At 39.9% G+C, this 72089-nt stretch overlaps 2 protein-coding genes across 2 annotated transcripts in view; one reads left to right on the top strand and one right to left on the bottom strand.

The window, feature by feature from the left end:
* Positions 1 to 41389: 41389 nt before the first annotated feature.
* Positions 41390 to 44944, top strand: LOC147622586 (uncharacterized). The gene has a single exon (XM_086822110.1). The coding sequence runs from the start codon at positions 42861 to 42863 to the stop codon at positions 44607 to 44609; it is 1749 nt and encodes a 582-aa protein (XP_086678236.1). The 5' UTR covers positions 41390 to 42860; the 3' UTR covers positions 44610 to 44944.
* Positions 44945 to 68639: 23695 nt separating this feature from the next.
* LOC147622585 (chromatin remodeling protein DDM1-like) overlaps positions 68640 to 72089 on the bottom strand; it is a 6617-nt gene continuing 3167 nt past the window's right edge. Inside the window, exons 9-16 of the mRNA XM_086822109.1 lie at positions 71725 to 71917; positions 71190 to 71285; positions 70893 to 70987; positions 70576 to 70695; positions 70374 to 70493; positions 70178 to 70276; positions 69186 to 69290; positions 68640 to 69085 (exon numbers count right to left, since the gene is read on the bottom strand). Coding sequence (XP_086678235.1) covers positions 68837 to 69085; positions 69186 to 69290; positions 70178 to 70276; positions 70374 to 70493; positions 70576 to 70695; positions 70893 to 70987; positions 71190 to 71285; positions 71725 to 71917 — 1077 coding nt within the window. The 3' untranslated portion in view covers positions 68640 to 68836. The remainder of the gene's footprint in view (positions 69086 to 69185; positions 69291 to 70177; positions 70277 to 70373; positions 70494 to 70575; positions 70696 to 70892; positions 70988 to 71189; positions 71286 to 71724; positions 71918 to 72089) is intronic.

Raw genomic sequence — 72089 nt, 5'->3', positions numbered from 1 at the left:
CAATGGGTACAAGGTAAGCAAGGTATCATTCACGCATTTTGTGCATGTTTGACTGCTTGAGCATGAAGAAAAAAACAAGGAGGTCTCGATCTTCTGCATTCATGATTCAAAAAGGTTCACGCCGTGAACCAATACACAAAGGTTCACACCGTGAACAAATTCAAAATGGTTCACGCTGTGAACTGATTCACAAAGGTTCACGTCGTGAAACAAATAAAAAACATTCACGCCGTGAAACGGTCATTTCTCACGGGTCAATCAAGAAACGCCACGTGGTTTTCTTCATTAAGGTAGCCACCCTGTTCGTTATAAAATCAAATTTCTTTCCTCTTCCGTCATTTTGCATCGTGTGACCTTTACTTTTGTTTGCGCGTCGCTTCCGCTCTTGATCACTGTGTGCATCTTCCATCCTGGATTTTGGGCTTAATCGATTGTCTCCTTTGGAGGTGGGAACTTGATCCTTTTTCTTTTCGTGTTCTTTTTCTTCTTGTAATTTTTGATCTTCATGAGATTGATCGAAATCTTGTCGGCACTGCTTATTGTACATACATCATAATTATTCTAAAAAATTTCTTCATGGTATCCTCACCTGCATCTTAACAAAAGCAAAAATGAAAACCCTCATAACAAACAGCACCTTCACTAAAGATTCACGATATTATCACCTGTGGTTTCACGGAACCTCAAGTTCGTGAACCTACAGTTTCACGAAACCTAACCAGTTCACGGAACCTTAATGCTTCATGAAACCTAACCGGTTCACAGAGCCTCAATAGGTCACGAAACCTAACCACTTCATGGAACCTCAATGCTTCACGAAACCTAATCGTTTCATGGAACCTCAACGGTTCATAGAACCTCAACGGTTCATGAAACCTAACCACTTCACGAAACCTAACTGTTTCACGGAACCTCAATGCTTCACGAAACCTAAACACTTCACGGGTCCTCACTGTTTCACGGAACCTAACTTCATGGCATGCAAGTTCATGAAACCACTCTAACCCTGCACCTTCACGCCACAACCTTCACCTATTTATTAACACACCCTATGATTGCTCCTACACTAACACACTCCTCAATTCAACTAACTGATTACCCATTAATCCAAAAAAGAGAGAATAAAGTTGGTATCAACCCGAGATGTGATGTTCATGTACAGATGTCAGCCTCAGAGTTGGAAGCTCTCGAGACCTCGGCTGTAACTCAAGCTAGCACCACTGGATCCCCAGCAAGTCAGAAAAAGAGGCCAGTGCGGGTCCCGAAGTTGAACTTTTTGGGCCCTTATGCCCAAGCCTCCCATGGGGCCATTATCAGGAAAGAAGCCCTCATCACGGCCCATGGAAAGGTAGCCCTACATTACCACAACCCATAATGCCTCCAAATTCTGGAAGAGGCCGAAGTCAAAGCAAAGCTTGACAAGGTTGGCTTGGGAAAAATGGCACAAATACTCCCAAGAAGTATCAACACCACCCACAGAACTCTGCGCCGAATACCTCAAGACCTACGACAAGGGCACCACAAGAGGAACTATCACCAAGGTTGACGACACTACAGAGCAACTCCTCATCAAGGAAGAGCTCATACGGGATGCTCTGCAGCTCTCGCCCCACTAGTCAAGGTCCACACCCATGCCATTGACAAAATGCCTTTGGGCGCAATGCTCAAGAAAAGTTCTTAACTCCTCATCACGAAAGAGCTCATACAGGATGCTCTGTAGCTCCCACCCAAAGTCAAGGTCCACACCCATGCCATCAACAAAATGCCTCTGGGCGCAACGCTCAAGAAAAGTTCTTACAACTCAAATGCGACCAAGTACGAAAACATCCATGATGAGGCTACAAAAAAAGCTTGCAGGGCCATGTCCTTAATGATGCAGGTGAAGCCCGTGGAGAGATATAACAGGGTGCCCTTGAACAGAATTACAAAGATACATGAGGAGAAAGAGGAGGACTAGGCCTACTATGTCCATAGAGAGATGGAGTACTACTTAAAGGCCCACCAATCCAAAATTTATAACCCGTACCTACTCACACAAGTTCTAAATCACGTAGCAAAAAGGCCTCTCCCAGAGCCCAAACTAGCGGAACACTTGCAGCTGGCACTGCTGCCAGAACAGCTCACACTAACAAAACTGAAGATATGCAAGAGGGGCAAGATATATTGATGATACCCATGCAATCATGAAGGAAATCAAAAAGGGGAGAAAGAAGAAGACAGATAAGAAGGTGAGGGGAGTAATTCCAGATATAGCTACTGAATCACAAAGATTAGAGGCAGAACATACCAAGAGGCATTGCAAGAGACCACTAGCCACACAAGAGACCCTACAACAAGTTACTCCTTTGACAAGCCCAGCTCAACTGATATTTATAGATCTATCCCCCCTCAAAGAATCAGCTCTGGCAGGCACAGCAACAGAGACAGCGCCCGAACAAGAAGCACCAGTACATGCTGAGGAAAGACAAGACGTTGAGGCAGCCACAGCTCAAGTACAAGAAACAAAGGCCCCAAATGAAGCAAGCAAAAGACAACAAAGTGCAGAGCCATCCAGTCCAAGCAAGAGAAGGCGGTTGGAAGATGAAGTAAGAATACCCCAGCTGGCCTCCCTACAGCAAATGGACTATCAACAATTCTTGCAAGAGACCAACCACAGGCTGGGCTCAAAGAAGAAGCAAGCACAAGTGTAATCTAGAAGCAAGAACATGCTCCACGATCGTAATGTCACCCTTTGGAAAAAGGTTAATGATGCATGCACACAAGTGTGCAAACATTAAAAGACCACTTGGCAGCAGCTGAAGCTACCCATAAGGATGTAATCATGAAGAGTTTGAAGGCCATGGAGGAGTAAGAGAATAGCTATAAACCCCTGGAGAGCAATAACATGGTCCTTAGCCAAACAATTGTACAAAGAATCAAAGAAAATGTGGACCTCAAGGCAAAATTAGAACAAGCTAAGGAGCAGCTTCAGAAGGAGGTCACCCACACCAATGAGCTCACTACACGTCATGCCCACCAAATATAGGAGCTCCACACCAATGCCAGGGCCAAAGAAGAAGACTTGCAAAGCCAAATCCAGCAGCTAACCTCACAGCAGCTAAAGAGGCAGCGGAGGAGAGGGCAACTCACTTACAACAACAGAGGGAACAAACAAACAAGGCCCATGTAGAAAAGATTAGAACACTTAACGACACAATAAGTGCAAGCCAGGTCGAAGTACAAAGGAAAGAGTTGACACACCAAGAGGCAATGGCACAGCTTACACAACAACGCTTACACAACAACTACGACATTCAGAGGCTGGTTGCCCAAAGACTCCAACAAATCACCGAAGCTCAAGAAAGAGAAGCAACGGCCAGGCGTGCCCCAAGAGGACGCAACCAGAAGATTTGAGGAGTTAGATGCTGCAAAGGATGGTTCGGGAAACAGTAATTTCAAACCTCCTTAGCAACACTGACTCCCACTTACAAGAGTTAGAGTGTCGGTTGGCAATCCAAGATAGAAGTCAGCGGGGCTAGAGCCTACCGATGATCTCCGCCTCCTCCTTGAGCGTGCCTCCGAGTTGGGTTAACTGCCAGTAACTCCTTGGGCCCCTTCTCAAATTCTCACCTTGTTTTTGTCTATACTAACACTCTCTTTACTTCAGTATGACATAAATCTATCTGAAGATATAGGCCTAGGAGAACTAACCCTAATTAAACAAAATACTGAAAGAGATGCTGACCCTACCATAATAATAGGAGTTTTGTGGGAGACTTAGTATTAACTAATCCACAAGACATCTTCTTCTACCCTTTACATCCTATAGTGCTAAACCTTCGTAGTTGGTGTTGGGTCCTCCAAAATTCAAAAATTCTGAATTAAAAAAATTAGACCTGTTTTCCCTAGATGACATTCCTAAGACACTGGCCAACTATGAGGTAGTAGCACATAGTTACCAATGGATTATAAGTCATGGCTGGCTTGAAGTATATAATACTCACCAACATCTAAACTTATGTGAGTCAACTTTATATCATCCTTTAGCATTCTAACACTATACTCTAATATCTACAAGCACTTAGAAGCCATGTTAACAAATGTACAATACAATTTTGATGCTACTCGCATTGAATATCCCACTATCAATTCTGAAGAGATTCTAGACTTACAAGAATTTATTAAGTCTCACAAGCCTAGCCACCCACCCCCTAGCACAGGTCAAGGTCAAGAAGAATCCTCTTCCTCATCTTCAAAATCAACTTACCATGTCTATTCTAATGTCGCTAGTAAGCTACTTAACCCCTATCCTAACACGTCACCTACTAACACATCTCAAGCTGACTGCATTTTCTCAACCTTCAATCCTCTAGAAATAGATTTTTCCACTAACCCTCTCGCCTCTGTGGAGATACTAGCACCTTCCCCGTCTCCACAACAGCACTCTCAAGAGGTACGAAATCCTATTCCATAGGATAATATTGAGGCATTCACTGATGACAACATTTTGGAATCTTTGTCAAGTGCAGATAGAGTACGAGGGTCTCATTCATGTTGGCAACCCTCTTTTGAAGCCAAAATTAATGTTCAAGGTCCACATGCAGATCATTCCATTTGAGCCAACTAGACGAATCATGCCAAAAGCTTACTCTGAGATCAACCCAACAAAACAGCACAATGTGCCATACCCTCTCTCCGAGATCCACGCCCTGATTTAGAAGAATAAATTCCTTTGGCTAGAGAGGGCACATTATGGGCGAATGTGGCAAAGCACACAAAGTTGGCAAACCCCCAGTTAGCTGATCTGCTGGAAATAAGGTGATGGAAATAAGGATCATTACATTCATGATTGATGGTGCTGATGGATCAACCCAAGGAGCCCTACAATGGCTATAAAGCTGAACAATTGAAGTTCGACATGAACCAAGGACCATCCGAGAGGGACATGATGCTCTACTTACCACACCGACTGAGATGTCTTTCGAGCTACATGCATGCAACATTCGAAAACATGGTGGATACAGGATTTTGGCAATCCCACTCAGCATTCCGACACACTCAGAAAGCTCCAGCCCATAAGAAATTTCTACCGACATGAGTTCGATGACTAAGTCTTTAGACCTTGGTAACAGGTTCTGCGAACATAACCTACATTAGGAAGGGGGGATGTTAATCCCATTTTGGATTAACAAAAATGATCCTCCAATTGAGGACACTAATAAGTGTCATAAAACAGCACTATATAGGTTGTACATTATGAGATATTGGCCACCCAAGGCCTAGTTAAGTAAGTTTTGGGCACCCAAGTGTGAATAAGGGCCAAATGTATATGCATTTTATCATACTGAAAAAACACAATCTCCTTTGTGCTATAGAGAGCTCTTCCTTGTGTCTTGAGAGAGATTGAGAGAGAGAGAGAACATTCTAGCATTGTTCCTCTTCTATGCTTATATGATTCATGCTTGTGTGGGAGAGTGAGAGAGAGTGATTACCTTATGCGACGGTGCGAGCGACTCTACGGTGACAGTGTAGAGGTGGAGCTTGGAGCTTAGCAAGTGAGCTTGGAGGCCTCAAGAAGGGACTCAAGTTCGAAGCATTGGTAAGTGCCCTATGACAGTTGTGATTTATTGCTCATCCTTTAGGTGCATGCATTGAGTTCCCTCTTGGAGGTGTGGTAGCCCATAACACCCATCCATACTTTGTTCAAAAATATAGATATGATAGCTCTAAAATTAGTTCAATGTGAGTGTTACACTAGCTTGGATGATCTATTGAGAAGACTAGGTTTCTTACAAGAGCATATATATACTCTTGTAAGAAACTTAGTCTTCACAATAGATCATCCAAGCTAGTGCATATGATGATAGGTGACCCCGTTAATACTCTGTTCTAGAATACATACATACATACATACATACATACACACACACACACACACACACACATATATATATATGATAGCTCTAAAATTAGTTCAATGTGAGTGTTTCACTAGCTTGGATGGTCTATTGTGAGAAGACTAAGTTTCTTATAAGAGAATATATATACTCTTCTCAATAGATCATCCAAGCTAGTCCTTACAAGAGTATATATATCCTCTTGTAAGAAACTTAGTCTTATCAATAGATCATTCAAGCTAGTGTATATATCAAGCTAGCTTGGATGATCTTTTGAGAAGAGTAAGTTTCTTACAAGAGCATATATATCCTCTTATAAGAAACTTAGTCTTCTCAATAGACCATCCAAGCTACCTGACAAATATTTTGTGTTTTCTAAGGTTTTATTTTATGTGCACATTGTACATACCACAAATATACTCTATAAATACTTTGGTATGGTTGTTTAGTCTAGTGATATGGAAATAAAAATGACCCTTATGCCTACATGTCTTGGTAACTCTATTAAATTAAGATGATCAACACATGCCAAGTTTGTGGATGGCATGTGGAGAAGTGTGGAACGATGCATAATAGAGAAGAATCCTTCTAGAAGTCTTATGGACTAAGGAGACTTTTAACAATGTACATCAAGGACCTTTATGTGGAATCAAAGTGGGGTTAGATCTTATTCCCCAAGTCAAGGGTTCTTTGATTAAATAATTCAATGAGGCACATGTCAAAAGTTTCCAAAAAGTACAATTGATAGTGACATCCAGCCTTATGTCACAGAGAGATGAAGATTTTTAATTTTGTAATTTGTAACAAAGTGAGAGAGGGTGACTCTCCATTTATAAAATGATCCCTCTTGTCCCCTTCAAATCAATGAGAAAAACCTCCACAATAGAGTATACTTGGGTCATTATTACCACTCTCTTATATCTCTTATTTAAGAACTCTCTTTGCATGCAATGGATTCTCATTTAACATAAGCTCCTTATGCATTACCAAATCTTGAACCTTTTGAGAATTAAAAGTAAGGGGGATAAGGAGTTATTATCTTAGTGGTTCTATGATCTCTCAAGGTAGCCCTTGCCTTATTGCCACCAATGGTTTTAGTGGTCGTCGTCGTAAGCATGCGGAAAGACTTTGGGAATCATGGATAAACCTTTGGTTGTTTACTGAGCAATGTTAACCCTTGCCCTTTAGTTTGAATCATCAACGAGATGAAGGGCAAGAGGCATTCTCAAAACTGAGGTCTCATGCAAAGAGAGAAAAGTGCCATTTTGGCAATTCAACCCCTTACTTTCAATAGGTAATTACTCTTTGCTTGAGTATTTTTTTCTTAAACTATTTATGTAGCCAAGAAGCTCTTTTAATTCTCTTTCCCGTTCCATTCATGTCATTAAGTTTTCAATCCCAAGTCTTATTAATGGCCATAAATTCTTCAAAAAATGATAGCTTTTAGGCATTTTTTGATAGTTTTATACCCTTTGCAATAAAATGCTCATAAGCTTTCGTTTAGTTGTCGGTTTCGACAGTTTTTATAAGCATGAAGCTCTCGTCAAGCTCTACGCACCTATGTAATTAATTTTTAGTACAACCATATGTATAAAGAAAAGTTATGCTTTGTTTATCTCTATTTTTTTGTAGTTTTTGACCACTCTATATCCCTTGTAATACAATGCTCATAACTTTTTGCTTGATTATCCATTTTGAAAAGTTTTTATATATGCCCAAATCTCTCGTCAAGCTCTACACAACTATATAGTTTAATTTTAGTGTAACCATATTCATAATATATTATCATCCTGTGTTTTTTTATATTTTTTTGCTATTATTTTTCTTAATGACAATAATTTTCTCGTAATTTTATCATAAAATTGCAAGCACCATGCATCTTATCCATATGTGAGTCCCTATTACCTTGTTTTTACTTTGAAATGTTTCATCTCAATCGCCCAACTCGCACGGATGAACTATACTAACACTCCCCATACGTGTCTGTTCATGTAATCTCTCTAGAGTAAAAATATTTTCTTCCAACAAAGGATCGCCCTGTTATTTGGAGTGGAAAGATTAGTAGAAATCTTTGCTTCTTTCAAGCCTTTCATCTTTCTTTCAATGAACTATGACTTCACATTTGATGTTTATATCTTTAACTTAAAAAGAGAAAGAGAAGTTAGGAGGCTCTAAGGTTTCATGAAAGTGTGTTTTTGGTACCAAGAAGTGACCAAAGTGAAACCTCTAACTTTGCATCACGTTATCTTATCAGGAGATAACTTATTTGTATTAAGTATGCTCATACCAACAACACTTGGATTTTAGTCAAGAAAAATAATTTATACACAAGATTTGAATGATGATCCTAGAAAACACAACAAGAGTAGGTCCCCTCAAACATTACAAATAATGTCATCCTAGAAGACATTTTCATGACGCTACTAGCGACATCGTATAGAACCCCTCGCAAAACATCACTCTGCAGCACATAACGTCATATTAGTGACCACTCAATCTTTAATTTTAAAAGTTATCTGTTTGGAGTGACTTTAAATGTCACACTTTGTGATGTGTGGTGGCTGGGATGATGGCCTCTACTACACCACCAACAGGCACACAAGAACAAAATTTATAAGAATCAGAACTAGGGGACACTAGGATCCGAGCTCAAAAAACACCAATCAGCTTGGAACCAATTCTCTGACCTCGAGCTGACACAAACGGACACCTCTACACCCTTCAATCCATCTCGGCTGATACCTTCAATTATTCTCTTAGGCCAGATCTAACTCCCAACACCTTCAATCTTCAGCCTAAATGCCTCAGTTGACTTCCTCACACAAGTAGCTAACGTGAATCCCTCCCAACTGACACAGAACTGATCAAATTCTGACCGATCCCAGTCAAAAACATGTCTGCTTGACTCCTAGAATGTCTTCCAACGTCAGAAAATCTCAAATACTTGCCTTGGAACTTCACTAAACCTGTCAGCTCTCCTTTACTGACTCCCTGCTAACACTAGTCTGACGACCTAGCTGTCTGTAAATTGATTCGAAAAAATGACACAGGATCCGATGCGATATGAGTCCTCCCAGCTCTCTTATTGTCCTCAAGTCGAGCTAACCTCAATCTCTCAACCCCAGAACCACGCTAAACATCTCCCTTGTGCTATGCGGACCTTCTGCTCTACTGACACCAATCTGACTAGTCTTGACGGATACTATTTCAGCTAACTAAGACAAACCCAACCGACTTTGCTACCTTAATTGAATCAAAAAATCTCTCTTACTACTGATCCGCCGATTCTCCCAAGCCTTAAATTGTTCTCATTTCATAGAGATATGGTATCAAAGACTTTTTGCTGTTCACAACTTACAACTGACTAGTTTGACTGAATTGATTGCTAACAGCTGATGACTGGACAGCTGACTACTGACTCAGAACTCTGCACCCTAGTGTCCTCTGACACCACTATACTCTCAAACACCTCAGAACTCACCAAGACCCAACACAACAAACTCACATCTAATAGCATGACTAGCTGACCTGAGACGCGTACTCAAAGCTAATTGTTGACTTGCTAACAGTTCTCTGATTATCAGACCAAACCCTAAATAGATTCATCTCATCCCAAAAAGACTAGTTCTCATCTTCTACAACACAGGTGATAAGATCTGATGTCTAACTGACTCAGTCTGATTCTGTAACCTCTCAAATGAAGGTGACTGATTCAATTCTGACACAGTAGCTTATAGACTTACTATCACATTCCTCTCCCATAATCCCAATCAAAACAACACAAGTAGGGCACCATGGCACAAAATCTCATTAATTAATATAGAATTCAGACTCCACACGCTCTATTCTTCATTGAAACAAAATGAGACAGTCTCAACATCCCTGGGACTTGGGGCTCAAAGGAAAAAGAAGAAAACACAGAAAACTTTCAGGGGCATTCCATTGATGGACCTCAGCAAGAACTCTTCACAACAACATCTTCATCCACAACTTCAAATCTCTCTGCCCGAAAACAGTAGGTCTTTCTTTCACACATATAAATCGCTAACAATCAATAGCAGTTGAACAAGAATTGCATTGAGCCAAGTATCTAGCAGAGAAGTTGCACAGAGATCCTAGGGGACACACCTCCTAGCTGACTCTGGTCTCCAACACTCCCTCTAACACCATATTGGGGAATATGGAAATTTCCCACAAGTTTGGGACACGTGGTCAAAAGTTTGGATTAACCATAACTTGAACACCACTAATCCAAAATGAGCGCTTTATAGCTCTTTAGATTCCATTTTTCAAGCGCTTTCCAATGATAGGTCATATGATAGGGTTTTGAGAAACTTACAAACATGTTATCCATGTCCCCTTTTTTAAGTATTCAAAAATGAGAATTGGGAAATTCCCAAATTCACTAATATGGTGTTCTCTGCTTTGACCCAAACAATTCCACTCACATTGCACTGTTCTCCGTGATCTTCAACCTTCAAAAATCTGTAGGTTCTCTAGCCTGCAAGCTTCGACCAAACAAAACTGTCTTGTAGACACTACAATCTCTTTGGTGGTCTCTCTCGCCACCGCTCTTCACTATATAAAAAAACTCTTCCTTTTCCCCTCTTAAACCCTGTCGCTGTCCTTTGTTCTTCCAGAAGGTTGCATAGCCCTGTTCTTTCAATCACTCGTGCACATTCTTTTTTGGTTTCACGCACCTGCGCCATTCTACTTGGCCATGCCATTTTTGCCACCTTGGATTCATCTCATACTATCATATGTATATTGCATTTACGTATACATCATGCTTTGAGTGGGCTCAAGATTTCCCTCACAACGTATGAAGTCACAATTTGTGATTTTAAAAGTCACATTGGATTCGATCATATTATTTAACAAGAACTCGCATGCAATCTTTTCTAATACAAATATGCACACACAACTCTCTCTCTCTCTCTCTCTCTCTCTCTCTCTCTCTCTCTCTCTCTCTCTCTCTCTCTTTCTCTCTCTCTGTCTCTCTCTCTCGCAATCTCTTGATCTACAAATTGTATCACTTATGCAATTGGAGTGCAAGTTTCACACAATACATATAAATTGTATCACTTATCACAAACACCATGCATCTTATCCATATGTGAGTCTCTATTACCTTGTTTTTACTTTAAAATGTTTCGTTCTAATCACCCACCTCGCACAGATGAATTATACCAACACTCCCCATACGTGTTTGTTCATATAATCTCTCTTGAATCAGAATATTTTCTTCCAACAAAGAATCACCCTCTTATTTGGAATAGCGAGATTAGTAGAAATCCTTGCTTCTCCCAAGCCTTTCATCTTTCCTTCTATGAACTATGACTTCACATTTGATGTCTATATCTGGAGAGAAAGAAAGGTGAGGAGGCTCTAAGGTTTTATCAAAGTGTGTTTTTGATACCAAGAAGTGACCAAAGTGAAATCTCTAACTTCACATTACATTATCATTAAGAGATTACTTAGTTGTATTAAGTATGATTATACCAATAACACTTGGATTTTAGTCAAGAAAATAATTTGTATACAAGATTTGAATGATGATCCTAGAAAACACAAGAGTAGCTCTCCTAAAACATTACAAATAATGTCATCTAGGAGACACATTTCCACCGTATAGAACCCAAAACCTCACTCTATCACACATAACGTCATATTAGTGATGCTACGTAATCTTGAATTTTAAAAGTTATCCGGTTGGAGTGACTTTAAAAATCACACTTTGTGACGTATGAAGTCACAAATTGTGAAAGTCACAATTTGTGACTTTAAAAATCACATTAGATTCGATCATATTATTTGACAAGAACTCACATTAATACAAATATGCACACACAACTCTCTCTCTCTCTCTCTCTCTCTCTCTCTCTCTCACTCACTCAAACACACACACACACACCCTCTTTGGTAATCCCTTGATCTATAAATTGTATCATTTATGTGATTGAAGTACAAGTTTCACACATACATACAAATGTATCATTTATCGCAAACACCATGCATCTTATCCATATGAGTCCCTATTACCTTGTTTTTACTTTAAAATGTTCTATTCCAATCACCCAGCTCGCATAGATAAACTATACCAACACTCCACATACGTGTCGGTTCATGCAATCTCTCTTGTATCGGAATATTTACTTCCAATAAAGGATCCCTCTCTTATTTGAAGTAGCGAGATTAATAGAAATCCTTGCTTCTCCCAAGCCTTTCATCTTTCCTTCCATGAACTATGACTTCACATTTGATGTTTATATCTTTAACTTAGGGAGAGAAAGAGAGGTGAGAAGGCTCTAAGGTTTCATGAAATTGTGTTTTTGATACCAAGAAGTAATCAAAGTGAAACCTCTAACTTTGCATCACATTATCTTATTAGGAGATTACTTAGTTATATTAAATATGATCATACCAATAACACGTAGATTTTAGTCAAGAAAATAATTTGTACACAAGATTTGAATGATGATCCTAGAAAACACAACAAGAGTAGCTCCCCTAAAACATTACAAATAATGTCATCTAGGAGGAGGCACATTTATGTGACACTACCAATGACATAGTATAGAACCCCTTGCAAAACGACACTCTGCCACACATAACGTCACATTAGTGATGCTACTTGATCTTGAATTTTAAAGATTATTCGTTTGAAGTGACTTTAAACGTCACACTTTGCAGCATGTAAAGTGAAAGCCACAATTTGTGACTTTAAAAGTCACATTGGATTCGATCATATTATTTGACAAGAACTCACATGCAATCTTTTCTAATACAAATATGTACACACGACTCTCTCTCTCTCTCTCTCTCTCTCTCTCTCTCTCTCTCACACACACACACACACACACACACACACACACACACACACACACACACACACACACACACACACACACACACACAGAGTCTCTTTGGCAATATCTTGATCTGCTAATTGTATCACTTATTTTTAGATTATCTTGAACTTCATTCACATGGGGATACATCTTCTTGTTCACCTCTTTTTAATTATTATTTAACCAATAATTTTTCTTTGCTTTTTAGTTAATCATCTTATGTAATAATGAATGAACATATATATCTCATACAATAATGAATAAATATACACATTAAAAAGACAGAGCGATTAAAAACAAGTAACAATATACACGAGCATATATATATGGTGAAATAGTATACTGTGACATCCACGACAAGTCTTAAGATAAAAAATAATGCATGTATAAATACCCATAATTGGATCACTCCAAGATAAAATATCATCAAGTATGGAAAAATTCGAACAAATATTCATTGTTATATCAATGCAAAAAGTGGCAAAGTGACCAAAAACTAGCTATCTATAAGCTATTAAAATCCTAGTGTAAGTATCCTAATATAAATATATATCATGTGATGTAACATCCTTGTTGTCACCCTCACCACTCATAGAATGTGACAGAGACACCTCTACACCAACCTCCTTACAATGGTTTAACATAATTAACATGTATTAATACATAATATATATTGCTTTGATGATACAAACATACATAGATTCAATGAAAATTTAATATATAAGAAGTGCATTTGAAAAGAATATGTATCTACCTCAACTGTAGTGACTCGACTCAATGCTACTCCTTCACCCATGATTATTCATGTGATTAAACCCATCTCTAAGATCATCAATTGTGGGAGAAAGGGCACAATCTTTGGTTTGCATTTTTTTCAAACAACACAAGTTAATTAATATAAATGAGGATATACACACGATAATTATAAATACAGAGATCGATTAACTTACAAATCTTGCTATAAATCCGCACTTTTCTCCCTTTTCGAGGTGGAGCCAATAATTCATCTCCTTATCCACTCATATGTCGCCCTTTGTTGATGTGTGCATTTTGTCTTCCTCTCCTTGAAGTACACCCATGAGACACTACAAACTAATAATGGACATGTAGCCTTTTTTTACTCTTGCACTTCTCTTTAATTAGTTACAAAAAGATATATGGTTTACATTACAACATATTAATAAATATACGTACTTTAAAATATATAACATTAAAAAAATAAATTTTATATATATATATATATAGAGAGAGAGAGAGAGAGAGAGAGAGATTTCATTTATTAATTTTCCATTGAAAACGCAAGATAGTGACTCTGATGTGTCTATCCATACCTTGCTCATGGCATTCACATTCTCAAGGGACACAACGTCACCCCTATAAGATTTGTGGTCCAACCACACTCTAGGACTAAATGATTGTATACCATTTTGTTTTTATATACTATTGTTTCCTCATGAGTGCCTCTTTGTATTTTGTCTATACATTTTATTGTATGAACTAGAATTGAAATTTATTAGCCCAAGTAAGTGTCTAGCCTAAATCCTTTGTATACAAATGTAAGTTACGCATACAAAGATACGTGCATATGCTTAATCATTGTATTAATTGTTGGATTACTATCATTATCATTGTGTTTAGCACTTTATTATTGTGGGTGATTAAGTGTATCATTTGATTCTTGATAATCTCCTTGAATGAATCATCAAATCCTTTGTTTATTTTATGTGTAGGTATTGGATAATGTGGATTCCAAAAACATGTCTCCCCCTTCGTAAAATTATGTCAATCTCATAAGAGAAAAAGACCTTGCTCAATTGGAAAATCTACGATAATGAGGGGACACTTACTATGCGATATCTTTGATGACCATGAAAACATATAACCTAAATGAACCAATTTTACAAAAAGAAAGGGAAGCCACTCAACATAGACACGATCATTTGATGGAAGAAGCCTCAAATCGAATTTTTGAGAATGCAAAACTATCAAGGCTTTTAGTAGCAAGCTTGCTCATTTTAAACCTACAAGCTCAACATCAATGGAGTAATAACTTTGTGATCGCACTATTAGAGTATGTATGTTTTCTAAGTTAGGACTTATTGTAAAATAATAAATATGAAGATTGGGTATCATTTTGCACATTCCTATCAACAAGATTATTCTCAAAGAACGTAGTACAAGTCAACTATAATATTCCACTTTTTTTAATCAATAAAAAGGAACATTTGATTTTGAGCTTGTTGATTTCTGGTGTGATGAACCTTGATCTTTTTCTTTCTACTTTACACAATGAATAATGAATAATGTTGAAAGAGTGTAAATTGAATTGTCTAAATAAGGATTTACTATTAATTACATTAATGTGTTAGGAAAACGCCAAGTAACGAACATCAACGTTTACTTGGCACCACTTATTGAGAAGTTTCAAGAGCTTTGCAAGGGCAATCATATTTATGATCGGTCTAGACCCGATGAGCATGATAATTTCACTTTACATGGCATATAGGTGTAGACAATTCATGACTATCTTGGCTATGTTCAAGTACAAAATGCACCTTGTATTTGAATTATTTGCATTATATCCACCCTATTTCATCACTTCTTGATCATTGATCACTTGCCAAATAATCATGATGGCATTTCTTACTATAAAAAGGCATAGAGCATGTCCTACATGTGGAGACAAACTTGATTCTAAGTGGATTACAAACTTAAAAAAGTGTGTATACCCATCTATAAGAAGTTTTTACCTATGAATAACCCAGTGCATAAATTTCATGGTGAAATTGAGCAACCACCACCACCTTCAAAGATGACTCCGTAAGATTGTTATTTAATTGCATTTGAGAAACGTAGATATGAGAATCCAAGAAAGAGAAATCAGAAGAAATGAAACCCAAAAATTCTATCCTTTATAAACTAGAGTATTAGTCAAAGACTCTGAAGAGGATGGAGAGCAAGGGAACAACAGTTCCTCTCGCGACGAAATGGAGATGCCACTAGAATGTGATTACTATGTAAGTTATACATTTCACATCCAACTAATTAGGCTTGCGGGCTTCCCAACTAAGTAGGCTCATGAGCATACACACTTCACGACCTGTAGGACCCTGGACTCTCAAATTGCAAGCTTGTGGACTTGTGGGCTTCTCAGCAACCCACCTTGCATGCTTGTGGGCTAGCAGGATTATGGGCTTGTGGGCTTATAAGCTAATGAGTTTCCCGGATTCTAGATTTGTAGACATATGTGCTTCTTGAAACACGCCTTTGTAAGGGTTGTGGCACAGATACTTGACTTATCTTCAAGAAAAACTCACTCTTTTTTCCATTGATGAACAACTTGTGCTCCCGCAACTCCTAGAATACCTTAGCTAAATGCTGATGTGGCACGGGTACTTAGATTATCATTTAAAAAAACTCACTCTTTTTCCATTGATGAACAACTTGTGCTCCTGCAACTCCTGGAATACCTTAGCTAAATGCTTTCGGTGTTGCTCTTTGGTCTTGGAAAAAAGAGTGGAAGTAACGAGAATAGCCTTTTCCGACGGAACAAGATCGTATTCAACTGCTTATCCGGGTGGGGTTCGGGACGCTCCCAACTGCAAGAGTTTTTCTTGAAGATAAGCTAAGTACGCGTTACACTTCCCGGCTTGTAGACTTCCCAATTAACTGGCTTGCGGGATTTTCGACTTGCAAGATTACAGGCTTGTGGGCTTTTGAGCTTCTCGACTTTCGGGGAAGCCTGTTTGCCCATAAGTTCGATTAGTTGGAAAGTCCACATGCCGGTAACCTTGTATGTTCATAAGCCTAGAATCTAGGAAACCCATCCATAGGCCCACAAGCCAACTGGCGTGCATGATATTCTACTAGGCTTGAATGCTTCTGGCTTGCATGTTTGCGGACTTCCTGGCGTGCAGACTTTGCGCTTAACCGGCTTGTGGGTTTTTTCGACTTGCAAGATTATGGGCTTCCTGGCTTGCAAGATTATGGGCTTGTGGGCCTATGGACTTCCTGGCTTGAATACTCATATACTTCTTGGCTTTTGCATGCTTCCAAGGTTATGGACACACAAGCTTCCCGGCTTGAAGACTTCCCAAGTAACCGGCTTGCATGCTTGCAAACTTTGCAACTAACTAGCTTACAGCATTCTCGACTTGCAAGCTTGTGGACTTCCAAGCTCGCAAGGCTATGGGCGTGTGGGCTAATGGTTCTAGGAATCACTGAAACCCATTGGTCCATAAGTCCATGAGCCAACAAGCTCAAGATCTTAGAAACCCATTAGCCCATAAGGCTACAAGCCCATAATCTTGTAAGTCGGGAAGCCTGTAAGTCGATTAAGTCATTAGGAATTTTTTGGACCCGAAAAGGACCTCCCAAGGATTTCTAATTTTAAGAGATTAGAGCTTAAAAAGCTGAGCTTAAGGGAGACAAAGACTATGATGACCCCTATTTTTTATCTTGCCACATCAACCATACCCCCTAGTTTCACTTTTTAAAGAGAATATTCTCATACTCTCTCTTGTTAGTTTGAAATCTCCTTTCTCATTAACCTCCACCATATCTCCCTTCCACATCAGCAAAACATTCTCGTGTTTAGGTGGGTCCCAAAAAGTAAAATTTTTATTTTTTTTTATTTTTTAACATTTTGAGGTGGAAAAAACACCACCCAACCAATATGTATGATGAAAATAAAATTTTCCCTCCAAAAAGCTTGTAATTCAAGAGTCACGTTAGAAGCCTATCAAGAGCCAATACATCCATAACTAACTGTCAAGTCCCAACAACTCCATAAACATAACTAACTGTCAAGAAACCACAACATCTATGAGATCTCGAAATTATGAGGACCCCAAAAATTATTATTTTTTAATTTTTCTCATAAATGTAATTTATTAATGAAAAACTCCGTGTTAGTATATTTGTATATCAAAAATATCATTTTCTACTTAGAAAAACGGATTTGTATTAAACCTCCAACAACAAATCTCCAACAGCAAAGTTTTAACAGTCTCTCTCACTCACTCTCTCTCTCTCTCTCTCTCTCTCTCTCTCTCTCTGAGGATCTCTCTACTTTAGCTTCTTCCTCTGCTGAAGGACTTAAAACATCATCAGATAAAATAAAAGAAATCCTCGCAGAGAATGTGGAGAAGGATGCAAAGATTCAAAGGCTAGAGGAACTTATCAAATGACTCAAAGCAACGCCAAATGGTACTCGTGAACACAAAAAGACATTGGCTGGTATAGAATCTCTTGCGTTTAAAGATGAAGCACGGAAGAAAAGGATTCGTACAACAAAGTAAGTAACATAAACTTTCATTATGCACTCAATGATTTAAACGAAATAGTCATGATTTGTGTTCTGCTAAGAATTTTCTACAAGAGTTGTGTGGTTCTAACGAAGAGAGATGGAAGGATTTGATCAAAGCCATTATAAATACCAAGGATATTCTCTCAATTATTACTGACCCTCATCGTCCTAAAATACGCTAAGCTGTGTGGTGAGTGAGATTACCACCTCCATCGATTCTTCATTAATTCAACATGCTTGTGATGCGGCTAGAATCAACATGAAAGGGTACCAAGCAATCCGTCAGGTTTTAAAAGATGCATTTCTAAGACAAGGAATCATTGGCACTTTATTTCTTACACTCAAGGTGATTCATAATGTCAAGCGTATCAATAATGATGATGTGCAACGAGCTATAGGACAGTTTTATCACGTTGTTGAGGATGCACTAACATTAGACACAAGATCGAGTAGAAAGAAAATCAAAAAAACAAGTACAGAATTTCACTATGATGTTTACAATAACATCTTTGTTCATATTGAGAGACTACAACAAGCTATGGTGAAGTTCTATGGTCTTTCACCAGAAGGTGAGAACTTACAATTGCTACTATTCATGTTTTTCAGTAGAAAATGAAGACGATTATTTTGTTTTGAATATTGTAAATTACCGTTTATTTGCAGTTTTGGGGAGCACACTTTCATTTGTGCTCAAGCTAGATAAGTGTCAATTTGTGAAAGGTCGGAAGCTGAAATCTATGAGCATTACGCTCATGAATGAGGCCATGATATGTACATGGGAAAAGACTACCAAACCAAGTTTTAGTATGCAATCTGAGAAAAAGGTCTGGTGGCTTGGTGCATTCGAAGTACCAAAGGAGACACATGAGATTTTAACATGGATGTTTGAAAGGACTCCCTGGATAACAGATGTAATCAAAAAGCAAATTGATGGTCAACTTTTAGATGTAGAAAACATACGAAAGTTCAAGGTGGATTGACATCTTGGGAGAGATTTGAAGACAATTAAATGCATGATGGGTTGTGCTCAAGGCGTGACATCAAGATGGCCTTGTCCATACTGCAATGCTCAAATTGATATTCCTAAGTAGAAAAAGACAAATGAAAAAGGTATACAGAAGGTTAGTTTTGTTAGGAAGGATGTCTCGAAAGGTCCCAAGAAAGGGAAGAAGCAACAAGAAGATGCAGTAGATCCAATCAAGTCAACTAATGATGAAGATGAGAAACAACCAAATGCAAGATGGGTGAAAGGTGTCATGTCTCTTGATATACTAGGAGAACCAAACAGGAATTCAAATTGGAGCCCCATCATTAATTTTTCACTAAAGAATATTTACTTTTACATACTTCATGCATTCATGAGAATCTTCGATCGATTGCTTAAGTGCCATATCGATTATGCATTGACAATGCCTACACAAAAGAGGAAAGTTGCAACCCTTGGTAAATTAGAGCATCTTTTGAATTCTCTGGGCTGCCATGGCGGGCAACGTGAAAACTGAAGTAAATAAGCATGCCTTTGGTATGTCATACGAGGTTGCTCAAAAGGTCTCCATGACTGGAGCAAAAGGCAAGGAGATTTTTGGAGAAGCCAGCAAACATAGAGAATTCAAAGAAGACTCAGGGACTCTGGAGAGACCTGTGTGCAATCACCACAAATGTAGATTGTCCAATGTCAACTCTTGTAAATATGCACAAACAGCTTTGGATAAATTTCAATTACATGGTTCACATTATGAATCAAAGTAGCACAACTGCCCAAGAACGAGCATCATTCCAACAACATATCGTAGAATTCACCAAAAGTGTGCTAGGTGCTTGGGGAGAAAGTAAAGTAACACACTATATGGTAAGTTGTACAATAAAAAAATAAATTAAATTTTATTGTCATGTGTACAACACATAGTTTATGCGTATGGTGTGTATTTCATGAACAAGTATGGATCGCTCAACATGTGGAATACCCAAGGGATGGAGAAATCACATTATAAAGCAAGAGGGGATTATTTCAAAAATACAAGACATGGAGGTAGAGCTTCTTCAGGAGGAACACGTACAAACTATCTACAAGAGATGTTCAATTGGTTTTATCGCATAACCTTTGGAAGGGTATTGGTTAGGGAGCGGGCCCAACAATCAAAGCTTGCGCAAGAGACACGCAAGGCTGCAAAAAGTCATGCTCAGCTTGAATGGATGCAGACCAATGCTCCCCATAGACATGGTGCTTGGCGTGCACAAATGAGGAGACAAGAGAGGCGTTGGGTTGTGCACGCACCAGCACAAATCTAGATGTAATAAGGCTAAGAAAATAAGTTTAGTTAGGTTTTATTGCCCTTAAAAACTATTAATAGTTCCTTCTCTCACTTCATTTTCATTTCACTTTTTTAGAGAGCTTGAGCTCAAGATCAACGTAGACACCCACGTAAGGACACCAGCATATCACCACGTTAGCACAATAGGCATAGTCGTACATGGATATGGCACGCACCAAGAACACCGCACGTGTTACCATGCCTTCACAAAACACAGTGCAAGGCATCCAGCGACCACATACTCGCAACACCATGGAAGAGAGTGACCCCTTGGATTCTAGGACACGCCCAATGGGATCACCAGAGTCCAACCCTCCTCCCACAACAACACCAATGCACACATGCAGGCCCTTCTAGTGGGAGCAAGCGAGAGAAAAAGACCCCACAATGCAGCCACCCCAGAGATCAAGACAGAGAGGCCGATGATGAGCAGTTCGACTGGGTTGGTGCAAACATTCCTACATTGCACAGTACCACAGGTGGCAAGACCCTACTACCAGGATAGGGTCCCTACCTACCCGGGAGGAGCTTGATACACAGGTACCACAGCAGCAATAGCAGCAGGATTCAGACTATGAGAGAGACCAAGAGGGGTTCCTGCAAGTGCGTGCAAGCGTAGAAAGGTCAAGCTCTTCAAGCCAAGGAAGTCCAAACCTTGTCAACGCACCAACACAACACAGAGAGCTCCAAGGAGAAGGATGCTCCAAGGGCATAGGGCTCTATAAGAAATCAAGTTTTATAAGAGGAACACTGAGTTGCTGATAAGAAGAACCCCTTTCGCTCGCACAATGAAGGAGATTCTCCAACGATATAGAACAAAGTTCCGTGTGTGCAGGGGATTGCCCTTGAAGCATTGCAAGAAGCCTCCGAGGCTTACCTTGTTGGGCTTTTTGAAGACACCAATCTCCTTGCAATACATGCAGAGGATTATCATTTCTGCCAAGGACATGCAACTAGCTTGGCATATTCGAGGCGAGTGAGACACGATCTAGAGATCTTAGATGTTAACCTTCTTTTTGAAGCAACTCTTTTGTTTCAAAGCCCCCTTTGTAACAAGCCTATCTAGCTTTCATTTGTAACCTTCTAATAATTAAAATTTTAAGTTTCTCTTACAATGTCTCGGTGTCATCATGTTTGTTTAACATGGAGTGTCTATCATGTGCCAGTTTGTCACCCAAGGCATTAGAAATGCTCGTGGAGGACTGAGGAAGCTATGCCAAAACAGTACGAATTTGACCTCTGCAATGACGATGTAGGCTAAAAATTCGCACTGTTCTAGCACTTCTCTCCTAGCCACTAGGGATCATTTCTGATGCATTTATAATGAAGTTGAGTACACTAATTGTGAGAAACAGTAGTTTACAAGATAAAAACACCTTTAATGATGTGTAAAAATACATTGTTTGTCATCCAATGCATCAGAATTGCTCTTGGAGGATTGGGGAAGCTATACCAGAACAGTGCGAATTTAGGCTCTGCAGCGACGATCCAGGCTCAAAAGTTCCACTGTTCTGGCACTTCTCCCCTAGCCACTCATGATAATTTCTAATACATTTCTAATGAATTTGAGTACACTAATTGTGAGAAACAGTAGTTTACAAGATAAAAACACCTTTAATCATGTGTAAAAATACATTGTTTGTCATTCAATACATCAGAATTGCTCCTGAAGGACTAAGGAAGCTATGTCAGAACAATGCAAATTTAGGCTCTATAGCGACGGTGCAGACTCAAAATTCGCACTATTCTGGCATTGCTCCCCCAGCCACTCAGGATTATTTCTGATGCATTTAGAATGAAGTTGAGTACATTGATTATGAAAAATAGTAATTTACAAGATAAAAACACCTTTAATCATGTGTAAAAATACATTATTTGTCATCCAATGCATCAGATTTACTCCTGAAGGGCTAGGGAAGCTGTGCCAAACAGTGCGAATTTGGGCTCTATAGTAGCGATACAGGCTCAAAATTCGCACTGTTCTACCACTATGTTTCCAAGGTCATTTCTAATGCATTTACAAAAAAATTGATAGTACAAACTAAAAAAAACAATGATATACTTGACGAAAATAAGTTTACAAAAACTGTATTGTATTCATAATAAGAAGTGATACATCATGTTTACAAAAGCTTTCTTACAATATTGAGCTTCCTTCTCTTGTTATTGGGCAGAGTGTGCTCAAGGAGTGATTGGGCTATTTCTTGCGAATCCTCTATGTCTATGCTTTTGGCTAACCTATACGAGCAAGAAGTTTACTCCTAAATCCAGAACCAAAAACATCAAAGGCAAGGAATTTTTTAATCAGAACTATACATTTGGTGCTCTGCGCTATAGAGGCTACATAGAGCACCTTAGAGAAAACTTTCAAAAAGAAGAGAGTGAAGGCAGATTGAGGGGTGTAGTCCCTGTGGATAATGGTGATGCCATCCACCACAGGAAGCCGACCAAGATAGTGCGCCAACGCAGCATCATGTCCATGGACCTTGGCTTGGTCTCTACTGCCGCCGCCTCTCCCAGCAAATGCGTCAATTTCAACCACCGTCTGCAATCAAAGGAAAAATCAAAATATTTTCTTATACATAATTACAAATGTTTCTAAGTTGTAAAAGGTCGATTATTACCTCTTGCTCAATTTCTTCTTTTGCCAAAGTGCTAGTGGAGGCGGAGCGGTCAATCGAGGACTTAACCTCATCCTTTTTAGGTACTTTGGTCTCCTCTATCACTCAAGCAGCAAGGATATCCTTTTCAACCTCTAGCTTGTCTTGTAAGGTTGTGAATTCCTCCTCTGGAACTAGGGCTTGCTCCGCGGTCTCAACCACAGTTTCCTTGACCAAAGCAATTGTCTCTGCGATAGATTCTCCAAGGGGTAATATAACACTATCTAGGTGAGGACCGAGGTCCTGAACCTAGAGTAGACTAAAGAGGAATAGAGTTTCTGCAACAATGGAGAGGGAGGGAGCTTGAGAGAGAGAGAGAGAGAAAGAAAGAAAGATTTTATGAACATCTTCCAAAAGACCGAACTCGGCCTATGAGACAAATCGGTGTACCTACAAAATGAAAAAGAAATGAACTAAAACAAATCGGTGTACCTACAAAATCGGTGTACCTACAAAATGAAAAAGAAATGAACTAAAAAACTGAATCTGGGTGTGCATAGCCACCCCTTCGTCCGAGGCTCCTGAAAATGCGCCTGGTGGCACTGTCTCTCTAGCATAGCCAATGTTGCATATCCCCGTGTCAATCTAGCTCTGGCTGCTGAACCCATGGTGAAGCGTGTGGCTGCTGCTGCAGAGAAGGTAACCCCTAGGCACACGTATGATGTCACCACCTCCACCTGGCAACCTGCGAGAGTGAATGTCAGCTAGAGTATGTTGGGAGGGAGTTTGAGAGGGAAAACACACTTTTGGAAAAAAAAATAAAAATTTTCAATGTTTAGGGTTTTTAATCTGCGCGATTCTAGGTGGGGAGACCTCTAAGTTTCGGCCCAAGAGGTAGGGGAACAAGAGTAGTAATTAGGCCCCATTAGCAAACCAAAGCCTAGGCCCCCTAGGGTCAAAGAAGTCAAAAATGTGCACCCAACCCTCTTCCTATTAGTCCATTCCTAATCAAAAGTTAATCCAAGAGGCCCTCTTTGGGTCCAAAAAAAGCCTAATGTGCAAAGTCCGCAAGCCAGTAAGCCCACAAGCATGCAGGCCTAGAAGTCTAAGTACGCAACGAAAGAAAGTGAAGCAAATAGAAAATATGAGTGTAGGCCCAAGTACAAGACCTGTAAATGCTCAAAACTGGTGTTTATTGCTAAAAACTGAGCACGAGGGAAGCATGTAGGTGTTGTACAATGATACGAAGCAGAAGCAGTTGCTAATAACCTCAAGTGGATGCAGAATAATGACGGGAAAGGGAGACAACCCTTATATACCCCTCATGAGAGCTGGTCGGCCAGCTATAGCAGGTCGACAGCACCATAATAGCATGAAAATGCTATAAAAGGCATAAAAAGCTGGGAAGCATGAAAAATGATGCATTAGACCCTCTGGAGATGATATATAATCCAACACCTCCTCTTCAGCACCAACGGGGCGGTCTAATACCAGCACGCTAAAGTAAGAACTCCAAAAGTAGCCGAAGTTCGGTCAGAGGGATCCTTTGGTTGATCAATGTCTTGTAAACCATATAAGACTGAAAAGGATCAACAAACATTGGACGAAGAAGAACACCGCCTCCTCTCAAATAAAGGAAGAGATACAAGTTGCAATAATGGACACATCGAAAGCAGGTGATGTAGAAGCAGCACCGGGATCAATCCAAAAGAAGTTGTTCTCAAGAAAGAAACCACTGATAGCTCCAAGGAAAATGGTACCTCCTCTGTATCTGCAACAATGGTACTGTAATAGACTCCTCTGAAGAAGAAGGAGAAATCACTATAGGTACTGGTGAGTAGGAGTCGATGACACCAAAATGCCTAGAGAAGGCCTAGAAACAACCACCAATAGAGCAGTCATTAGAGAAACCGCAAAGGTAGCAACTCCAAAATCCACCAAAGGTATGCTAGATGAAAATACTGTCTGGGATAAAGATTCTAACAATAGGAGAAAGACGATCTTCGGACGATGAATCCTCCTCTAAAGGAGGAGGAAATGAAGTAACTGTTAGAAGTCATCTCCTGTCTATACCTATTTACCAAGGCCTCTGTTGTGGGTGTGCCCGCCCTTTTAGGTGTTTTCTCATTTCTCCTCACTCGTATTTTTCCCCCATTTTTTCCCATTTTTATGTGGCTTGGGTGGCAGCCCTATGGTGGCAGGAGGTCTTAGTAGGTGGCCGACTACTACAGCTGTTTGCCTACTATTGGTGCTGGCCGACTGTGTGATAGGTCGTGGACACCTTCTCCATGCAAGCCGACTGTTCATACCTGGCCGACTGGGTATATATATGCTGGTCGTGGAGATATAGGCCTGTCGGCTGTCCTAGAGCAGGCCGACTGCAGTGCAGGGCCCATATAAAATGGCCCCATAGCCCCCTTGCCACATTGTCTTGTATTGTGTTGTATTCCGGGATCTTCTTGTGTATATAGAGCAGAGTTACACGCCTCTATCTCTCTCCTTCTCTTGTGTTGTTTTTCTGCACTATTCTTGCTCAAGTGTTTCCAGATTTGGTCATCATCTCTGCTGCATATTCTGACATGGTATCAAAGCCCTAGGCTCTTGATACTTCTTGGGAGTTGTGAGCAAGAGGGGGACTGTTACATTGCTGATTGGTGGACTATTCGGGAAGAGGAGAAGCAAGAGGACGGCAGGCTGATTTGCTGGACAGCCACTTGCAAGTGTAAGTTCTTCTTTGTTCCCACCCACCCACCCTTTCAGTTACATCCCCGCAATGGCAGATTTATTAGCGATGGCTGAGAAGCATGTGAAGATCCCAACGCTCCCCACGTTCCCGGTGGACCATCAATTGAAATCTGTTCTGGAGTCATACGTCCTTGCTGATTTCATCATTGTTGGGGTTCTACGGCCGGAGGTAGAGGAAGGGGAGTTATCGTCGATTCGTAAGCGCCGAGAGGCACAAGCACAGTTGTGGGATCGTGTCAACGCCAGGGTTCGTTCATTCATCTTCCTCAACTGCACACCGCAGGTAATCAATCATATCAAGCATATGACACTGGCCAGAGGTATATGGCAACATTTGGCTTCTCTTTATAACAGGGTATCGCCCATGAAGAGGATTTCCTTGGAAGTACAGATGCGGGTTATGAGTCCTGCAAAGTCGTCGACGATGCGGGAGCACATTAACAAGCTGCAGGCTCTTCAACAGGAAGTTCTTCAAGCTGGGAAGGACATATCATCGGAGGACATGGCCATAACGTTGCTGTCGCATTTGCCCTCTCAGTACTCAGCATTCTACTCGTCTTTGATTACCAGTGGCAAGCTCAGCACTATCACGTGGGAGGAGCGTGTGTCCACAGTCTTGGACCAAGAGGAAAGATTCCGATTCAGAAATACAACAATCCCAAGCGTCAGATGAAGAAAACACAGCAATATGGAGGAAGCCTTTTCTCTCGGAAGAAAACACAACACCTTCCACGCTAAAATCTACAGAAAACACAGCAAACTGTCGAAGCCTCTGCTCCAAAACAAAAAACGCAGCTCTCTTCTATTCATAGGTTAGCGTTTTGCTCTGATACCATGAAAGAAAGTGAAGCAAATAGAAAACACAAGTGTAGGCCCAGATACAAGACCTGTAAATGCTGGAAACTTATGTTTATTGCTGAAAACTGAGCACGAGGGAAGCCCGTAGGTGCTGTACAATGATAAGAAGCAGAAGCAGCTGCTAATGACCTCAAGTGGATGCAGAATAATGAGATGGAATGAGGGGAAAGGGGGGAAAACCCTTATATGCCCCTCATGAGAGCTGGTCAGCCAGCTATAGCAGGCGGACAGTACCATAATAGCATAAAAATGCTATGAAAGGCATAAAAAGCTGGGAAAAATGCCTAAATAAATATGTTTATGTAGGGCCTCATAAATGGCCAGTACAAGCATGAAAAATGATGCAGTAGACCCTCTGGAGATGATATATAATCCAACATGCAAGCCAGTTAATTGGGACGTCCGCAAATCAAAAACCTGTAAGCCATTTCATACTTAGACTTCCCAACTTGCATGCTTGTGGACTTCCCAGCTTGTGTACATCCCAATTAGCGAGCATGTGTGATATTCTACACCGGACTCAAATGCTTCCGACTTGCATGTTTGCGGACTTCCCGAATTGCAAACATTACACTTAATCGGCTTGCAACCTTCTCGACTTGCAAGACTATGAGCTTCGCGACTTGCAAGGTTATGGCCTTGTGGCCTTATGGGCTTATAGGCTTCTTGGATTCTAGGCTTATGGGCTTCTCTGAATTCGAGTTTATGGGCTTATACATGCTTTTTCGACTTGCGGACTTACCAAGAGTGTGTTCACACGGGAAAAAAACCCCTACCAACACAAGGTAAAAAGTGCCCGTGTGTAGGGCTGGGACTTCCAGGCTAACAAACCCCCCTGAAGTGAATGGTGTGAATGGTGTCAACATGTACAAGGTGTAGCAAACTACCCTGGTAGAGGTAATATATTCAAGGCTTTGCGTAAAACCTCAAACTTTTCCCTGGAAAGGGACTTGGCAAATCCATCTGCCACATTGACATGTGTAGGCACATAAGTCAAGGCAATCTCTCTTGCATGGAGCCGTTTCCTGACATAATGATTTGTCCGCGCATGAAATACCGGATTTTGCACGACTGCTAATGCGATCTAACTGTCAGTGAAAATGGTCGTAGAAAACGACTATCTAACACCAAGATCTGCCAATAGATGGCGGAGCCATACACACTTCACAATAACTGTGAATGCTACCATGTTCTCAGCTTCACAACTGGAAGTGGCCACTACTGGCTGCTTCTTGCTGAGCCATGAAATACATGAACTGCCAAGAAGGAAACTGGTGGACACCTTAGTGTCATAACATCCTACCTAGTCACACTGTCAATGTAGCCGGACAAGCACAAAGAAGACGCATTGCTGTAAAACAATGAAAGTCATGAGTGCCTTGAAGGTAACAAAAGACACATTTGACTACTTGTTTGCCGATGCCTAGTGCCAAGACAATGCATAAATCTACTCAATTGTGATACTGCATACTAAACATCCGAACGAGTACTGCAGAGATATACAAGGAATCCGACAGCCTGCTGATAAGTGGCAACATCAAAAGGCTCGAAAGAGTTCTCGAGCGCTAGGCGTAGGCCTGGTTGCAATCTATCATTTGGAACCGTTCTAAGAACTGCTAAATGTATCTTCTCTGAGATAACATGATACCCCCCTCAACTCGTATAAATTGGATATCTAAATAGTAATGCAAAAGCGCCATGTCGGAAACACAAAATGCATGCTGTAAGCCAACTATGAAAGTTGAAATGTGCCCCTCATCACGGCTAGTCATGAGCAGATCATCCACATAAAGGTTCAAGATTATGAGATTATCCCCTAGAGAATACTCTCAATCGGGCTATTTTGAAACAAAAAAGAGAGCCAGTATGCATGAATTTTTTGATACCAAGCACGTGGAGCCTGTTACAAGCCATAGAGTGCTTTATGCAATTTGCATACCTTATGCTCTGCATGTTTTTGAACAAAGCCAGAAGGTTGAGATACATAAACCTCTTCCTACAAATCACCATTTAGAAAAGCAATTTTGACATCCAACTGATGTACATTCCAACCTTTATGTGCAGCTAATGCAACAAGAGTGCGGATGGTCGTCATACGTGAAGTAGGCGCAAAATTCTCATCATAGTCAATGCCTTCTCTCTGGGCATACCCTTTGGCAACTAAACGAGCTTTATAACGATCAATGGAGCCATCAGCCTTCCGCTTCAGTTTATACACCCACTTTGTGCCGATAGCATGCTTGTCGACAGGTAAGTCACATAACTCCCATGTAGCATTTTGTTCAATGGAGTCTAACTCCAAACGCATGGCTGCAACAACCCAATTGTCATCTTCCAATGCATCAAAATGAGAAAGGGGCTCCTCATTACATGCGATAGCAACAAGGGCTATGTCAAGAAAATGAGATGCATGTCGAGTGGCAGCTCGTGTCCGGCCTGACATAAGTGGAATCAGCTTGCTGTCACGGAGTCAGCAGGGAACTCTCTGAGTCACGGTTTGCTGCATCCTCTTCAAGTGATACATCACCCAAGGCATCCGGATCAAGCGGATCTAGAGCAACATGGGGAATGTCAGACTGTTGAATCTGCTGAATGTCAACAGCCAACAGAAGGCTGATTCCGAGTCAAAGCGGGCTCACCTAATTCAATACCTGTACCAAATAAGAGCAGCAATGTATCAAAAACATCTGAGGCATCAATTGATGTGGTTGTAGCCGACATGAAAGCATAGGTTGAGATGTAGACTCATCAAAGATGACATCTCTGGATACAATAAGCTTCCGAGTGGACAAAACATATAGCCTATATCCCTTGCTTTCACTACTATACCCCACAAAAATACCTTTCATTGCCTTTGCTTCAAGTTTATGTATGTGTTGTGCCGACACATGCACGTAAGCCAGACATCTAAAAACACGCATATGAGTGACTACATAAAATTTGCCTTTCTAAGCTTCATAAGTTGTCAGAGATTTCAATGCTTTAATTGGACAACGGTTCAACACATAATTGGTGCACATGACCGCTTCAAGCCAAAATCTAGATGGAAAAACTTTGCTCTAAGCATACATCTTGCCATTTCCATGAGTGTACAATTACGGCGCTCAGCCATACCATTCTCCTGGGGTGTATAAGGAGTAGTACACTGATGAGTAATACCAGCTGACTGTAGAAAAGCTAAAAACTCATGTGTCAAATATTAATGTCACGAGCTTATGGCTCTAAGCATTTTCAACCATAGGGAGAAACTGGCGAAAGAAAAAACAAGCATCCGATTTAGCTTTCAGATCATACACCCAACGAAAACAGATGTAATCATCAATGAAAGTCAAAGTACAGATGTCCTACAAAAGATAATGCCCTCATAGGGCCACATAAATCACTATGTACAAGCTGCAGTGGCCAAGTAGCTTGCACAGTGCCATCTTTCGGAAAGGAATGACGATGCATCTTTCCCAATATACATCTGTCGCATACATGCTTGTGTGGGAGCTGTATAGGTGGCAGCTCACCCTGTAACCGCAGAAGAGAAGGGAAGTTAAGGTGACCAAAACGAGCGCGCCAGAGCTCATATCACGCATAACCTATGATATGGAAGCAATCATAGCATCAGCATGAGAATCACTACTTTTGCCATAGCAATCATGGCATCAACACGAGAATCACTACTTCTGTCATACATGTCAAGCTTGTAAATGCCATTGCGTAATGTACTAGAAAGTAGAAGTGCATTTGAACTAGTTCTGTCATAAATGGAATGCATGCCGAAAGTAGAATGGTCGAATGAGGAAAGCCAAACGCTGACCGACTGACCGAGCAAAGCCTACTGATACAGCTGATAGACGAGGAAGTCTGATGTCGAAATCTGAAAGCTGTAAGTTCAATTGCTGACAAGGCAAAATCGACAAATGTAGCTGAATGGCGGATCAGGTACAACTGAAGCTGAATGTTGAATGTGCAAATGCCGCGACTGAGGAAAGCCAAAGGCTGCTCTGTTGACCAGGCCAAGTTGATGGAAGCAACTTAATGGCTGATGGAGCAGAATCGACAAACACAGAAGTCCAATGCTGAAGATTGAAAGCCGGTACTCAGACAATAACAGAAGTAGCAAAACTCGGCGGATACTAAAATCCAATGTCGAAAGCTTTTGAAAGCTGAGTGTAGTGCTAGTGTGCAGGGTTGGCCAGAATGTACGGTAGCATTGAGGAAAGCTCACCAATGTACAAAGGAGGCAAAAACCCCAGATTTGTATAAAGTGCCACATGCGAGGGCATACCTAGGATGTACGACGACAAAGACTGACGACACCAATACTGTACAGAATGAGGTAGAAACCCTAGATCTAGAAATGCGAGAGCTTACCCAAGAGATGTACAGCAGCGGCGAAAATGAATGAACCACGACAGAGAATAACGGTGAGGAGCTGTTGGCACTGAAACCGAAGCCGTGAACCAAGGCCACCATAAACACAAGCTCTGATACCAATGTTAGATGAGAGAGAAGATACTCTGCACACTCACATAGACACCCGCACACACACAGTAACAAAGAAGCTCAAAGAGCAAGAGAGACGAAGCTCGATGTTAGAAAGTACTGAATAATAATGATATGAAATGAGTGGAGTACAAGAGTACAAATAGCCCTAGCCCTAGGACTGATGTGGCTAACACACAAGAGTGTGTTCACATGGGAAAAAACCCTTGCCAGCACAAGGTAAAAAGCGCCCGTGTAAGGGTGTTCACACCAAGGACTTCCAGGCTAACATTCTCAGCTTGCGGACTTTGTGATAAACTAGCTTGCGAGTTTCTGGCTTGCAAGTTTATGGACTTGCGAACTTATGGGCTTATGGGTTTCTTGGATTTTGGGCTTATGGGCATACAAGATTCCTGATCGACTACAGACTTCCCAACTAATCGGCTTGCATACCCATGGACTTCCCTGCCTGCACGCTTGTAGACTTCTTGGCTCACGGACTTTGGGCTTAACCAGCTTGTAGGCTTCCCGCTTGCAAGGTTATGGATTGTAGGCTTATGGGCTTATGGATTTCCCAGATTCAGGGGCATAGGGGTATAAAGGATTCCCTAGCTTATGGAGTTCCCAACTAACTAGGCTTATGGGTATACAGGCTTCTCGCCTTGTAGACTTGCAAGCTTACACACTTGCGGGCCTGCATGCTTCCCAACTTCCGGTCTTGCGGGCTTGTGGACTCCCCAACTAACTGGCTCGTAGGTGTCTCGGTTTGCGGACTTCCCAACTAGCTGGCTTGCATACTCATGGACTTCCCGGCTTACATGCTTGCGGAATCCCAGCTTGGCCGACTTTGTGCTAGCTTGCGGGCTTCCCGCCTTGCAAGTTTATGGGCTTATGGGCATATGGGCTTATGGGCTTGTAAGCTTCTTGGCTTGCATACTCGTAGACTTTGCAGCTAACATGCTTTCAAACTTCCTGGCTTACAGACGTCCCAATTAATCGGCGTGCATGATATTCTATCGGGCTTGCATGTTTGTGGACTTCCTGACTTTCAAACTTTGGGCTTAACCGGCTTGTAGGCCATCCTGGCTGGGCTTATGGACTTCCTGGCTTGCATACTTGTTGCAGACTTCCCACTTAACCGGTTTGTAGGATTTTTGACTTGCAAGCTTATGAGCTTGCAGGCCTATGGGCTTCCAGCTTCTCATTCCAAGCTTGCTAACTCCCCAACTAACCCACTTGCAAGATTCTCGAATTGTAGACTTCCCAACTAACCGGCTTGCATATTCATGGCCTTCCTGGCCTACATGCTTTCGGACTTCTCGGCTTGCAAAGACTGTGTGATTAACTAGCTCACAAGACTTCAAGCCACTGGGTGAATGTGGCTCTGTAACCATCTCTTCATGTGATCAAATATTGCTATGGGGTCATATCGTCATTTGATAAAATATGGTCCTAGGGCCATATCTTCAAAGCTTTATTTGGCTCTGTAACCATATGGGTCTTCTTTTGATAAGATATGGCTCTAGGGCCATATCTTCAAAGTATAGACACCAGTTAAACCATTTCTTCATTTGATAAGATATGGCTCTATGGCCAAATTGTCTCTCAATTGTCTCTATGGTTCTCCTAGGGCCGTCTTCCTCAAAGAACCACAAATCAAGGTCCAAGACCTGGCTCTATGGATTTAGGGACATAACTTTGAAATTGTAATTTAAGATGGCACCTAAGCCATATCTTCATTTAAATAGATATGGCTTTAGCCATATCTTTGTTTGATATCTCTCTCTCTCTCTCTCTCTCTCTCTCTCTCTCTCTCTCTCTCTCTCTCTCTCTCTCTCTCTCTCTCTCTCTCTCTCTCTCTCTCTCTCTCGGTTATAAGGAGCAAGATACATATAAGCTTTGACTTTCTCTATGGATCACAAGCAGGAGCACACAACAATACACAAAAGTTCTCTCTCTCTCTCTCTCTCTCTCTCTCTCTCTCTCTCTCTCTCTCTCTCTCTCTCTCTCACACACACACACACACACACACACACACACACACTTAATAGGGATTAAAAATTTATAGAGTATGTTTGGAAAAAAAAAAGAGTTTGGATTGAATTAAAAACACACATACCACACACATGCACTTCATTTTCTTTAATATGATTGATTCAAAACACACACACACACACACACACACCCATATAAAAAAATAGATTTAAAAACATGTCCATGAAAAACTTATGGTGGCAGAGTGGTAATTTGTGTACCTCAAAATTGTGTGTATGCGAGGACAAGAAATACACATATTGGCAACTTGCATTTGACACTCCCAAATAAGTACTTTAATAGTTTATAGCTTAGAGGTATGGATCCAAATGATTTGTACCAAAAGCATGCCTGTATTGATTTTGGACTTCAATTTTCAAATTCAAATTTGGGACGAACATTTTTGAAATTTTGAGATATTGCTCTAGGGCAATATTCGTCAAACCTATGGCTTTAGGGCCATATCTCCATACCTTGAATCACCTACCTTTAGGGTAAAATCCATCAAAGATATGGCTCCATGGCCATATCTCCATACCTTGAGCCACCTACCTCTAGAGGAGATATGGCTCAAGGGTACTTTCTCCACACCCTCCTTTAGAGACATGAGCTACCAATCTCTTGAGGAGATGGCTCTTCAACCATTTTTCAGAGCCATGCTGACACAGTTTAAGCTAGATGTGGCCACAAAGCCATTTCTCCACTACCATGGCCATGCAACTCTAGATCTAAGAGCTAGAATTCAAGCCCCATGATATGGCAAAGCCCTAACCCCTAGTAGATGGGAAGGTATTGCTCTATGGCCGTATCTCCCAGACACCTTGAGCTACCACCTCTAATTAACTATTGATCTTGCCCTATCTCTAGAGGAGACAAGGCTCTAACACCAAAATTTATTAAAGTAAGGGGTGACATGGCCACAAACATGGCTATATTGCCATATCTCTCTACCTTGAGCTACTCACCTCTACATGAGTTATGAACCACCTCTAATTAACTATATCTTGTCCTATCTCTAGATGAGGCAAGGCTCTAACACTAAAATTTATTATAGCAAGGGGTGACATGGCCATATCTTTAATGATTCTATGGCCATATCTCCATGCCAGGATCTACCCACCTCTAACATCTTAACCTAGACTTAGATCCCATGTTATGGTTTAGAAGAAATATTTCACTAGAGAGTAAGGGCAGATATAGCACTAGGGCCATTAGTATCCTCAAAAGAAATGGCTATACGACTATTTCTCCATACCTTGAGCTACGTACCTCCAAAAGATATGGCCATAATCCACTAGAGAAAGGGGATATATTACACTAGTGTCATACCCTTACAAGATATGATGGCTTCATGGCCATGTTTCTATACCTTGAGCCACCTACCTCTAGAAGGGAAATGGCTATACGACTATTTCTCCATACCTTGAGCTACGTACCTCCAAAAGATATGGCCATAATCCACTAGAGAAAGGGGATATATTACACTAGTGTCATACCCTTACAAGATATGATGGCTTCATGGCCATGTTTCTATACCTTGAGCCACCTACCTCTAGAAGGGAAATGGCCCAAGGGTCATTTCTTCACACCCAGATCTAGAGGCATGAGCTACAAATCTCTTAAGGAGATATGGCCCTATAGCCATTTCTTTAGAGCCCAACCAAAAAAATTAGCCCTATATCTAGAGGAGGCAAAGTTGTAACACCAAAATTTATTAAAGCAAGGTGTGATCTACCTACCTTTAACATCATAACCTAGACTTTGAGCCCATGTTATCTTTTAGAAGCAATATTTCTCTAGAGTAAGGGGCGATATAGCACTACGGTCGTTAGTATCCTTAAAAGATATGGCTATGCGGCTATACAACCATTTCTCCATAGCTTGAGCTAGGTACCTCTAAAAGATATGGCCATATTCCACTAGAGCAAGATATTACACTAGTGCCATATCCTCAAAAGATGCAATGGATCCATGGCCATGTTTCCATACCTTGAGCCACCTACCTCTCGAAGCGATATGACCACCCAAGGGTCATTTCTTCACATCAGCTCTAGAGGCATGAGCTACAAATCTCTTAAGGAGATATGTCCCTATAGCCATTTCTTTAGAGCAATGATTGCAAATCCATGTGTGCAACCACATAATCCATGGAATTATTCACACATGAAATTAAGATATAAGCGGAACATTGAAATCCATGCATGGATGAGGTGTGTAGTTTATGCAACACATGGATTTGTCGGATGATCTATGGATTGGCTAATGACATGTGTGGAACTAGGAAATCCTATTTGCCACATCATAATCCATGATTGGTCAATCATTGAGGGGATCTCTATATTGAAAATTATATTGATGTAGCACATAAAACTATGCATGTACAAGTGGAAGTGTACATTTTGATGCTTCTTCCCTATCAGAAGGTAAATCTATTTTTGATACTTCTTCCCTATTATAAAAATTATTAGAAGGTAAATCTAATTTTAAATATAATTAGCTATAAATAGAACTAATTTATGCTAAAGAATATTAATTTTGAATAGAAGAAAATGAAGATTTAAATATTGATGTGATATAAAATGGTAAGTAATATTTCTCCAAAAAAAAGATATCTAATCCAACTTTGATATGCCTTGCCAAGATTGAATCTCCTTCTAACATCTCCATCAATACAATATTTCAATTTGAAACAACCTAAAATGGTAAGTAATATTTCTCCAAAAAAAAGATATCTAATCCAACTTTGATATGCCTTGCCAAGATTGAATCTCCTTCTAACATCTCCATCAATACAATATTTCAATTTGAAACAACCTAAAAGAAAAAAAACCACACAAGACCAACCATATCTAACCACTAAAGTCATGTGCTTGTTGTGGTATGTTACTACTAAGCATTGGGAAATGGGAGGCTCTTTAAGGGGACTGATAAATGAAAAGCACAGTTTAAAGCAAACCGATGCTCTCTATCGATGTGCAAAAAATGTACTTGGTAGGGAAGGTGTTGTGGAAGACTTACTGCAAAACCAAACTCAAGGTCTAATTAACCTCTAATGACTAGAGATCCTTCACCATGCTTCTCTCGCTAATGAAATGGCATGTGCCCTTTTCGTAAATGTTTACAATAGCCTTCAATGTTGATAAGACTAATAACATAATAATTATGAAACATATATTTTGTTTAATTTTGACAACCTAAAACTTGAGAAAATATTACATTTTCTTTGTTTTAATTTAAATACTTGATTGGTTTAAAGTAGAGCAGCATTGAATTTTATGAAGCCTAATAACACATATTTTGACCACACCCACATATATTAAATTATATATGTGTGTGTATGTGTGTGTGTGCGTGTGCATATATATGTGTGTGTATGTGTGTGTGTGCGTGTGCATATATATATATCTATACATTTAAAGATTTGATTTAAAGTTACAACTAAAAGATTTCCAAGAGTAAAGGCCAACATTGGTACCAAAGATTTAAAGATTTGATTTAAAGTTACAACTAAAAGATTTCCAAGGGTAAAGGCCAACATTGGTACCAAAAAAACTTTGAAGAAAAACCTCCCAAATTATCAAACATTTCTTTTTCTTTCTCTGTATAAAGCAGTATTTTAGATTAAGACAAGAATAGATTAATAGTAATTTCAAATTGATAAGGTACTTGCATGTTGATCACAAGTTAGGATTCAAGTCTTAGTAAGAGGAACGTGTCCAATTGTATGATAAAAGGGAGGCAAAAAAAAAAAGTTATGAGGGATACACGATAGATTTAGTCTAGTCAAGGTTTGGAAAAACGAAGGGGAAATGAGAGAACTATAGTGGGTTTTCTACTTTGGATTTAGTGTATGTAGTTTTGAATCTGAAGCATTGATGTCCCTCAATGCTTTTACCACTAGCCAAAGTGAATACAATAAAAAAAAATATTATGTTTTGATCATGTTATACTTTTTACTCTCTTTGTAAGTTTACTTCTTAATCTCTTTGTACTTCTTACTCTCTTTGTAAGTTTACTTCTTACTCTCTTTGTAAGTTTACTTCTTAATCTCTTTGTACTTCTTACTTTTTTTCTTATCGCTACACACATCATTGATGCACAAACACCTGTGTTAATTTGTTTGTACGTAGTTTGTACATACAAACACCTGTGTTAATTTGTTTGTACGTAGTTTGTACGTACAAACACCTGTGTTAATTTGTTTGTACGTAGTTTGAAGTTCAACACTATCTACAATTATAAGGTGAATAATAAAACCATACCTTGCCACATTGTTGATTTTTTCCAAGAAAATAGTACTAATTTTTATGCATTATAAAGGTTTGGTTCAATAAATACCTTACGTGCAAAATACATCAGCATGGATGTTTCATGATGCTATCACATTACATTCTTATGTTTTTAGTGTTACAACAACTCCACATCAAGACATGTAAATCATAGTTAGAGCCTTGTCAGAATGTAGTAAGAAAATAACCACTCCACCTTTCAAGAGATTAATTGAACCTAGACATGGTGCTCATAATTGTAGCAATAAGATTTATCCTTAACCAACTAACATCTATCAATAATAGGAGAGAGAGAGAGAGAGAGAGAGAGAGAGAGAGAGAGAGAGAGAGAATAAACTACATTAAAGAACTATTTGTTTAATCCCCTCTTGCATGTATATGACATGTAATTCGTCTAATTAAAAAAGAAACCCCTCCGTGCACTTAGGTGCTTTGTTACATATGCATAAAGTGACCTCTGAGAGAGAGAGAGAGAGAGAGAGAGAGAGAGAGAGAGAGAGAGAGAGAGAGAGAGAACCTTTTGTTTATATTAGTTTATGTAAAGCTTCCTATAGATTACGATTGACATGTCTCACAAAAAAAGGGTCTTCTTTTGGATTTTGTCATCGACTTTAATATGTGGGAGATTTACACATAACCAAACATTATGATTGATAGTGGGAATCTTTAAAATGTGAGACATTTCCATGCAGCCACTCATTGTCATTGATAGTGGTTTCTTAAATGTAAATAGTTGTGTTGAATGGCAAATATTTTAAACATTTATGTTGAATGGTTGACATTTTAAATATAGGAATTTACTTATCAACTAATTCTATCATTACAACTTCATACATGAACACTTATAATACTTATTTTTTTAGTGTTTGTATTTGGCTTGCTAGCCATACAAGTAACCTTAAACTTATAAGGGTAAAAATGTATATACAAGTAAGTGGTTAGAATGTGAGAGTGCTAATCAATTATGGAAGTGTAAAGAAGCTACTCATACACAATGTAGTGATGAGGGTAGTGTGTGTTAAAGTGATAACATGAGTGTCGCTATATATAGGCTTGATAACCATCACGATGAAGAAAAACAGTCCAAAGGCTCACTAACAAAAGGGATTGAAGAGGAACTATCAAAGCATGGTAAAATCCTTGCTTTTTTCATCATTTCTCTACTACTAGGATAAACGACAGAATTTACAATATATACCTTGTAGCCCCATTGTTTTTTAAGTGAATGTAAGAATGGAAAGCCATTAGAAAAATAAGCAAAAGAATGACATCTAAGGTGGTTATTTTAGTAAATGTAAGAATGGGAAGTCGTTATAAAAATAAGCAAAGGAATGACAGATGAGAATGGTGACAGAATGGAAAGTCATTGTTTTTTTAGTAAATGTAAGAATGGAGAGTCATTATAAAAATAAGCAAAGGAATGACAAATAAGGTGGTAATTTGCTTCGGGGATTATTATCTTGAGAGTTTATATTTACAAGGGTGTCATGATATGATGGTGCGATTTAAAGGTAGATGGAATATCGATGCATGCATGCTTTAAAGCTATATGCAATATAGATTAATGCATGCTATTTAAAGGTAGATGGAATATCGATGCATGCATGCTTTAAAGCTATATGCAATATAGATTAATGCATGCTAGTTGATAAATAGCGTGGGTTTGTGACCGGTAAGGAGGAGGTCCTCGGTACAAATCTCGTAGGTTCCCTGGTGGCATCTGGTCAGTTTGTTGAATTGTATCACCTTCCAGCAAAAGACCAAGCCGCCCTCAGTTTGGCACTCAAGTTGCTAGTCCTACATAAGAATTTATTAAAGGGGGGAAAAAACATTATAGATGGGCCACGTCTTACCCTAATGCAACAATGACCATTTGTATCCATCCAATGATTTAACAAATAACAAGTGTAAGGTATGAGTCTAATAAAGCTAAGAAGCTTTATAAACAAAGATTGTTATGAAAGTAAGGAGTTGTATAATCAAAAATGATAATCTAATGAACATTCTTATCATGAGATTGTGTGTGTGTGTGTGTGTGTGTGTGTGTGTGTGTGTGGGCATACATGTTCTTATGTGGCTTCTATGCAAGTGCTTGCGTATGCATGTGCTTGTGTCAAAGTGTGTGAATGTGGGCATGCACATGCACATGTGTGTGTGTGAGAGTGTGCACACATGGGTGTGTGTGTGTGTGAGTACACGCATGCACATACATGTGCACACATGCGCGTGTGCATGTGTGTGTGTGTGTGTGAGAACGCACGCACAACCAACAAAGGCAAGCTTCTTGAAGATGTATTTTATTGCTCTCAAAAAAAGTTATAATCATGGATATTTCATTAAACTAAATTAAGCATTTATTATTATTAATTATAATAATAAGTACTTAGTTTATTTTATTAAACTAAATTAAGAACTTATTAGTTTATTTTTACTAATTAAGCATTTATTATATTAAACTAAATTAAGTATTTATTAATTATTAATTATAATTCTACATATTTATATAAATCTATAATCTTTCATAATTGATGGCAAGACTAGAAATGCTAGCCAAGATTTTCACACATCTCAAATAAAAAAAGCTTGTGAATTGAGCAATAGTCTTTTAAGCCAATGATGTTGATTCAATTCACCAAAGTGTTTTGCTTCCACCTTGCATCCAACCTTCCTAAACTGGAAGTTTAATTTTGAAAATGAACTTTTCTCTTTAGTGGACCCTAGGCAACTTTTACAACACTCTAGCAACTAAACAACCCCCATTGGGTGGCATCGGCTTTCAGTCAAAAGTTTGTAAATCTAGCCTATCTTTTTGTGTGTGTGTGTGTGTTTTGGGTTTTTTTTCAGGCCGCGCGGGGGGGGGGGGGTTTGAGTTGGTTTAACTTTAGTCTTTTAATTATTCACATTTTAATAAACAGATGAAAATATGTTATTTTCAATGTTTGAAAGTGACCTAAATGATTATTCTTTAAGGTGGAGCCTCATGGTTAGATTGTTCACACAAATAGACGTTTGGCCTAGAGATAAAGCAACTTCCACAGTGACAACTTTTTCTTGATTCTTTGATTGTTTTAATCTATAGCTTTTTTTGTTTTGTTTCAAGAGGTGTTTAAGAACCTTTTTTTAACAAAAAACTAAGAACATTTATGTGCCAAAGTGAAAACTATATACAAGTCATTCAACTTCAATCCAATATATTCACAAAAAAACCTACAAGCTATGTACAATAAACTTGTAATTTTTTAATTTGCATGCAAAAAAAGTTTGATATTTCAAATTCTAAGAATTTCTAATTATAGTTTAGCTAAGAATTTTGCAATGTTTCAAAAAAAACACCAGTAAAATTCTAAAGCTACAATTTCTTGAGAAATTGAACACTTCTTCAAATGGAGCTTAAGGAAATAGCAAGTGCCCTAGAAATCCAAATATCTTAGTGTCTCTATTGTATAATTTTAATAATTGTTCTTTTTGCTAGAATTGGAGATTTAAACTTCAAAATTGTGTGTTTTTGTCTCATTACAGAAACATCTTGTGGAGAGGTTTATCATTAGTCCATTTATACATCAATGGCGAACATGCCATGGAATGTATCCATGAGTCTTTAATATGTACTTGGCTAAACAAAGGACTTCTTTTTTCTCACACATAATAACTAAAAACTATAGCCCATGGGAGCATGGGAGTCATAGTTGCTTTTTGATGGCCGTCACGCCCATGTTTTAGCATTTCGGTCGTAAAATACTTGCAAATTTTAAAATGCCCTTAAAAATTTACACTAAAATACAAAAAAAATTGTTACATTTCACCAAACCCGTCAATTTTGAAGGGCAAGGGTGCCTGTAAAAAATCAAGCCTGACATTGGGAGTCTCTTACAAGTTATATTCAAGATATTTACACATCTTAAGCGGAGAAGCACTAGTCAGACGAGCAAGATACTTATCCAAGTGACATCTATGGTGACTTGTTAAAAATTTCATACTTCCAAGTTTCTCTCTTAATGCTTAACATTAACTATAATCCTTAATCCCCATACCTCTTCGTGTCATCATAGGTTGTGCATGTCTCGTTTAAAAGCCTCCTCCTCTTCTGCTTCTGCTTCTTCTTCTTCTTCTTCTCAGAGGTTGTTCATTAGAAAACCTGAAGATTATTTACACTGGACTTGTTTATAGAAAACCTGGAGATTATATACACTGGACTTGCAAAATTTTCGTTTTTACTTGTGAAATTATTTTCTCGATATGCCATTTCAGTTATATTTTGAGTTAAAATTTTGCAAATTCTCATCAATAACCTTCAAAATTTTAGGACTCTAGGGTTTGTGATTTGTTGACAAAAAAGTTATCTTAGAGAGAAATATATATATATATTTTCCCTAATTTCCTAAATTACAAATTTTAACGATGTTGCAAATTATTGTGAAATAAATATTATTTGTTGTGTTGCTGTCTGTTGAACTTGTTATTATATATATACAGACTTTTCTTCATCTAATTAGTGATCTCTCAGCTCTGTCATTCTTTCTTCTTTTGCACTTCACGCCTGTCTGCAAAACCCTAGTCTCAAAGCTGCCATGGCCACCTGCTACTCAATCCATGCCCTTTGGTTCCCTTAATCACAAGCTTAATCACTAACTTTTTCTTAAATCAACGAGATCCATGCCCTTTGGTACCCTTAATCACAATCTTAATCCCCACCTTTTTCTAAAAGCTTCGAGATTTATGTCCTTTCTGAGATCAAAGACGTTAAAACCTCCGGTTTGCTGCACATTAATGGCATTCTTTACCCCGTATTCCAAAACCCCTTCAATGCAGTCTTCTTTTGCACTCCACGCCTCTCTGCAAAGCCCTAACCTAAAAGCTGCCACAGCCATCTGCTCCACAATCATGCCCTTTTGTACCCTTAATCACTAGCTTTTTCTTAAGTTAATGAGATTCATCTCCTCTAGTCCTTTTAAGCACACCCTTTCCTGAGATCAAAGACATTAATGGCTTTTGTAACCTCCTAATGCTCAAATTTACTGCATATAAGGGTTTTTGCAATGTTCAATTCAAACGAGATTTTGCTCCTCTAATCGTGGGAATTGCGGCCTTGTTTAGGATTGCAGGAAAGAGGAAGAATCATGCCGAGAAATCCCCTCAATTTGCCGTTAAATGAACTCTCTCAAGCTCCATTTAACCTGAATCAAGAAATTTTGTGCCCTAATGATCTGATTTAACCTTACTAGTGAGCAACAAGTCTGCTCGAATCAAGAGAGATCATGTGATACAGCCCTGCAATTCTGCCCAACTGTATAGGTTCAATCTTGCTCACTAAAGGCGCGTTTAATCCCGGTCTTGGAGGGTGCATCAAAAGATTTTCTGCCCTGATGATGTGTGGAGAAGCCCATGATGTGATTAAGCCCCATTAGGGTTTCAACAGTCATGATGTGATTCAACCCCTTTAGGGTTTCAGGAAAAAAAGCTCCCACAGAATTCCGTCACGGTTTCTCTCCATGCCGCTGCTTGCATCTCCAAGCTATGGTGGACTCTCCAGCATCAGAACACAGCACCAGCCATGACCTGCTGCTCAGCACGGCCGAAGAGGAATGGATCAAGAAAGCGCAAGAGCTCTGCGCCGTCCTGCTCTCTGAAGCTGCCCTCGTCCAAGCTTTCAGAGGGAGATGGATCGTGATTAGCTCTAGGCTGCAGCGCCTCTCCGAAACCCTAGAAACTTTGTGCGATTCCGCGTCCCTCAAACAGAGTTTTCTTCATCTCAAAGCTACCCTGCCGCAGATTGTTGGATCGCTTGAAGAAGGCAAAGCACTCGCGCAGAGAAGCATCGATCTCAGCTATGGCGGAAAGCTTCTGATGCAGAGCAATCTGGATGCTCTGGCAACGAAGCTTGACCTGCATCTGCGCGATCTGGAAGTTGTGAAGGGCGGCGTCAGGCAGCATGAGAGGGCCATTGCAATTGCTATAGCCACCAGCACAGAAAACCCTAACCAAAACCCTAACGAAAACCCTCCCAAAAATCATAGGAAAGAGCATGTCTGGGATTTGTTTTCCAAGCTCAGAATGGGCAATACAGAGGTGAAGAAAGCTACATTAGAAGCTCTGATACAGTACCTGAGAGAAGGTGAGAAGGCTGTCTTGCTTGTTGGGCATGAAGGGGACCTGCCTCGCCTCATCCATTTACTTGACTCTAGCTTGCAGGTTATCCGTGAGAGGGCGGCCCATGCCGTGTCTATGCTGGCCATGGCAGATGAATGCAAGAAAGTCCTCATGGCAGAAGGTGCCCACCCCCCTCTCATCAGAGTCTTAGAATCAGGAAATCCCCATGCCAAAGAGAAAGCTGTGCTTGCCCTCCTCGAACTCACATATGTCTCTGAGAATGCCCATGCAGTCGCCTCCCATGGTGGCATCCCTCTCCTTGTCAAGCTTTGCAGACATGGTACTCCCACGGCCAGCGCATGTGCAGCTGGAACCCTCCGCAACTTGGCTAGAAATGAGCACATCCGACGATTGCTTTCTGAAGATGGCGCTGTCGAAGCCCTCATTGGCTTGGTCACGTCTGGCACTTCCCTAGCTCAGGAGCAAGCTGCAGAGGCTCTACAGTATCTCGCATCCGGGAAAGATGACAGGATCCGCACCCTTATTGCCAGACATAAGGGCATCCAATCTCTTTTGACATTTCTCAAACATGCCCCATCACCCAAAGCACAGGAGACCACGATCTGTGCTCTAAGCAATCTTGCAACATCTGCAACCAATGCCAAGGCTTTGGTAGCAGCAGGCTATGTCACCCAACTGACTGAACTTCTCAAGACAGGGTCTTCCACAGTCCAGCAGCTGGCTGCTTCAGCCATATGCATTCTCTCTTCCTACATAGACTTGAAGAAGCAAGTGGGTGAGGCTGGATGCATAGCTCCCCTCACCAAAATGCTGGAGGCCAAAGATAGTGCAGAGCAAGAGGTTGCAGCCCAGGCTCTTTCCACTCTTCTGCTTGTGAACAGCAACCGCAAAGAGTTCTGCAAGGAGGAGAAGGGCATTTTGCGCCTGGTGCAGCTCCTAGATCCTCATAACCAGAGCATAGCCAAGAGGTTCCCCATGTCTGCACTCTTGGCTCTCTCAGGCAGTAGCACATACAGGAAGAGGATTATGTCCGCTGGAGCCCGGCCTCATCTCGAAAAGCTAGCAGAGATGAACGTCGTGGGTGCCAAGAAAACTCTGGACAAGATTGGGGGCAAGAAGCTTCTTAGCATCTTCACCAGGCACAAATCATCATAAAGAGGAAGAGCTGCAGATTAGTCAAGATCTCAAGCACTAAGGGCTTGCTGTTTTTCCTTTTTTCCTATTATTGTATTATTTGATTTTCTTTAGTTTTCAGTTCTTCACATCTATTTTGGGCGAGTGATACCAATAATACATCGGGCTAAAAGAGTGGATATATATCATACAGTTTTGGACACACGACTTTCTTTGTACAGAGGCTTTCAGAGTATGTATAAGAGTTTTCCAGAGTCACAAACCTTGTACAATATGCTCCAGTGTGTTTAGGACAAAGCATTCAAAACCACATACAGACTTTTTTGTACTTTCAATAAAGTATATCTTTCTTGCAATATATTGATCATCTTAAATTGTTTTGCAATTCTCTTTTCATAAATTGCTGTGGCATAGCTGATTAGTCCTACATTTGATTACTTCGAATATGTTGATAGACCATTGCTGCTAATGGGCGTTGACGATGATGATGTTAGGGCAAATCCTGCGGTGAGCACCATCAACGCTTGCTTGGCGGCCAGCTCTGTATATATATACTGTGTAAAGGCTAGGCATCAATCCCAGCAGCCTGAGGACCATGATCTGATCACCCCATGAGGTGCTGATGGGTGCGAAGGTATGTGTAATTGGCATTAAGTGTGCTTGGGCAGGTTATAGAACATACTGCAACCACCTCCCATCTGTGGGGAATTGGTCCTGGTCCAGTTGGATGCACAAGATTGCCCATTTGTCCTTGGGTGGAGGATTGTCTGTAAAGCATCTATCGAAGTAACTTGTAACATTTTGGAGAAGCTAAGCATGACAGCAATGCAGAGAACATGACCCACCCGTGAGCGGGGGGGGGGGAGATGGGGGGGGGGGGGGGGGGGGGGGGGCACTATCATAGCTGCCCATCAGGGCAAAGAGGCAAGCATGATTATTAATCATGCTTCAAACTTCTATATCATTTTAGTAGGATGGCAAGCTGCATGTATTGAATATTAGAATGATTTTGCTAATCAAGAAGTAGGGAATTGCAATAAGGTTGCAATTGCTGCGAGGATTGCACTAGGATGGAATTGCAATGTTATTGCAATTGTTGCACAAGAAAACAGAGTCAGTGTAACGTGCCCCGGAAGTTCCAGATAGCTGAGATTCCAGGTGTTTGATGTTGAAGGCAAAGTGTTCCTGCAAGAAGCGCATCTCCAAATGTGAAATACATGCCATGTGTGCATGATGGTATTCAGAAGGGCATGTGGTCCTTGTGTCCATTGGGGATGCATTTTGGTGTTTGAAGGAATGGTCTTCTTTACTTGGGCAGCATAGGAATGCTTTTTTGAATGCTGCAAGCACACTCATCCACTTGGCATCACCTAATTGCCGAAGTAAAAATAAACATTTTAATGAAGCTAAAATATACCTCTGCTAAAGGAAAAAAAAGCTTACCCTTCTTGAAGACTTGGATGTGAGGAATTGTGAGAGGATTCTTATGTTCTCAATTGCTAGAGCATCTACTTTGCTTCCAACAATTACTCTCCAAATTTTGATAGGTATGCTTTTGATACCTCTTTTATTTTTACTTCATTGGTGAGCAATCACTATCTGTTCTCTTACTGTACTCTTATCATATTTGATTATGGCATCTATCTTTCTTCTTAGCAATTCTGATGAGAAAGAATCAAATCACTAACAAACAAGCTCAAAAAAACAAACATCTACTCTAAAAACAACATAGCTAAGGTATGATTAAGGTTGGTGATAATTTTTCAACAAGCTTACAAGGAGTCTCAAAGACATGCTAGCTGAGAAACCACATGCACAGCTATCTAAGCATCCTAGTTGACACTCTTTCTTATACATTAAATGCCATGTATGTTCAGAAATACCTAGTTACATATTATAGGTATGATGACAAGTGTAAAGACTTGCTGTATATATTGTGTTTAGAAATTTTGAGGAGTTAATCTTTCCTATTTAAACTATTTTGTGATGGATATCCCAAGATATCCATGACTCCATGTCATTTTATGTACTTGTTGCTTTGGAAAGTCTACGGTAGATACATTAATTGTGCATTTAGAAAAATATTAGTCATATTATTGTATTTTTAAAGGCTCAAGCTATAGTTGTGCATGATTCTATTGTATGTTTTAAAGCTCAAGCTATAGTTCTGTCCATTTCACGAATGTATTAAGTGATAATAATTAGGTGTTGCATATGGGGTCTAATATCAATAATTGAATATCCATGTTTGCATGCCATAAGAAAAACAAATTTTTAATTAAATTCTTCTGAGAATATAACTTTAGGTTCTCATTTAGTGTTGGAGATAAGACTCTCCACGTAATGAAGGTTCTCAAATTTATTAAATTAATTATCAAAGTTTAAAAATTAATTATCAAATGTGCATGTGGTAGTTAATTTTTTTAAAGAAATTGTTTTGTTTTTTAAATTCAAATCATGCCATGGTTGTGTTGATTTCTTCTACCCTAAACAAAGCAATAGTTAAGCAAATTTCCTAATAATGATTTATCTTTTAAAGAAAAAGAAAAGGTTGTAGCAATGCTAATAGTTTAATGAATATAATATCGCACATGTTGATGGATCTATGTAAATAAAATACCTTGAAAAATCATCTTTCTTGAGGGAGTGAAGACCATCTAGTTAACTTCTTTACTATGCTAAGAGCAAGCCTAAAAATAGAATGAAAATAATCACTTCTACTTTTGTTAAATGTGAATCTTGATACTATATAAAAAATAAAAAGCACAACTTTTCAAACTAGAATGTAGATAACTCATGAGAGAATCATCATTTAGAGAACTACTATCTACAAATACGATAGTTTTGTATGCTCTTTGTTTAGCTCCTATGAGTACTATTGCAATAACCATTGCTGTGAGACTGTCGGTGTTCGGTCAAGACCTGGCACTTGCGTGGTTTGGAACCACCTAGTCGGCTCCTGAAGAGTGTGACTAATGTAACTGTGCCCAATGTGATAAGTCAACGCTGTATGTTGAGCTACCTGTCTGCCTAAGCTTGGGGATTTAGTTGTGGCTACAAGCAGGTTAGTTCCTAGGTATCCAGATAGGAGTTAACGTCTAGACAGGAGTGCACTTAACACAGAACAGACAAAACTATGTAGTGTAGAATAGAGACAAGTTAGAGACCAACCCATGATACATTCTTTAGTATTTGCTTGAGCTCTCAACAGTACAATACATTGGCAACTCTCAGCTTAACTATCCACTCAGTTCTCTATCCTCTAATTCACACATCCGAGAATAATCCCCTTTTGCTCTTACAACCATCCGAGTATTACCCGTTAGCAAGAAACCATTACAAAGTTGTTACAAAGCAAGAAAGCTTAACCCATAATAGTTCATTATATAACAGGACAGTCTGGGCGGTGGCCAAATGGGCTGCCAACAACAGTGACTAAGGATGTTGTTTCTTTAGTGTCATAATGCTTTCTTAATTTTTCAAGGAATGCTGAAATACTTAATTTGGGATAAAACAAAGGCACAAGTTTAAACTTAGGATGCTTTGTTAAAGTGGATTTAGACATATAGTGAAGACAAACATCCCTCGATCCACCATTATTTGTGTTAGTTTTGTGACTAACAAAAAAATATAACTTAATGTAATCACATATTTTTATGTCATTAATTTTTTTTTAAATATTTTTTCCCTTAAATGACTGACCTAATTGGACCATCCCCTACTTGATTTGTAAGATCAAAATTTAGAGCCTAGTATAGGGGTTATTTTTTGCATTACAGTACCCAATGATACTTGGCTAGAACTTTTTTAAGAAACATACCTTGATATTGCTTTGAATCTAACTTAGCAAACATGATAAAACTTTTTTTTGGGGAAATTATATATATATATATATAATTGTTTCCTTCAATTAGTCTAAAAGTTGAGAGGGTAAAGCTTCCTCTTTGAAAAGATAGATATTTTTACCCTAATCATTGACAAACAAAGGCTTTTAAACTAATACTACGCGGGATTGAACTTAAGTCACTTTCTAATACTACAGGGCTTGAACTTAAGCAAACAAAACTTGAGTAGCACATGAGGAGCCTCTGATGTGTTGAGACTCAAGTGTAGATTTTTCTTCAAATTTCATCATGGCCTTTAGTAGTCCATCTATTGGCTTTCGAGTCACATCCATTGCCTTCTTATTACTTACCATGTGAAAAAAAAAACACAAAAATGATGATTTAGTAATAACCTAGAGGTCAAAGCTTTATTTAGAGATACAACATCATAAATTTAAGAATCCATAGGCTTTTAGGGTTATCAATAGACATACATCACAATAAGCTTCTTAAAACTCCCTTCAAAGGTTGGAGCAAGTGGTTGTTAACGCATAAGTCTTTCTCAAGGTTTGACATCACTAGCTAAATGAGTAGCTTTAATATTGTGGTAAGGCTTGGGAAAGGCCTAAGGTAGTCTATTAGGCCTACCCATTCCATACTCTTAGCTGCAAACTAGAATAGCCATGCCTAGCTAGGATTGGTGATATTTTTAGAAGACTTATCACTCATATTCCTGTCACTTTCTATGGGCTCCCAAGACTCAACATCTAACCATAGAAATCTTTCTACATAAGTGCTCATATGTTTTCTTGATTATGAGAGAAGACATGTCTCTTCATTGCTTTATATGCTTGAATTGATGTAACCCACTCCTCAACAAAAGCTCTTGGCTACATGTGGTGGGTCCTAGGTTCAAACCCCAAAAACTATAGTTTGTAAAGAGATTTCCTCTGCTCAATTTTGACCCCTTGAGGTTGGAACCTTTCTTTCACCCCTAGGCATCCCTCAAGAAACCATTACAGAGGTGATGTCCTTTTTCCCACTTGCGTTTGAACCTAGCCTAATGTAATTAGCTAAAAGTGATGTACGTTGATGTGGTTTGGAAAAAAAAGTGTGATGCAAATGACTATGTTTGCACAAATTAATAATTCACCCAAAGAGACCAAATAATGATTGTTTGTTGTAGAAACTTGTTAGAAGTAGCTACACATGCCTTAATATGGTGCTAGTTTATTTCGGACCCCGAATTATCATATGATGATACCTTGGGATGCCTAATTTATCTTTGTACCATGCTAAATTAAATTGATGTAATGGGTAATTCCATATTTAAATATTAATACTTTTAGTGACCACAATTGTGTATGCTTGGGACTTTAATAAATTGCAAGATTGGTGTGTATGAGAGGGTGATATCTACATCGCTATTAATACCATGGGTGATTCTATATTTAAATATTAAATAGTTTTAATGACCATAGTGGTGTTATGCTTGGGGCTTTTATAAATTGCTATATTGGTTTGTACGAGAGAGCGATACCTACATCACCAATAATTAATGATTAGTGTATAGTTTGTTATATTGGTTTGTACGAGAGAGTGATACCTACATCACTAATAATTATTGATTAGTGTATAGTTTTTTCCTATTAATGCATTTGTTAGGATTGATTGAATTTATTTATTAAGTAAAAAACTAACATTTGTATTTGTGAGATAGGTGAAGAGGAATGTGATTAAAGGCATATGTGAATGTTTTCAAAAGGTGTTACATAATAAGAAAATGTGTGACGTGCACATTGGAGAATAATTAGTTTACCTTAGTCAAATGTAGACTTTCATTTTTAAATAATACTCTTATACATTCACAGCCTAGCTCATGTTTATATGACCCCCACTATGAGGAATATGAGTAAACCGGGTGCCCAGCATCCCATATTCACACGAGAAGGTGGCCTATGAGGCCAGATGGTTTAGAGATGGCTTGGATTAGATTTGGCACACTACCAAGTAGGCTACATGCTGTTCCACACATGGAGCAGGTAGACTTTACTCTTGGACTTCATGTTCTAACATTGCAGGCGAATGGGGCCCAAGATGACCCCAGATGGTTGTGGGAGGTGGGATATCTGTATTACAATTTTTAGTACATTTGATGGACCGATTCTACACCGTGGAAGATGGAATCGACTATGACCATGGACCTACGTGGTTATGTCAGGGCCACTTTGCGTATACATGCCTATATAGATACTTAGTCAGTCCCTTCTCCACACAGTACAGTTCATCAAAATCATCGCTATATGAGTTTACTCCCTAGCTTCTACTAGCATACAAACTTTATCTTAGCAGTTCCAGATTAGCCATCAAATCTCCCTTCATTCACAGGAGCACACATTGTGGAGATTTGTCATCTATTATATCACTTTAGTAATATAGTATTCGTCTCTATCTCTATTATTGTGCAATTTAAGTTTTAAATACTTGTACTTCTTGTGAGTGTTTTCTTGTATACACTACACGTATTCTCTTACATGGTATCTAAGCTCTGGCTTAGTACAAAAGTTATTCTCTAATTTACTATCTTAGTAGTCCCTTAAAGAAATGGAATCTTTTGCAAGACCCTACCCACCACCATTTGGTGGTGCTGATGGAAAGATTACCACACCAATTATCCTCTCTCAAAGTTCAAGCTTAAGGCTATTCTTTCCTCCTTGAGCTTTGGGACATCGTCTCATTAGTGTTGATATCCACCAGCAAGGATGCACTACCACATGTTATCGACCTTGCCTAAGCTTGGGGATGAAGGGATTTAGATGCGCTCTATGCCATCATCCATGAGTGTGGAAGATAGTGTGCTAACCATGGTTCAAAATATCTCCACAGCTAAGAAGCATGGACCTTGTTTACAGAGCCAGTATGAGACCAGAATCAAAGATCTCCATGATCGAATTTCTACAATCGATATGATTATGCTCTCCCCCCCCGGATCTTGCTCATTCCACTGTCTAAGAGTATTATTGCTAAGTATGATAGTTTTGTTACATCTTTGAACATTGGTATCTCTTACATTCAAGGAGTTTAGTTCATTACTTTGGGATGAGGAGATGAGGATGTAGAGTTGTATGGTGGGGACAAAGATTTCTCTGTTAACACAAAGAAGAAGGGTAAGGATTTTAACTCTTGAAATTAGAAGAAAAATGTTAAGTGTTTTTAGTGTAATAAGAAAGGTCACATAGTGAAAAAATGTAGAAAAAGGCAAGCAGATGCCAAGAATGGCACTCTAAAGATCGAGGAAGAATCCAATTATCATGCTGCCAAAACAGAGCTATTTGTTCCCAATGAAGAAGCGTGTGCAGTGAGATGACTAATTTTGCAGCACATGATGATGCTTGGATCATCGACAGTGGGGCTTCTAGGCATATGACTAGTTGAAAGGATTGGTATTCCTCCCTAAAGCGTGTAGGACATGACATCATGGTAGCAATGGGTAATGATGCAAAGTTCCCAATAAAAGATTTAGGTACTATTTCATTTATGTCTAAAGAAGGTTGTATAAAAATTCTTTCAAATTTTCTTTGGATTCTAGATGTGAAGAGAAACCTCCTTTCTATCTTGGCTATCATGGAACGAGACTTGCAGGTTCACTTCGACAAGAATGGTATAGTCATTCTTGTTGGAGATGATAAGGTCATTGCAAAGGGCATTCAGAGGAATAACTTTCATGAGCTTTCTGCATTTCTAGTCTAGACTGACTTGAGCGGCAACAAACTTTAGCATGACAAATATGGGCATCTCAGTACACAAACTCTTTCATAGATGTAGAAAGGTAAGCTAGTTGAGTATTTGCCACCAATTTTTGACAATTTGGATGTATGTGAAGCTTGCATGATGGGTAAGCAACATTGAAAACCCTCCACAAGAGGCTAGTTTTAGAGACAAGGCTTCTGTTCAGCTCGTACATGTTGATCTCTATGGAAAGATGAGTATAATTGCCCTTGGAGGTTCTTCCTATTTTTTCACATTAATAGATGATTATAGTAGGAAGATTTGGGTGCATTCTCTTAAGGAAAAGTCTCAGGCTTTTAGAAAGTTTAAGGAATGACTCACACTTGTTGAAACTGAGGCAAGAACAAAATTTAAACAATTTAGAACAAACTGAGGAGGAAAATTCATGTCTGATGAATTCTTGGGTTTGTGCAAAGAAAGAGGCATAAATCAATATCTCACTACCACTCACAATCTGCAACAAAATGGTGTTGCAAAGAGACAGAATCGTGCTATTGTTGATATGGAAAAGATTATGCTTAGTGGAAGGAATCTACCTAAATCCTTTTAGGTTGAGATAGTTAACACGGTTGTGTACATTCTTAATAGGAGTGGAACAAAGGATGGCAAAGAGATGACTCCGCTACATGCCTACTCAATTAAGAAACCTTCAATTGCCCACTTGAAAGTTTTTGGGTGTGAATGTTATATGCATGTTCCAGATGCTTAGAAAACCAAATTAGATTCCAAAAGCCAAAAATGCATCTTCTTGGGTTACAACATGGAGTCGAAGGGATATCATCTCTATGACCCTCATGCAAAAAAGATCATAGTGAGCCGTGATGTGGTATTCCAAGAACAACCATCTCAAATGGAGGAGGAGATTCCTTCTTCTTCATCATGTAGCAACAAGGAAATCACCAAAGCACCACAAACTCCAAAGCATGGTGGGTATTAAGTCTTCTCTACTATGCTCCTTCCTTCTCCTTCAACGGCTATACCTTGTGCTGACTCCTCCTACCATTAGACTCATACGTTCACTTTCACAATCTCACTCTTCAACCTCAACCCCACTCTTCCTCTAGATATCTCCTCTTCCCATCATATGCACATCTTCCTCCACATTCTCCTTTATATGAGCACCTAAATATGAGCACCCATTGCCTAGTTTTGAAGGAAAGCAAGATCCTCCTACACTGGCAAAATAGATGCCTAGAATATGCTGATTTGGATCCTCCTTTGACCATAATACATCATATATATGATGGCTATAAGACCTTTGAACCATATGCCCATATCCCAATGTCACATGTATGATATTTTGGTGTGTTATTTCAACACCACCCCTCAACAAAATATCCATGGCTAATATGATGTCAATGCTAGCTCTAGTTACTGTTTACAATGCTAGTCATGATGACCATCCAAGTGCATGTAGGTCTTACTCATGGAGGTTTACAATGCCAATTATGATATAATAGATGCTAGACATCTAGTTATGTTACATTTTACTTATGATAGAGGGGCGACCGCACATAGGCAGGTTCTAGTTGGTCTAGAAAGCCCATTTGTCTTCAATGTAGTTGGCCCCAGATGATGCTTCTTATTCCTTTCTTGAAGATGTTTCCTTCTTGATCTTGTCGATGTAGCTCTTGATCTTCTTCATGTCAATGTAGCTCTTGTTGATGAAGATCTTGATCTTCTTCATCCTTGATTTCATTATGTTTTGAAATCCATATTATGCAAAGATAAATCATTTTCTCAATGTGTTCATAAAGCCTTACATGATGATGATGTTTACATCACTTTCTCAATAAAGCCTTACATATGATGATGTCTATCCCTTTCAAAGATAATGCAACAAATATGCATAAAGGGGTCTTAGCCTTATCAATGGCTAGTGTCTTGCCCTTTTACAATTTATGAGCATGATTAATGAATTATATGATTCATACAAGCGTAAAATCCCATTGTCTCAGCTAATGCTAATGCAGATTTATACCTTGTTTTGGATTAACAAATTGACCACTCAAATCAAGGGGCAAATATGATTTGATGTTTTACAGAGTTTTAATAATATCCAAATATGTAAATCCAACCATAAAAGGTCCAAAAAATCTTAGATAATTGGTACTAATCAAGTTATTAGTGAGTGAAATTTTATGTTACCTATGCAAAAAATAGGACAACTTTAGGTGATAATTTAGAGTAGATTTGGCAATTAGGGAGCAAAATACACCTTGTGGCCTTCAATAGTAGTGGCTTAATATGAGATTCAAGTCCATAAACACAAGATTAAACATTTTAATCAATATTTAATCTCAAAATTATAAAAATTGCTCACTATGGAGTGCCCACGCCTAGATCTCATAGAAGGAGGCCAATTTTGCAAAAATTGAAGTTACCATTAGAAAGAGCACCCCCAAAAACCTTTGGGGCTTTGAGAGAAATTAGGCCAATTTGATGTCATGAGGTGATTTTTCTTGTCAAAAATAGGGGATGATTTGAATGTGTGCTGATGATGATGGCGACCACGAACAGCAGCATCCTTCAAGTTACTACAAGTGTCACTTGAATGAGCTTTCCTTTAATGACAAAATTTTGGTTGATGCTATTGTGTAGAGGGAGAACTAGTAGCTCCAATGGTAGAGGATATGGAGTGAAGAAGAATAAAAAAGGTTAAATGAGGTTTTAAAGCTAATTAGGGTTTGTTCTAGATTAAGGGTGCATAAGTGTGAATTAGTGATGGGCTAAAAGAGATAAATCATGGCTTTGATACCATGTTGGAATTTATGGTGGATTCTAAGTGATGAGTAAACTCATGGTGAAGGTACCATTAAGATTAAGCAAAAGAGATTAAGACTAATGATAACATAATGATAATGTGTGAGAGAGAATGAGAGTATTGTATTCTTCCATTATATGTTAGCCTCTTGTATATATGCTTGAGTACAAGAGATTAGCAATGAGATTAATCCATAATCTCTTAGCCATTCTCTGTGATTTGAGCACCTAAAAGTGAGCACCCCTTGCCTAGTTTTGAGGGAAAGTAAGATGCTCCTCCACTTACAATAGGCACCTAGAATATGCTGATTTGGATCCTCCTTTGACCATAATACACCATATATATGATGGTGGCTACTATAAAACCTTTGAACCATATGCCCATATCTCCAATGTCACATGTATGATATTTTGGTGTATTATTTCAACAAAAGTGCCACAGCCCATTATTAGCCTACTTCATGTTGTCAATGTCTCTCTCTTTCCCACTCTCTGTGTCCCTCTCTCTCTCTTGATGGAGGGAGGGGATTTTTTGGGAATCTACTCGCTCGATTCCAAAAAGGCGCTCCTTGGAAAATGCTCATCAAAAAAATCTCCCCATAAATGTTACCCACTTTGACAAGCCTTAACTTGTTGATTGTATAAGGACTAATCCATACAATACAGTCCCCCTTGATGCTATCATAAGGACTAATCCGTACAATACAGTCCCCCTTGATGCAATCATAAGGACTAATCCTTGTTGATTGTATAAGGACTATTCCATATAATACAGTCCCCCTTGATGCTATCATAAGCTAGCTTAAATAACTACCTTGTTACTTATGTAAAAAGGGTGATGATCTACATTAAAAACAAAGAAATTTCCAAAAGAATAGTGCCAATTTTTTTGGACAATGTATACCAACAAGGCTAATGATCTACATAAAGCACAAAGAAATTTCCCAAAGGATAATGATAAAATTTTTGCACAATGTATACCATCCTATGCTTAAGCACTATCATCACTCCCAATAGCTCTTTATCATACACAAAATAGTTCTTTTCTACAAACTAAAATGAGGGTAGCAGCCAAGGGAACATCTAAGGTTGCTAATAAGTAGAAATCTTAGGCTTTAACTTCGAAGCAATAAAGGCCTCACATGCAAACCCTAAAGGCCACGATAGACCCCGAAAAGGCTAGTGGAAAACAAGGTGTAAAAGAAGAAGACATCAAAGAGCACACGAGACGAGGATGCATAATGCATAATAAGTTATCAATGTCAATGATGTCATGACCTCGTGACCACTAAAAGTGGTTCGGATGAGAGCTCACAATTACCTCTCCCACTCAATCCCTCTTCACAAAGAAAAGAAGCCCATTGATAACCTTCCCAAGAAACTCAAAGAGTACCCCAATCCTATTTCGAAGAATGAGTGAATGAAACAAGCCCAAGATCTTGTGAGGAAGGTACATGCAAAACTATCCTTGAGCAAGTGGTCGAGTACAAACCACTGACCCTTGCTTGAGCACATCCTAAGCCCTATTCCAAAGTTAATCATAGAACCAATGAAGATGAGGGAACCCTAGAGTTTGCTAAAATCCTTGACCAAACCTATAACCATCGTAAATGCCTCAAAAGATCCAGAGAATGGCCAAGCTGAGAGCACAAAACAAAACATTTTGTGCCATCCTCATGGATGGTAGAGGCATCTAGAAGCAATTGGGAGTATAAATAACACTCTACTCTATGGCCCTACTACACTGCCTCTACAAGGTGGCTATCAACAATATAACTTTCCAGGTAGCATTTGGTTTTACGCAGTTATGCCAATGGAAAGCCTTTGAGTCACAAAAAGACATAATCTTCAAGGAAACCCTATTATAAATAAGTTAGCTGCCTAAGGCAACTAAGTGAGCAAAGATTGCGATCCGCCGTGATAGATTAATGGTTGAGAAACTATGTTGCAAGCAGTGGTGGTCTTTTTTTATCCCAAGAAAAAGATCCTTTTACTATTATGACCAAAGGTGGTCCAAAATGTTTGGCATGGCAGTGTTTGGTTCTTATATCTCAAAGTGGTAATAGAGATCGGGCTTCTTATAGCTCATTACATCCTTTGTGGTGAGGTTGTTATTATGATGGTGGTGAAGATAGTCAAAGAAGAGAAAAATGGGGATCACAAGGAGTTGTATTCATTGAAGATCTTTGGAGGTTTCTGTCCATGTGAAGGGGATCCAGGCGATGGGTTATACCATGGAGATCAGGCTTCTACCCACCATGACCTCCCTATACAAAGATGTGCCTAGATGGCTTTCAATGATTAGGCTTGGTGTAGGAGCTACTTATTGTGAGTACCTAGTCATACAAGATATGCTTGTGAAGTGCGAATCCCTTAATGAATTTTAAAGGTGTTGTGCCTGGGCTATATGGGTTGAAGGTGTGCATGTGTGTGTTCTCTTCCATATGAAAGCTCCAACTCTATGCTTTCTTTGACTTTTATCTCTATGATTTTCTCGGTATGTTTTCACTTTGGTTGAGAGAAGATTACAAGGATTACTTGTAGGAGGTTGGTGTTTGAAGGAGTTGGTTGCATATGAGATTGGATTGTCAAAAAGAATGGTAGAACAACCACTTGTGTGTGCACCTTTTAAGGGAATCTAGGCAAATTTATGCAAAAGGTCATACCATGGACCAACATCACGGTCCCCTCCATCTAGAGATGTACCTAGAAGGATGTCAATGGTGAGGGTACGGCGCATACACACTTTTTAGTACTTTGGCTTTGAGCGAGCTACCATTTTCTTTGGTTGGTCTCACGGCTTTGTCAGCTATTTGATCAAGGAAAACTGTAAGCTTTTTCATTGCAGCGTGTTTGGCCAAGACACTTCTAACATTGTGAGTGTACTTGTGTTCCTTGTGTGGGGATTATGTCCTTAGGTTTAAGGAGTGCACATATGATTTATGATTTGTGTGAAGTGATTGTTGAATGAAAAGTGGATTGGTGCACATGTATAACCAAGGACTATGTGAATGGACATGAGTAAAAATGGATTGGTGAACACATGTATAACCAAGGACTATGTGAATGGACATGAGTAAAAATGAGAGGAAGAGCATAATGCTTTTAGATCTTGCTAGAAGAACTTGACAGCAAGATATGGTAGTAGAGCAGAAACCCAAGTTGTGATGCTCAGGAGGGTAAGAATAAAGCATGATAACTATAACCTATTTTGGGCTTGGCAATCCCTCGTTCTCTCATCTTCTTGTGCTGTCGCTTTTTCTCCGCTCAACCACCTCTTGGGTTACCGTTGCCTCCACCTTAGCTACCACTTTGGCTCCACCTTAGCCGCTGCGCAGGTTACCGCTGCGCTTCGCTTTGGTGCGCCGCACCTATTGCCATTGCTGCCCACCCGCTAGCTGCTCGCCCTGCTATTTGCCGGCATTGCCTGTGGTCGCGTGCTACTTGTCATCGTCGCCGCATGACCACTCTGTCGTGTTAGTGCCGCTGCATGCGCCTGAGCTACCCACGAGACTAAATAACACATTATGAATCAGGAGGGATCTAAGGCTAAAAAGAAGCGTCGTGATCTTGCCTAATCTAGACTGTCAGATTCCCATCGGGCAAGTGAACTAGGGGTTATACCATGAGGATTTTTGGAACTCAGAAAATTTTGGAGGGGTTGAGCTCAATGCAAAAGAGGATTCAAACTTGGAACCAGCCACTCAAGCTTTTAACATCTAACCACTATGCTATACTTTCCAGCAGTTGTGGAGAGTGTTTTTAAATTTAAATCTTGATATTTTGGTCCCTAGTTCACTTTCTTACCAGAAAATGTTTCCCTAGTTCACTTTCTTGCCAGAAAAGTTCACACCCCTAGTTCACCTTGATTTTACCCGCTTGCGCGAGTTCACCCCTAGTTTACCCCCCCCCCCCCCCCCCCCCCCCCCCCGAGTTTCTCGCAGTTCACCCATAGTTCACTTGGGAATCCAGTAGTGTTGATCAAATCCCGATCACGATGCCTCTTTCCAACCATAGATCCCTCTTGATTAATGATGTGTCACTTAGTCATGAGGCTGAGTTGCCTCTATGCCAACACCTATGTTTTCAATCATTCCCAAGTATTATGGTATATACAATTGATAAGAGGTATTACGTTACATATGTACAAGTGAGGTTTAAGGCCTTTGGCTTACCTTGTGAGCTTAATTGAGCAAAGGTGAAAAATCACTTGCCCATCCATGATGAAAGATTTGATGCCATCACCCCGCTGGCTTGGTTGTGGTGATTATCCACGACAAAAGCTTTGATGCCACTGCCTCTCACTTAGTTGGTGAACTTGATTGAGCAAGTCCTCAGTATTCACACTAGATGCAACCTTGGATGGCTGTCAACTGACTACTGAATCACCTGCAAAGTGTATGAAAAATAACACAGAGGAGAAAATAGAGTGTTACTGGCAAAAGTATGATGGTCGGAGTTGTTGAAGACACTGTAGATGCTGCTGCACACCAAATCTTTGCCGCTACATAGCCCAAACACCCAAAATTGAGTAGAACCAATCCAAAATGACGCCTCTCCACCAGTACGTCTGCAGAAACCTTGCGGTGGCCAAAACGCGCCTGAAACGTGCAAGAATCGCATCGTAGACCCCAAAAATTTTGTATACTTCAGCATACTACAGTATACACTTTCTTCTCCTAAGAGGGTATCTCAACCGGAGACAGAAAAATAGGGTCGTGAAGGAGGGAGGGGTAGACTACTAGATCAAGTGTCAAGGAAGCTATCTCTGATACCAATTGTTAGAATTAGGGTTAGGGTTTCAACAATGCACACACACAAGATAGAGAAGTTTGAGAGAACACAAACTCACTAGAATATAATGAACAAATGTGTGCCAGATATAAAAGATAAGTACACACCCCAAAATGAGTAGATAAGAGGGTGTACATACGCACGGGGGGAAAAAACCTCCTAGTGAGGAAAAAAATGCCCTGGCGGTCCTAAGTGTGTTCACACACATCACTACCATATAGTGCTACACCACACTCCCAAGAAAGCCACAGATCCTGAGAAGCGATCACTAAGGTCCACCCTTAACACCACCATACGCCACGTTCAACACCAACTCATTTGCTAGTAGTTGGAAGGCCAGACTTGCAGTGTGTTGAAAGATTGTGTTGAAAGATTTTGCATTTGGTAGAAAGTCATGGCTGGCAGTAGTGATGTATTCAACATGTTTGCTGATAAGGATAAATTTGATGGGACTAACTACCCATTGTGGTCGTATATGATGAGGCATGTACTGGTTGCTAAAGGCCTTTGGAATGTGGTCAATGGTAGTGAAACTCGTCCTGTTTCACAACTACCAGTGCAACCAGGTGTTGCAAGTACATTTGAAGTAGAATTTGATACAGATGTGGCTCCTCCACATGCACCACCAGTACCTCCCACTACTGCTCAAACAAGAGGGATGGAAGAGATGCATAGGCACATGCATTGCTTGCACTTTCTGTGAAGCGAAACATTATTCCTCATATTCGGTCATGTAAGACTTCAAAACAGGCATGGGATGCACTTGCTGCATTATACCAAAAGTGCGCAATGAAGCCCGTGTTGCATATCTGTGCAAACAGTTGGAGTCTAAGCACATGAAATTGGGAGACTCAATGGATAGCTTCCTGACCAAGATCAAAGATTTTAAGGAGCAGCTTGCTAGTGTGGATGAGATATATCTTGATAGTACATTGGTGCCCACAGTTCTTAATGCATTGTCGGATTCTTATCGATTCTTATCAAAGTTTTGCCTCTACCCTTTCATGATGAAGGGAAATCCAAATGCCCTTACATTTGATGAGATGGTTTCAGTACTCTTGTAAGAAGAGTAGTCTAGGCAAAACAGATCTAATATGTGAGTTGGTGACCAAGTTTTTGTTGCCAATCAGAAAGGTAAAGGTAAAGCTTCTTCGCATGGTGGTGCTATAAGCCAAAATCATAATCCTCAGGTAAGGATGCAGAGAAAGAAGGTGATAAGCCTAAAAACAAGGGTAAGTGTCACTATTACAGGAAACCAAGGCGCTACATACATGAGTGCAAGAAAAGGCTAGAGAAGGAGAAAAAGAAAGAATCGGGCATGGGTGTGGCTGATGCATCTGCACCAAGTGCAGAGAAGAAGGAATCTGTAAGTTTTTCTCAAGATGATTGGGCATGGACTGTACATTGTAGTTATGACCCTTCTGTTCATAATGTATGCATGTCAGTGGCAGAATTAGATGCTTGGTACTTTGACAGTGGTACTAGTAAGCACATTACTTCACAAAAAGGTTTGTTCTTATCTCTGGAATCTGTCCCAGGACTCGTCACATGTGCAAATGGTTCCTCATATCCTGTCAAAGGAGTTGGTAGAGTTGTGCTCACTATTGCAAATGGGGGCGCATTTACTCTTTCGAAAGTTTTATATGTGCCACGCATTAAGAAGAACTTATCAGTTTCAGCCTTAGCCTTGTCAGGCTTGACGACGGTGAAATTTATGGATGACATATGTACAGTTCAGGATAGAAATGATGGTTATTCTATCATTGCCTCAGGTACCTTGTTTCATGGCCTATATAAGATGGATGTATTTGAGAAGTTCCAGTGCATGATGCTTACTCAGTCTCAACTAGTTCTATGAGTGATGCAGAATTATGGCATGCACGATTTGGTTATGGCAGTTTGTTACGCCTTCAAAGGCATGATATGGTGTCTGAGTTGCCAACTCTTGAGACCCCTACTAGACATGTATGTGAGGGGTGTATTCTTGGTAAAATGCATCGGGCATCATTTCCAAAGGATGGATTTGTGAGAGCTATTAAGAAATTATAGCTTATATATAGTGATGTATGTGGTCCTATGAGGACACCATCTATTGGGGGGGCTATCTCTACCTCGTCACTTTTATTGATGATTACTCTAGATGTAGTTGGGTGTATCCATTAAAGCAGAAGTTAGAGGTTTTTATGTGCTTTAAGCACTTTGTATCCATTCTGAAAATGCATGTGAATGTAAAGTTGGCACCCTTCGTTCTACACCTCAACAAAATGGTGTGGTTGAGAGAAATAGCATGTCTCTCATGGAGATGGCACGATGTATGGTGAAAGCCCAAGATTTACCTCATGGTTTTTGGTTAAAGGCAACTATGTGCGCAAACTGTGTCGAACAAATGCCCTACCAAGGTCTTGTAGTCTAAAACTTTATGAAGCTTGGCATGGTAGGAAGCCTTCTGTGGCTCATTTACGTGTTTTTGGTTGTCTTGCTTATGCTCTTGTGCCTGAGCAACAACGCAGTAAGCTTGATGGTAAGGTAGTTAAATGCATATTTGTGGGGTACAGTTCAGAAAGCAAGGGATATAGACTCTACCATCCAGCCTCAAAGCGGATTTTAGAAAGTAGAGATGTTTTTGTCAAAAACTCAGTTCAGCCCATGCTTTTATGCAAAAAATAGCAGAATGTATGCTCACAGGACATGTTTGATTCGCGCCTACCTTTGTTTAATGGAGGGCAGCCATATGTAGAGCAATTGAATGCTCAACCAAGTGCTAAAATTCAGCCTTTGCAGGTGCAAAATCAGCCTGCAAATTAGCCTTTTGATGAGGCAATTATTGAGGATGTAGTGGATGAGGAGAGAGCAACCATAGAAGAATCTAGGTGTATGCCAAAATGGCTTGTGCAGACATTGAGGGATAGCAAGTTGGCAGCTCCTTTACCTAGCAGAACTCGTGCAGGTTCTCATCATGCAGATTATTCGCATGTGGATCATGTTCTCATTTCTACTTTATGTAATGAGGAGGAATCTGTTTCCTTTGAGGAAGCACAGGATGATGATCATTGGATGCATGCTATACAGGATGAGTATAACTCTATACTCAAGAATGACACTGGTATTTGACAGATCTACCTCATGGCAAGAAGGCCATTGGTACTAAGTGGGTTTACAAGTTAAAACACAAAGCAGATGGTAGCATTGATCGCTACAAGGCCAGACTTGTTGCAAAGGGGTATACCCAGCAAAGAAGGGCATTGATTATGATGAGACCTTTGCACCCACATCTCGTATGACTACCATTAGGTGTCTCGTTGCTTTGGCAGCACATCATGGGTGGAATATACGTCAGTTGGACATTAAGACTGTATTCTTGAATGATGGTTTACATGAGGAGGTGTATGTATCGCAGCCTCCTAGATTTGATGTGAAAGGGGAAGAGTCTAAAGTATGCAGGTTGAAAAAGGCTCTTTATGGCCTTAAGCAGGCTCCTAGAGCATAGTATGAGAAGATTCATGCATACTTGGTTGCAAATGATTTTTGCAACACAGAGAGTACCCTCTATGTGAAGAGAAGCAAGGACACATTTTTGGTCATTGTTCTATACGTTCATTACATGCTGCTCCTCATGGGACCCAATATAGATCAAATTTCAGCCTTTAACGCTGATTTGCACTCATCGTTTGAGATGTCAGATTTGGGGCCCTTGCATTATTATTTGGGGATTCAGTTTATGCAGCACAATGATAACATTGTTATGCTGCAGTCTAAATATATACAGAAGCTATTGAAGAGGTTTAATCTTGAAGATTGTAAACCTGTGGGCTACACCTATGGAGACAGGTACTCGACTTAGTCTTCAAGATGCAGGAGACTCTTTTGATGCTAGTTTGTATTAGCAGGCTGTTGGATCCCTTCTTTATGTATGTAACACGAGGCCAAATATATAGTATGTGGTCTCACAGTTGAGCAGATTTATGCATAGCCCAAGTACAAAGCATTGGCAGGCTATCAAGTGGGTTTTTCGCTATTTGCAGGGCACTCAGCATTTTGGATTGTTTTATCCAAAGGGGGTGAGCCATAACTGTATGCTTTTAGTGATTTAGATTGGGCTGGATGTTATGACACACGAGTGTCCACTAGTGGGTTTTGCTTTCACCTTGGTGATTCATGTATATCATGGCAAGAAGCAGCCTCCTACAGTGGCCACTTCCAGCTGTGAAGCTGAGTACAGGAGGGCAGCTTTTACAGCTACACTTTAGTGTGTGTGGCTCAGACGTCTTATGGCTGATTTGGGTGTTGGACAGTCGTCTACTACTACCATTTTCACTTACAGCCAGAGCACATTAGCAGTTGTGAGGAACCCAGTGTTTCATGCTCGCACTAAGCACATTGAGGTGCATTACCACTATGTCAGGGAAAGACTCTCTAACAGCATAGATCAGCTTGATCTATGTGCTTACACATGACAACATGGCAAATTTATTCACGAAGGCTCTTCCTCGTGAAAAGTTTGAAGCTTTTCGTAAAGCTTTGGGCTTACTGCCTTTTCAGGATTGATCGGCCATACCCTGTACATGTTCACATAATCACTCCAGGGAGGATTTGTAACATCATATGGTAGTGATGTGTGTGAACACACTTAGGACCGCCGGCGCATTTTTTCCCTCACTAGGAGGTTTTTTTCCCCGTGCGTATGTACACCCTCTTATCTACTCATTTTGGGGTGTGTACTTATCTTTTGTATCTGGCACACATTTGTTCATTCTATTCTAGTGAGTTTGTGTGCTCTCAAGCTTCTCGATCTTGTGTGTGTACATTGTTGAAACCCTAACCCTAATTCCAACATGTGGCATCGTGGGTGGCTCTTCTTTGATGGGGATCAAAATGGATAGAGCCACCACACAAGGACTTGCATATAAAATGAAGGTGGTCTTGGCGCATGAATCCATAAAGTAAAGCCATGGGCCCAAATACCTCACAATTCCAGATATGAGGCCTCGCACATTACATCACATGCAGCCTCAATATGCTTCCTAACTCGGCTAACCAAACTCTATCTCTAACAGGCACCTCAAAGCACACTAACTACATCTTTGACCATCTACACCTCTCTGGAACCAACAACATCTTCACCACCCAAGCTTGGTAGCACGAGGACACAATCCACCATTAGAAAGGGGGGTACGTAGCCATTTGTATATAAGTCAATTTTGGTATTAAGCTCATTCCCTTGCAATAGAATACTTGTGAGCTCTACCTCTTCTCTACTTTCTTGGCTGCTTATGTTTTGTTGGATTCTTGCAAAGCTTGATGGTTGCTTCCATGAATAGGATTGTTCTCCCTCTCATGAGTTTCTCCTCTACCCACCTCTTGTGAGAGAGAACTGTCGTAAAGGCTATTCTCTTCTTGCCTCCATCTAAGTAAAGTGAGCTCTACCTTCACTCCCATAGCCATGGAGTGTCCTTAGTGTAACAAATAAGGAGAGGACATGAACAAGTTGGATTTGAGGCTCTACAACAAAGTACCAAACAACACTTGTTTTGGCATAAGCTAAGGTAAGCTATTGTCTTGAACACCATATGTTTGGTTAGGAAATCCAAGAGAAATTTGAGCATAGATGCAAGGTAAGCAAGGACCCATAGACTTTAGCTCTACCCATTGAGCCAACTGAGCATCCACCATTGGAAGTTTCTCATGGTGTAGTCAAAGATTCTAAAGAGAAGTCTAAAGATGAATCTCAAGAAGAACCAACTCTACTATCGTGGATGTTTAACAAGGTTCCAATGCCACTTCTGCTTGAAACACTAGTGCCAATAATTCCATACACTAATGTGGATCCAAATCCCACATCAAGCAAGAATGGATTGCTAAACTATCATTCTTTTTACCTTTGAAAGCACAAATACCCATAGGCACATTAGTGCAAGGTAAGCCATGCTTTGATTGAAAAACATTTACATATAGATACTGCATAAATGGTACAATCGGTTAATGGAAATCTATGGGAGATCAAAGACTACATATCTCATAATGCAAGGTTAGGCATGATTAAATTGTAATAAAATATGAAGCTAGCAAAAAGAACAGTGTAGCAATTAGGATCAACACTAGCGCTACATCATGGAGATGAATCAAAATGACTTACACTCTTTCCATTAATCATTGAGCCTTTTTATACGCTTTAGGTACAAAAAGAGCGAGCCCACAATCGTGGCTTGAATCAAGGAAAACAGTGGAGAGAATCAAGGAAGATGGAGAAGACTTAGGAGGCAAATAGGCAAGTGGAAGATGTGCCTCTTTTGAGGTGGATTTGTGTCTTTTAATAAGGATAAAGGGCTATAAAATAAAAGCCTTAAAAGCTTGACAATTGTGCCCCATCATTTGTCTCTTACTAATGAGATAAAGTGAGAACAACCTTAGGAGAACAAGCACATGTTTGGAACATTATTTCTAACACCAATGCGTACCCAAAACTAATTACCAATGCTCACACAAGACCCAAGAGGAAAAAATTGCCAACTTTTTTGGTCAATGAATTAGGAAAGTAATTCCATAATTGTAGTGCTACCCATAGTTCTTTTAAAGGCTGAGAGGTCATGACAATTTTGAATGGAAGTAAGAGAGCATTGTCAACAAGCACTATCAAGAAACATGGAGAAGACTTTTTAAGCTCTTTTACTCTCTTGCATGTGTTGGTTTAATTCATGCTTTGTGTTGATGGATGCCTGCATGTCATGGAGTGACTAGGTTTCCCTTCCACTAAGTGAATTAGTGAGTGGAAATGGTCATTTTTTGCTTCCATATATGCAAGAGAAGCCCTTCACACTCCATTAGCAAGAAGCTCTTTAGTGTGATATCGAAGAGATGACACGGAGCAAAGCTAATGCACCCACAAAGTTACATTTAGGACTCTTTAGCAAAGTCTTCACAACACACGTAATAACAAGTAAGACTTCATAGTTGCACATTTTGGAAGTTAGGGCTAGTGATCAAAGGACTATTCTTAGTCTTGTCTGAACAAGTGTGAATCAAAGCTTATTGATAATACATTATTGGCATTAAGCAAAACAACAACCATTTCCTATTGTGACTCAAGACTTTTGAGCTCTCTTCCCTCCCTCTTACTCTCTTGCATGTCTTGGTTAGATTCATGGTTTATGTTGATGTATGCATGCATGTCTTCTGGAATGATTAGGGCTTCCCTTTCACTTAGAGTGTTAAGTATTGGAGCTGAGTAGAGATGATTCTTCCATGACACATTATGCAAAAATCACACAGCTTTCATTGACCTCTCATAGCTCACTGAAACTAACTAGAGCAAACATTGAAAGGAACTAGACATAAGGTTAAAAATATACAATCTGGTGATGGAAAGTGATTAATATATTTCTCTTCACATCACCAATAATCCTCATCTTACTCAAAAATGAAGACTACCATTGTTTATCTATTATTACATTCAACTCATTAAAAGAAAAATCAAAGTAAGTTTGACAAAAAACAGACGGCTTAAAAATCATGTCCATGGAAGCTCAAGAAATTGCAATACTACTAATACTTTAACCAACTTCTGTCTTGAGAGCGTACTACTAAGGAATCATTAGAAGTTTGTTTTTACTCATTGATTGGTTCCAATAACCCAACTACCTTACTTCAGCCTCACCGTTCCATGATAACCATAATAGTGATATTTTGCACCTTGACATCACTATGAATTCAAAAAAAGGAGCCGACTATCTAGGAGACTATGTTGGAGTTGTCTTGAACTCTCCTTACCATTTAGGAAACTTAGATGTTGTCTTTTTTATAAACACACTTCTATTAAGTAGTTAAAAATCATACAAGGGCAGATCTCAACCAATCAGGGATACTATGCTGCCATAAAAGCTCCTTAGGAGTAGAGGAGAAGAAAATACCATGGTTTCACTCTCATAAACCTGCTACGTTTTGTTTGCCCAGTTCTAGAAGATCTTGTATACGGACCTAGGTGGTCAAAAGAGTATGAACGATGTCACTCCATATATTGCAAATACACTGGGGGTCATAAATATGAATACCCTCGAACGCCTTTGGGCATCTAGTCTTTCCAAATATGCCATGCCAAGATTCTCGCAATAATCTCCCAGGTGGTGTCAATACTCAGCGGATGTGATGTGTAACTGGGGGATATCCCGAAGCAAACATCTCTGAGCTATGCCCCTTTGGACAAGTATAACAAAAATCTGAATAAGCTGTGGCCCAGACTTAGTCAACCATGCAATAGCACCCCAAGTAGTGCTATGCCCCTTCGGACAAGTATAACAAAAATCTGAAGAAGCTGTGGCCCAGACTTAGTCAACCATGCAATAGCACCCCAAGTAGCATACATAGAATCGCTCCTCAATCTGCCCGAGACTGGGTTATAGATACCTAGATACTCTGCACTCCTTTGCACTCCCATAAGCAATAATACACTCTCGGATGGAGCTGGGCATCTGGGACAAGAGGGGTCCACACAAAAAATAGGCCTCCACTGGGTGGTGAGCAACCCACCGTGTAGAAACAGCTAGAAGCAGGACATTTGGCTCCTCCTGTACGAGTGCCAGTGTCTCTCCTAGAATATCCTCTAAATGGGGGATGTAATGTCATACGCCTCCCAGTGAGGTCTAAGAGTTCTCTTGAATTCTACCATTTAGGAAACTTAGATGCTCTTGACACTTTGCTTGCACTTCAGGATGGGGCTTTGCCATGCCCATTGGCAGATTTGCATTGAAAACTATTGATACGCGTACTGCAGAATTCCATAAAGCTTACCTGATCTGGTTCAGTACAATGTTTCATAAAGATTGTGTGACTTGGTTGGAGCACTACTATGCCCAAGTTTCATAGCAGACCAAAAGAAACCATCAAAGTATTCAGCAAAAAGAGAACAAAATTATGCCTTCATCGCTACAAAATTGGTTGTCATGCAACTCACAACCTTCTAAGGCAGAAATAAAGGCTTTCCTTCATGTCCTGCCTAATGCAAAATGTACAACTTAATACCAAGCAAGAAGCTTTTTACTGCCTTGCCACAGGAGCACAGTCCATGGAAGTATGCTACTAACAGTCTTAAGTCAGCTTCTTCCTGTACCCTTCAATGGAGGAGAGGAGGTTGTTTTTCCCAGACCGAATAACCACCTCCCATCCAGGACCTTTAAGAGGGAAAATATTGGTATCACTACTGCTTTCTTCAGATTTGTTCACCAGATCACTGCGGTCAAGCAGCTTCATAAGGTTTTCTTCACTAATCTCAGCACTCTGAACCAGTTCCTCCTCTTCATCTCTTTCTTGCTTCAGCAGAGCGAGGAGATCAGATTCCTGCCAAGGGATGACAGGGTAAAGTCACCAAGAGCATGCTCCAGTACTTGCATTGTTATCAAACTGGTGAAAAAACTCAAACTTGGGCATACTTTAGTACCTGTAATGTTATCTTGGGGTGATCTCGCTCCTGCCGGAATTGACCCTTCTCAATTACCAGGTGTTCAAGTTTTAGTTTATCGGCAGCAACCTTCAACATCCGGCACTGCAATAACAGAATAGCCATGAAGTTAGTTCCACCTTTGACAAGGAAGACAGTCTCAGCAACTTCAAGCTGCATAGCAGAGCTTAACATGCACTTGGAATCCCTTTTCACATTAAACTGCCCAGAGAGCAAAATTATCTATCAGGCAAGGCAGATACTAGCACCCTCGGCGTTTCACAACCTAGGCATCTTCCCTGTGCTCACTGGCCCGTAGAAAGCAGGGTTGTCAAAATTTATTAGCCGTGGCAAGATCCAAACCCAATTTTTTTGCCTTGCGACGAACTACCTGTCAACCTATTGAGACGTTTTGCATCCAAATTTGCAAGACCTCCAACCCCATCGTATCAGTGTCTGTAAGATTACCAACAACAGGCATTCTTCATAATTTTCAAACATTTACAGCAAGCTATTATCATTTCCGCTGGGATGGTTTGAAGCAATGGTAAAGATGCCGATGAGGAGGCTCCTCTCCACACCACAGGCAGAACAATATGAATGCATTCATGCAGCACCACACAGACCCCACTGAGGCATTTGAGCATAGAACTAGTCCAATTGATTAAAACATATCCTTGTGCCAGTTAAAACATAATACCAACACATTTGGCATTTCACAATTCAAAAAATTACCCAGTGCTCTTTGAGCAGTAGAAAGGCTCCTACCAAACCAGGCAGGCACAAAAAATATATGTGTTCATGGAACACCGTACAGATCCCACCATAATACATGGAAGAGAGTTACAGAATAGAACAAGTCCAATGAAGACAAATTCTCATGCCAGAAATAAAGCTTCCACAACAAAGACAGGAGCCAATTCTTCCACTACAAGTGTTTCTGCTCCTTGGCCCCAAACTCAACAGAATGAGAGTTTATGAGAGATTTTTACCTCAACAGAATGAGAGGTTGCAAGCCTATACACATGCACAGGTCGCGTTTGTCCAATCCTGTGACAACGGTCCATGGCTTGCATGTCCATGTGTGGGTTCTGCAAAACATGTTAGGCTCGTAATCAAGCAGCCATAATTCCTTGATTACAGCTACCATAATACATGTCTTCACCTTGCTCAAAATCAACAACTTACCCAATCACTGTCATATATGATGGCAGTATCAGCTGATGTCAAATTTATACCCAATCCGCCAGCTCGTGTACTCAATAGAAATATAAAATTCTTCCCATCTGCCTGGTTAAATTCCTGTATCTGCACGCAATATACAGTTTTAACCTATAGCTTACGTTCAGCATATTACCAAACAATGCAGCATAATTATGCCACAGCTGACCTGGCGTTGTCTCTCTCCCTGTGCCACACCACCATCTATCCTGAAAGGGTTGAACCCTCTTTCTTCCAAGTAGTATTCCAGTATGTCCAAGACTTTTGTCATTTGAGAGAAAATGAGTACCTGCATTGTGTTTCTCTCAGGTAGCTGATTCAGAAAAGTGCTAAGAAACTGAGTGAAATTTGGCTCTAAAACAATTCTTCTCCAGAACTCTCAGGCCAGCTAAAGCTTGGAGAAAAGTGCTAAGAAACTAGGTGAAATTGGCTCTAGAACAATTCTTCTCCAGAACTCTCAGGACAGCTAAAGCTTGAAGAGCATACCTTGTGGCCTCTCTCTCTTAAATGTACTAGAAGTCTGTCCAAAAGCTTCAATTTGCCACACTGCTCCACAAGCTTTTCTACAGGAGGCCAGTTCACTGCAAAAGACAACTTTTTAAGGGGGATTTAACATGCAAAGGCACCCTGAATGGACCGCTCGTCACAGCATACCCCACTCAAGAAGGCAATCAAAATCCCAAGTCCTAGTACAGTACTGGCTGGAACACTAACAGGGACACTAACAGAATCGTGCACCCAAAGAGGTGCCACTAGAAATTCGATACGAAGCAAAGAACTTACTGTCCATTTCAAACTGTGCTGTCAGCAAATCTGGATGATTACAGTTCTTCCGCAATTGCATCAACACATTGTTCAGCCTTGCTTTTACTGTTGCACCTGCCACCAAAAAGTCAAAATGCAGTGAGTTGATCTCCCTGAAACACATCTAGCATGTTACAACCCTACTTAGTCGGCTAACAACTTAGCAATAATCAAGTGCATAAATATACACCATCACTTGCAAGCTTCAAGTGTGAATGCTAGTCTAAGAGACAAGTGGATGCATAAGGGCTTCTTCTCTGTTCGTACGTGAGCTTGAGGGTTGCACATTATGGTCAGGGTTCCTTTGAGAGGTAGTCCACACATAGCATGTTATGTCTCTTCTAAAACCCTAACTAACGTTGATGACGGTACAACTCTACTCAAAAAGGTGAAGATAATTGTTTGGATCCTATCCATTGGAAAGTATGTAGACCAAGGAAAAGCAACCAAAGCCTCCATCTAAAGCAGCTGAAGCCAAGGTACCTACCCACTACGTTGAGATGGAGCTGCATACCTGGGCTCTGCATATTTTCTTCTAGATGCTTTGCTAGAGTCTTGTTGATTAGGAACTCGTGAAATTCTTTCTGCTGATTCGACATTTGGGCATACAAGATAATCTCTTTCTTCCGAGGAAGAGACTTCTCAACATCTTCTTTCAGTCTTCGGAGTAAAAAAGGACGAAGAATGAGATGCAGCTTTGAGATCACCTATAGATAAGACGAAAGACCAGGTTTAGGTATGCAAGGAAACAAAGACTTGTTAGATAAACATGCTTATAGGTAGGTGGTAACGAGACACGATTATGGGACAACAAAGGCATTGCAGGGTGGGAACAGTCAGGCCTAAGAAAGGGAGGGAGAGGGTGGGGAGGATAGGAAT

This window comes from Cibotium barometz, chromosome 28, assembly GCF_041138505.1.
Source record: "Cibotium barometz isolate CiBa-2024 chromosome 28, ASM4113850v1, whole genome shotgun sequence".
Taxonomy (NCBI): Eukaryota; Viridiplantae; Streptophyta; class Polypodiopsida; order Cyatheales; family Cibotiaceae; genus Cibotium; species Cibotium barometz.
This window is presented reverse-complemented; position numbering and strand designations above follow the sequence as displayed.

Bases quoted from the DNA above. Each gene is read 5' to 3' on its own strand.
- LOC147622586 (XM_086822110.1), top strand. From the start codon at position 42,861: ATGGTGGACTCTCCAGCATCAGAACACAGCACCAGCCATGACCTGCTG.